Raw genomic sequence first — 65,094 nt, 5'->3', positions numbered from 1 at the left:
ACTGTTTTATGATATCCATCCTCTCATCTGAGGATCCCAGGATATCCGAAAGATATGTTTGCTTCAGTGCTTCCCTTCACTCGAGGGGGTAAGTCCCTGTTTTGCCCGGAAAGGTAGATGGTGGCTAACAGCAGGGCAGTTCTGTCCATTCTGGTGTAAGCAAGGGAACGGGGAAATTCTATCCTTCAAAATATCCCCTTCACCACGTCAACAAAAACATCCCTTCGGAAAGTATCCCACAATCCATTGCAATTCATTCAACACGCCCGAACAGCCGTGAGTGGTCGCTGGTTCCTCGCCTGTCCTTTGACGTTCCCCAGACAGGTATGAACCAGCGGCCGCCGACAGCTGTTCGGTCTATCCCTCACTCAGTCCCCTTTGCTCAGTGAGGTCTCGCTCTCAGAAATGTAATCAAAACGTCGCTGAAGGCCTTACTCGGTATGATGGGGGGAGGGGGGGGGGGACATGTGAATTTGGAATGGAATGGACCCCACGTGATGCAGTGAGATATCTGGATCTCAAGGTGGTGATGCGAGGGGAGTGGCTAGTGTGACTCCACCCACCTGAGCACTGCGCTGTGGAAAGTTCACCTGCTACCACCGACACAGATCGCCAATCCGCCTGCGTTTGGACTCGCGTCCATTTTGCGCGGGGCTGGAAAAAAAGGAGCCCGTAGAGTTGCCTCATTCGCAGAGCCTCGAATTCCAGCCTCTTGGTATGCACCGACATTCTGACAACTCCTTGTGAATCAGTGGTACGGACTCTGATGCTGAAATCCCATAAGAACGGATGTTCCTATCGGCTGGAGTGTTACACACAATTCCTACATTCGTTTGGATGGATTCCAATTAAGAAATGCTCTCAACACCAGACAGCGAGGAGGAAATTGGCATGCATCTTCACAATCGATACCAGGTCAAACCTGAGTGTCTCTCAACAACCTCTGACCTCTCCTCTCCAAAGCTTTCCCAGAGGCTGGTTATCACTCGGAAAACAGGACTTAAACAGTTTTTGTGTGAGCGGTTATGCTAATGGCCACTAGCTGCTAGCTACAGTGCTTTCTATAAATAACTCTAAGCCCGGGTGATATCTCCTTTCCTCCCAGGGGCTAGGGAAGGGAAAAGGGCCCGACTCGTAACCTTGATCTAGTCTTTTCCTCCAGATGTGAGTCCTGCACAGGGTGAGACTACAAAGGCACAAATGGCCTCTGTCAGGTTTACAGCACCCAGCCTCACCCGAACGTGTCCTTATAAAAACTAATTGTCATTCAATCGCCGATTCTTAGAACTCAACCGTGGGTTACAAACAAGAGGCCCAGGAGCACCTCCCTGGTCCATAATTGATCCCAGAGCTTCTTCAACCACTGCAAACCCCCCCCCCTCCCCCTCCCCTCCTCCCCCCCCTCTCCTCCTCCCTCCTCCACCCCTCCCATCCAAGCCCACCCCCCACCCCCAAGCCTCTTAATTAATCAGGGGTAACATGACTAGGTAACGTGTTCCATACATCCTTTGCTTTAAGAATAAATTGCCTCTCACTTTTCCTTCCCTAAATCTGTTTCCACTCAGTCCGCCCCTAACCCCTCCCCTCCCCCTGCCCCTCTCATCTCCACCCCACCCCCAGCTCCACCGCCATCACCTCCACCACCCTTTCCCCCTGACAGGCCCCTCCTTTGTTGTCCTCTGTTTCTGGTCCCAGGGAACAGAGAGGACTTGGGGGTTTGGTGTTACACTCCTCCCCCCCCCCTCCCCCGCCTCTCCCTCTACCTCTCCCTCCCTCACCCCCTCCTCTCGAACCCCCTTCTGTTTTAATGCCGGCTTCTTCTACAGGTGCTCCTGGGTACACCGCCCCTTTCAACTGCACATGACTGTCCATAAAACCTAGGGCTTCCGTGTGACCAGAAGGTTGTAGCCTATTAAAGCTCCATTGGTGCGCCCGGCAGCCTGCCCTCCCTCCCTCCGCAGTGGCTCTGGTCGCTGTGGGGTCATGCACAGGTCACAGTCACTGGGTTCATCATAACATCTGCGCTCGCTGAAAACACAGACCGGTCAAAACAACCGCGCAGCGTTCAAAACAACGCAGGCGAGAAGAGGACTAGTTCTCCAACCTGAGAGATATGAGGAGAGTGAGAAAGGTGCAACAAGCTTGTCCGATTCCACACACACACACACACACACACACACACACACACACACACACACATGCATGCGCACACACGCAGGGAACACACACGCACGCACACACCCACACACACAAACACACACCCAAAGGAAAGTGATACTAAGCTTCGTCCTTTGGAGCAACTACAAAACAGGGAGCTGTTTTTTTATTTTTTATTCCAAGCCCTGGGAAAAGAATGCTCGTGTTGAGACAACAACCGAACTGTTTGAGGAGCGTAGATCACCCTATCCGCTTCCTGATAGTAATGTTTAAAACAACAAGGTGGACGCGGCCAGCTGAAACCTGCGGATTGTTTGGGTTCAGCATGCCGTCTGAGGGGTGCTGATTGCCCAGCGGCTAGTGGACCGAAGCTGCCATGTATCACCGGCTGGTAACCCCCCCCCTCCCCTCCCCTCCCCCTCCCCCCTACCACATCCCCTCCACCTCAACTCTCTAGGTAATTCAACCAAATTACAATTAAAAAACACAACATGGCCGTAACGTGAGACAGGGAGAGGATCAGCGTGGAGGAACGGGACATTGAAGGGAAAACAGAGAGACAGAGAGGGAAGCAGGAGAGGAAAGGCATGCTCAGTAAATTACGTGATTAAAATCATTGGAATTAGAGCAGAGTAAAAGGGGGGGTGGGGGCGGGTGGGGGGGGCTGGGAACTGTGTAATGTCTTAAACACGAAGCCTGCGCCTCCAACATCTTGTGTATACTGCTGCAGTGTTTACCTAATGCATTCAGTGTGGTCTCTAGTCTCTCTGCCCTGTGAGCCGTATAACGACCACAATGTAAGATGCCTCCCTGCACGGGAATATGTGTGATTGGTGAAAGAGTTGGTTGGTGATTGTTACAGATCGAGGGGTCTGTCTGTCTGTCTGTCTGTCTGTCTGGTGGAGATTAAAGACAGGGTTTTTCTATGGATGCCGACTTCTTCTCAGACGTTTTTCCCATTTGGAAGTAATCAGGCTGGAGCAGTGCTGAGTGGAGTGGAGGGGAGAGCCTCCGTTCTGGATGTGTGGGTGGGGGGGCTGCGCTTGGCTGAGGCTGGGGATGGGCTGGGGATGGGGCTGGGGATGGGGATGGGGATGGATGTTAGAGGCTGGGGATGGGGATGGATGTTAGAGGCTGGGGATGGGGATGGGGATGGATGTTAGAGGCTGGGGATGGGGATGGATGTTAGAGGCTGGGGATGGGGATGGGGATGGATGTTAGAGGCTGGGGATGGGGATGGGGATGGATGTTAGAGGCTGGGGATGGGGATGGGGATGGATGTTAGAGGCTGGGGATGGGGATGGGGATGGATGTTAGAGGCTGGGGATGGGGATGGATGTTAGAGGCTGGGGATGGGGATGGATGTTAGAGGCTGGGGATGGGATGGGGCTGGGGGTGGATGTTAGAGACTGGGGATTGGGCTGGGATGGATGTTAGAGGCTGGGGCTTGGGAATGGGGCTGGGGATGGATGTTAGAGGCTGGGGCTGGGGAAGGGGATGGGGATATGGATGGGGCTGGGGTTGGGGCTGGGGCTGTACGAGAAGAACAGAAGAACAGGAGAACAGAAGAACAGGAGAACAGAAGAACAGGAGAACAGAAGAACAGGAGAACAGAAGAACAGGAGAACAGAAGAACAGGAGAACAGAAGAACAGGAAAACAGGAGAACAGAAGAACAGGAGAACAGGAGAACAGGAGAACAGAAGAACAGGAGAACAGGAGAACAGAGCAGAACAGAACAGAACAGAGCAGAGGCTCCTCTACGCCTTCACGCTGCAGGCCTCTCGCCACGCTACGCAGCACCGCTCTCCCCCTTCATGTGGTTTCTGTCAAGTTGCATCATTTTGACCAGGGCCACGGGCAGGCTACCCCCTACACTCCCTCCTCCTTCCCTCCCTCCCCTTTCACTCTCTCCCGCCTCGCCGAAAAAAAAAAAAAGACAAATACTTGGCAAAAGTTTACAGACCAAAATGAGATCATTGCCTTCCCGTGCAGGAGAGTCCCAATCACATCCGTCAGCCCGGACGAGACGCAGTACAGTAAGGGCTAACAGAGCTTGGCGATTCCCCCCCAGCAGCCCGTTTTCTCTCTCTCTCTCTCTCTCTCTCTCTCTCTCTCTCTCTCCTCTCTACTCTCATCTCTCTCTCTCTCTCGCTCTCTCTCTCTCTCTCTCTACTCCTCTCTCTCTCTCTCTCTCTCTCTCTCTCTCTCTCTCTCTCTCTCTCTCTCTCTCTCTCTCTCTCTCTCTACTCTCTCTCTCTCTCTCTCTCTCTCTCTCTCTCCTCTCCTCTCTCTCTCTCTTCTCTCTCTCTCTCTCTCTCTCTCTCTGAGAGGCAGGAATCTGGAGTATCCTAATAGAGCGGAGGACGGGGGTGTTGTGGTTTAATAGTTTTTTCTGAAGCCTGGAGAGACGGTGCGCTCCGGGGAGGTAATGAAGACGAGGACGGGGAGGCGGGGAGATAAAGTCGGGGCCGCCGCCGCCGCGGAATAGACCGGCTGCAGTATCTGACCGAGGGCCAATTATCTCCCAGCGTACGGCCCCAGACTCCTCAGCTTTTTTTTAATGGGCTGGGACGACCAGGGTAATGAGAAGCAGGGGGCTGCTCGGCGGTGCCCCCACAGCTTTTTACCGTTTGATTTCGGAAACACCGCGGCCCGCGCCGCTGTCTGCCGAGACGGGTCGGGGTGGGGGTAGGGGGTCGGGGGTCGGGCGAGAGAGGGGCTGGGTTCTGGGCCGTCCTGTGTACAGCAAGGGGGGGGGGGGGGCTGTGTTGGGCCTGGGTTGCGCTGGGGGTGCTGTTAGCGGTGTGGTGGTGTGTAGTGGAGAGCGGGGTACCCCTCCAGCTGCCGGTGGGACCGGAGGAGGAGTCTCATTGTGCAAAGCACAGGTTTTCTATTCACCCAAGTCCCCTGCACTTATTAACCAGCTGAAAGGACTCTGCAATCATTCAGACTCATTACAGACACTCTCTGTAGTTAATGTCAAACCACAAGGAGGGGTTAAAGCAGACCTGTTAAAGCACATGAGCGATCACACACGCACGCACGCACACACACAGACACACACGCACACGCATGCACGCACGCACACACACACACACACACACGCACACGCACACGCACACACACACACACAAACACACGCACACACACAAACACACACATATACACACACACACACACACACAGACACACACGCACACGCACACACACAACATGTGAATGAAAGTGCAGTCCTATTAAGAGCCGCAGTGAGCGAGCGCCGGCCCCAGGGGCTGTTAGTAGGTGTTTATGTGTGGGGCGGCGGGGCGGAGGGGGGGGAGGGGGGGGGGTTTCCTGGGCTGGATGCCTGGGTGGTAGTGCTGCTGGTATGGACCCTTTGTTTGCCTTTGTGCTTCCTCTGTGCAGAGACTAATGGAGCCACTGTCCTAACATGTGAGTGTAAGGCACAGCAGAGCCGAGCTGACGCCCTTCCCAGGGAGGGAGACTTTGGGGAGGGCGGTGGGGGGGGTGGGGTGTTTGGGGGGGGGGGGGTTAGAGAAGGCTCCTAAGAGGTGTGGGGGCATAGGTGCTGCTGAATAAGTCGCCTTAACACACTGGCATCCCGGGAGCTGAGCAAATCACTCCACGATAAGATAGTTTGCTTTACGAATCATGCTCAAAACACATATCCCCATGTCATATAATATGCCATTTACAGCTGACATTTATCCAAAACGACTGACATTACAGTGTAGTCGTGCATACAATTTAGTATACATTACAGTATATGATCCTATGGGAAGGAAACACACAATCTAAGCATTATTATTATGAATAAGAATAATTATTATTAATCATATAATATAATAATAATAATAAATAATAATAATAATATTATTATTATTATTATTATATTATTATAATAATAATAAAATAATAATAATAATAATACATTAGACTTATATAGCGCTTTTCTAGACACTCAAAGACGCTTATTCACACATAACAACAGCATGTACCACCAAGGAACACTGGAAAACCTCCAAAGTTGGGCAAAGTACGGAGTCTACTATACCCTACTCTATACAGGACCTGATGCCAAGATAGACAGTCCTCCATCACAAACGTGAGGTCTGGAGAACACACTGGAGTTGATGGTCAGAGCTAATGAACACCGTCCTCCACCCCTCTCCTCCTGTGAGAAGATGCATCATTTCCTCTGAGTGATGCCCCCCCTACCCATGTTTGTTTGACCTCCAGAGCCAGATGACACACTGTACAAAGTCAGGGGCTGAGAAACTCCAGCTGCCCCCCCCCCCTCCCCCTTTCTCCCAAACCCCAACCCCACATCCTCCTAACCCTCACCCCTCCTACCTCCCCCCCCTTTCTCTCTCTCTCTCTCTCTCTCTCTCTCTCTCTCTCTCTCTCTCTCTCTCTCTCTCTCTCTCTCAAAGACCGTCCCACAGTCTAAACACACCTGACTTGTAAATATTCTTTATTGCGTCCGTAACGTAAACGCTCTCAGCCCTGAGACCGGGCGGAGGACTTTCCCACACTGGGGCGAGCAAGGCTCCGTCGCTCCAACTCTAAACAACGGAGAGTCTCTCTGAGAGACAGGCATGTTGGGGGCTGACATCACCCTGGGCTTACTTGGGCTTACAGCCACCCACAGAGAGAGGCACCTCCACCAGCTTAATCCTGGGGCTGGAGGCTCTGGTGCTCCTCCACTCTCCCCGACACAGGGGAGTCCGGCGGAGGTGGAAACCCCCCGTGAGTACGGGCTGGATGTAACGCACGGGACGGAGCGAGAGACGGGACTGAGCGCGCCGTGTTTGATACCGTTCCGTACTTTCATTCTGTCTCCGAGCCCTGTCCTCCGATTTCAACCTCCACCAGCTCTCCCCTCTGCTCCCCTGACCACCCCCCCCACCCCCCACCCCACATCTCTCCCCACACCACACTTATGACATCATAATTCTAATCATAGCTATGATTTGTCTAGCCAGACACCTAGTCATTACACTCAAGGCTCATGAGAAAAAGAAAAAAAAAGGGGGTATGGCCCAGGGCACATTGAATGCTCATAGTTGGTATGGTAGAGTAGCCCGTCTGGACAGCGCACATCTGGACAGAGAGATGTATAGCGGTGTTTGTCTGAAGTTGTATAGCAATGTTTGTCTGATGTTGTCAGGATGGAGCTGGTGAGGAGCTTAACCAGTCCATGACCTTGCTATTGTGTGAGAGGCTGGGGAGGCTGGCGGAGATAGAAATCAGAGGAAAGGCTCATTTTAGTGCACGGAACGGAATTAGGTAATGGTATCAAACGTCTGTTTTATACCACTCCTCATTCCGTTCCATGTATTACAATGAGCCTGTCCTCCGGTTTCTTGCCCCACTGATCAGAGGGTCATAACCTCAGCCAGGTCAGCATATGATGTCTGACCTCACACGGTAAACGCTGTAAAGATAGATCACTGTTGAAATGCAACATCATATAGTGTGTTGTCGATTTTGAGGCCAAGCTGTAGACCTAAACTTTTGGCTTACTTGAAAACATTCTGAATCATGTCAGTCCCTCCCTCGTGAAACTATTCCTAGAAATATTTTGGTTTTAGGAGAACTTCGAGAACTTCTGCCGTCCAGGGTTTAAAGAAGGAACGCAGGCTCTGACCTGAGCTAACCTTTTATCTTCTCAGAGAATCAGGCAACATTTGCCTGCCACATTTACGTAAGTGACACCAAAACAAACGTTGACTTTTCATTCATGAAATGGACACCCTTTACTCACTTACTTCAAAAGGAAAGCGGGTCAACAGATAAATATTGTCTTAGTGCCTCGCTTGGCTGCACTTGGACGAAGGACACATTCAACTGCCGGTCAGTCAACATTCAAATTAGAGCAAATTCCACATCAGGGCTTCCTGCACCATCTAGCCTGAGACCCTGTTTCGCTCCACACACACACTTTCCTGACACCAATGACAATGGTTTGTATCGTCAAAGATGATGAAATGTGAACGTCATCTAAACGACTTTGTCGTGAATTATTAGATTAAATGAACCAAGGTTTTAGGGACTTTGGAGAGAACATTTTGTACTTTGTTGAACAGTGGTTGAAACAGCATACTTAACCAAACCTTACAGACAGATAGACACAATAAAGAGCTATTGCAACGCAGTGAAACCTCTACACTAGACGTATTACATCACAAAACAATTGCTTTGTTTTGATTTGCCTCGAAAAGTGTGTGAAGGCGAGCTATCAAATTGAAATAAGCTGGAAAGAAAGCTGCATTCCAAGGCTGTTTCCCTGGGGACCAAGCACAAGACAACCCCCACCCCTATCACCACAACCACCACCACCACAGCTACAGTCAATGCACACACCCACACACCCCCACACACACACACACACACACACACGCACAGACACATACTCAAATCTTCAAGTTCTCACTGCGAGGCCTGCTCCTGGGTTACCAGATGCATTCCTACCGAGAAAGAAATGCTTAGGCACTGTGCTCAACACTCGCCTGCTGAGAACATCTAAACACACAAACACCATTTGAGGTGAGCGGTATGCGTCTCCACACACCCATGTGTCCTCAGACTAGGACTACTGAGAGGGAGGTGTTTTCCCAGGGTGTGTGTGTGTGTGTGTGTGTGTGAGCATGTCAGTCACCTCATTTTAAACATTACCTCCCATTTGCCATTTCAAAGACAAGGCACCCCTATACCACCAGCAGTTGCCGTATCCTGATGGAGTCTATGAATAGGACAAGCTATACTCACTGAAAGCACAAATGAAACTCTTTCACTGCCGTTTGTCCAGGGAATCATGTTTGTGTTCAAATCTATTCTGCTTCTTCTTATTCCCTTATTTGGACTTCTACAACTGTTTTTCAGATGAGACCAATTATTCCGATTTTGAGTCAGTCTGTAGTTACTATACCAGGGTAAGCCAGATCCCTGGTAGTTTATTGTGATATTGAGTCAAGTTTGTTGTATCCGGGTATGTCCGATCCCATGATCCGAGCCCCTGGTCGAGTGTGGGAGGTACGTTGTGTACAGAACAGATCACGCCAGGGCCGTGATCCAATACTTTCAAAACATGCCATCCTCCCTTACTTGATGTGATCACTGACCTAACATGATTGGATTGGTCAAAGCAAGCTTTCCACTGCGTTGCTTTCACTAACGACATCATGTCAGGTCAGTGATTCATTCCGAGGAGGGAGGAAGGAAGGTTGCATTCTGACATTATTCAAACAGGGCCCAGTTGGTCGTGTCCAGTGGACAGTCTCCTGTTGACAGGTCTGCTGACCTTAGGATGACCTGCACTTTAACAGGGCCTCTAAACGTTTGCAGCAGGCTAGTTCTGTAAGCTCCTGAATTTGAATTCAGGAGAAGAACATACCCTAGCAGTGTCCATGGGTTCACTTCATGTAACCTTGAGTGGGCCACAAAATGGAGCACAGGTTGGGCCCTTGGTGTGATGGATAATAATGCTGATAATCTATCTATCTATCTATCCATCCATCTTCTACCTAAAGAAGAAGGGTTGCTGAGACAAACAGACCTGCCAGAAATCAGGAGAAAATAAACAATTTTCTCAAAATAAATAATAATAATCTGACCTCTATATGGTTTAATTGACAAAAATACAATTCACAGAATTGTAATCACAACATCCAAATAACATCAAGTTTCAAGTTTTTATTTAATAAATCTTCAACAACTATTTTTTTCAGTACAGTCCATGAATCAAAACCCAGAAAAATATTCAACTCTTACACGCAAGACGCACCAAAGAGCAGGGAGCGGGGGGGAAAAGCACCTTTAAAAAGCCAGGCTACATTTTGTGTTCAGACTAAACATTTGTCATCTGTTACGTTTTATTTGAAAGAATGCTTTGTTCTCGGCTTGATGCTTATTTTACAGCTCACAGGAGCACTTGCATAGCGCTTTCCTTAAACCATCAACCCCTCCGTATCAAATATCACTTCAAAAATAACACATTGTTCAGAGAAAGTACACATATATAATTCACTTCCAAGCAAAGGGCTTTCAATACATTCTAAGGAGAAAATAAAACAGTACATAATATAGACTTATCAAAACCTCTATTATATTATATATGTTCTAGAGTAACATGAGCAATGTGATACCTCATCCACATTACATGGTGCATTCAAGTGCTCCTCTGAAACTCAGGAAATTCCCGACGAGATTTAGCAGGATTTTCCCTATCAGCTAATTCTGAGATAGCTCCGGTTAGGAAACTCGGAATTGTCAGTGGTACACGAGTCAGACATGTCAAGAGTTTCCTAGTTCTGATGAGCACCTGAATGCAGCATTAAACCTCCGATCCTGGTCTATTGAGCAGACCAGGGAGGACATTAAGGCAAGCTGTCATTCCTGGGGTGTCTGGGCAGCTTCGGCCACGGCCACACAGCTGAACTGATGAGTGTTTGAGCTGACTATGTGAGCCTGTGTTACCTCAAATGTGGGAATTCTCTGGCTGATATACTGCCAGAATGAAGTATTTGGTCTGTCTCTGGAGAACTAGGGTCTAGTTTTCGCTGTGACCGCCAATCTATCATTACGTCAAAGTTAACAGGCAGAAATGTTTAGCTAACTATCCTACTTTGCGACATCATTGATATCTCGGTAACACTTTATTTGGATAGTGCATTTATAGATGCTCTACAAACCGTCAGCGGATGCACTAGTAAGGTCTCAGATACATCTTCAGGGGGGAGGAGGGGTGTATTTTTCAAATGTTTTCAATCTGGGTCCTGAGTTTGGATATTGAGTGACCGTGACGCCTGGGGGTCTGTCCAGCGTCGCTCTCAGAGCTCCGGCTTCCCCCCGCTGGCAGAGCTCCCGGCCACGTCTTTGGGTGGGCTGGCGGCGGTGGCGGTGGCGGCATCCTTGGACTGGAAACCCAGCGAGGCAGAGTTGATGCAGTAACGTTTCTTGGTTGGTCGGGGTCCGTCATCAAACAGGTGTCCCAGGTGTGACCCGCACTGGAACACAGAGGAGGGGTGACTCCAGACCCTGGCAGCAGCACTCACAACAACAACCTTGTTTTTGGGGGGGGGGTTTCTCTCACTGTTTGTCTTTGTATGCAAATTAAACATCGGTCATCTGCATTTTTTGTGCAAATAAAACTAAACAAAATGATTAGCCTAGCCTCCTCCATATTATTGAGTTATGTAGGTCTAAGGAAAAGACATCAGTGGAGGGGGAAATCCGACAGGCACATTGCAGGGCTTGACATTAAGCTTTTTCAGGTCCTTCGGACAAGTGAACTTATCTTTTACTTGTCCGAAAGCTCAAGTTACTTGTCCAAATATGACGACGACGGACACGCGCACACGTGTGTGTGTGTGTGTGTGTGTCTGTCTACTAACACACTACAAGCCAGTAATACATTACATTACAGTCATTACATTACAATTCCAACAATGACTGTGGATCTACGTGCACGCCAGAGAACGTTCGATTTCAAAGTTTAAAGTAAAGGGGTCATGCCAGCATTAATGTTTTGATTCAAAGGCATGATTTGCCAGATTCTCTAGGCATGACAACATACCGCGCTCCCCTACTCAGCGGACATAGATTGTTTGACAAGGCAGCTACATTGACATGGCAGCATACATTGACATGGCAGCATACAGTGACAAGGCAGCATACTGTACATTGACAAGGCAGCTACATTGAAAAGGCAGCTACTTTGACATGGCAGCATGCATTGACATGGCAGCATACAGTGACATGGCAGCATACATTGACAAGGCAGCATACATTGACAAGGCAGCATACATTGACAAGGCAGCTACATTGACAAGGCAGCTACATTGAATAATAATAATAATAATAACTTAACTTTATATAGCGCCTTTCGAAAAGCCCAAGGACGCTTAAACAGGCAGCTACATTTGACAAGGCAGCATACATTGACAAGGCAGCAGACATTGGCAAGGCAGCAGACATTGGCAAGGCAGCATACATTGACAAGGCAGCATACATTGACAAGGCAGCATACATTGACATGGCAGCATACATTGACAAGGCAGCATACATTGACAGAACACCGGCAATAGTGCTGGTGTTTCGCCCGATGACATTTTGTGTTTCCCCGCTTTTCCTGGGACCTGGCCAGTTTTAGGTGCTTGAAGGAACATCGTACTTGCTGGCTTGAGTAACGTGTCGATTTCTTTCACTATGGAGTTAACATTTCCACAAACCAACTTTGCGGTCAAGAAGGTTGGCACTTTTGTGGGCAGTGGAGTTAATAACGGTCACGCGCACACAATAGCATTAGAGTTTCTGATACAAGCTATGCCGCCTCATAGGCAGCGAGAATGAGGTATAGCTCATTAAAACATGTATTACTTTTCCGATCAGACAACTGAAGCAGGAATACATTTTTGGCGGATATTAATACATATTGATTTATTTATTTTTCTCTTTGTTTTGATTGTCCGTCGAACAAGTGCAGGAGGAAGTCCACTTGTCCGAACATAAAATGTACATGTCCCGGACAAGCGGACAAGCCTTACTGTCGAGCCCTGCATTGTAATGCATGGAACGAAATAGGGAATGGTATCAATCACACATGTTTCATACCATTCCTCATTCCATTCCATACATTACAATGAGCCTGTCCTTGTTTTTTCTCCCTCCACTGGTAGACATTATATGGGGGAATGGAGCCAAACATCTTACCTGGCTGCAGGTGGTCTCAACTCTGTGCATCCCATGGGAGTAGTCATCTGTCACAGTGACGGATTCCTCTTTGATCAGGTCGAAGAACGAGGGCCATCCTGCCAAGTGGATTCATAATCGTATTATTATTATGGCTTATCATGACCTCAACCATTATTATTACGACCTCAACCATTGCCTTTGTTACAGGGGAGCGACCACGCTGCGCTGCAAACCAATGTTGAATTTTCTAATTGGTTACATTTTGTTAGGGTTAAGGGTTTGGTTATGGTTAGTTTTGTTAGGGTTAAGGGTTTGGTTATGGTTAGGGTGAGAATTCATGGTTTGCAGGCCCCGTTAACGTGTCCCTTTGTAACAGAGTTGGTTATTTCTTGTTGGGGTTTTTTCCACATCACTTTTCAGTACAAACTTATCATTCTGTGGTGTCTGGTATGAAAAAAGTACTGGAAATAAGTGGTGTAATCATGTAATCAGAAATGAAAAAAAAACATGTAGTCGACTATACCCCATAAACAATGTCAGTTTCTGAGGGGGAAAAAGGCGGTTAAGTGTTATATCCAAACAGGTCGAGCTGACAGGGCTATGGAGAGGGACTTGTTCCAGAGGAAGGACCGGCATGGCTGCCCTGTGCCTCTCTAACTCTCTAATTGATCCTCAGCCTATCCAGCTGTAAACTGCTGTGCATAAATGACTATCTGTGCTATTTTTAGTGTTTCGACTTTGTGTGATTGTGTCTCTGTGATAGCTAAAATAGTATGAGTTGTGAATGTGAATTGTGTGTGTGTGTGTGTGTGTTTGTGTGTGTGTGTGTATTCTCAGTGAGAGGATTCCCCCACTACTCCTTGGCCGCATCCCCACTCTCTCAGCAGCAGCCAGTCTCTGGGACAAGTTTCTCTTTATCTTTGGCTGCCAAGCCAGCGCGAACCGTTTATTTTTCTAGTTCATTCCAGCTAGACGCTCAGTTTCACCCCCCTCTGACTTCCCTTTCATTTCTTAAGGAGACTCCTGCCTACCTCATAATTGAAGAGTGGTGTAACGGGGAGACTATTAAACCAAAAACATCTTACAATGAGCTGAAGACTCAAGAGTCTCTGTAAAAATGTTTGTCTTGGAATGCAGAGGAAGATAGTGCCCCCTATTGTTGTGTAGTTAAAGTATTGATTATTCTGCCTCAAGGTCCGCAACCTTTTTTCTCCACCTCCCAAATTATTGTTTTTATTTTTTATTTTATTTAAACTGTAATTAAATTAAATTGCAATTACATTTCAATACATTTTCACTTTTATGGCACTTTAACGGTAAATGAAAACCTTTAATTAAAATAAATAAATAATAATTTTCAAGATTTCATCTGTATCTTTTATCCCATCATTGTTCATTCTGAGCCTACAGTGTTTTCATTTTTCTTTTTTAATACACACAACATCATACCCATAGGCATGATACCGTTTCCAAAGAGCTAGATAGACCAAATGAAATGTCAAACGTAATGCACTGGATTACTAGCCATCTCTCACTCTCTCCCCCCCCTCTCTCTCTGTCTCTGCTTTTCCATACGCTGTGTTGGTCTGGAGGATTTCTGTCCCATAAAAGCGGTTGAGGGAACAGCGTCTGCAGGGCGGCAGAGCCTCCTCATGGGTGGTCCCCGCCCACCCCCCCCGTGCGTTCACGGCTCCCTAGGTAGGCCAGAGCCAGACGCTGTCTCCCTCCGTCTGTCACTCTGCTGCCTTCAGTCAACCTGGGGCTGGGGCCCGACTCTGATCCCCACTGCAGACACCAGGGGAGGCTGCTGGAGGTGGGAGTCAGAGGACCAGCTCATTGGAATGCATGGGATGGAATCAGGAACGGTATCGACTCTTATTCCATTCACTACAATGAACCCGTCCTCCGATTTCTACCTCCACTTGCCTCCCGTGGCATACATGCTCTCAGTACATTAACAAGGCTACCTGTTGGCTGAATTGTTGCCTTTCGGTGAAATAATGCACTTGAGAGCAGCACACAAAAGGCAAAAAGATTTTAAAAAGATATAAATATAATAATAATGAACTTAATATGAACATCATATGCTGACGCAATGGCCCCTCCCCCTTCTTCCCTTCTTCTCCTTATTCCCCACAGCTAAGCTGGCTTCATTCAAAACACACGCGAAACTAAAACTATTTATAAAACAACGTGAGGACGGGGCAAGGCGCTCAAAAATAAACAACCACACAGTTTCCACCTCCTCGGTTTTATCCTGCCTTTCACCCCAAGTCCAATAACCAACAGCATGTTACTCGTTAATTGCTAAACTGTACCGTACTGGTAATTCTAGAGGCTTTTTCCTTTCCGCAATCCAGACATGAGACCCTGATGGTACAGACCATGTGCAGAATACTAACAGAGGCTAAATGGGGGAGGGCGGTGTGTGGGGCGGGGGGGATATTGCAGCTGTTTATCAGTTTTAATATACACCATGACAAACGCTGCAACAGAAGATACCATCAGATACCTGAGACAGAAACGTTTAAAGGTGAGGCTTACATGTTTCAGCTGATGTCAGTCCACTGGGGGAGATCGTATCTGTGGTGAAAAACAGAAGTCCATGCTAGACCCAGCTCCCTGTGGTACAACAAGCAGATCCACCCCGTCTCCACATCTCCACCTCCACCCGCCTCCCTAAGAAACCCCCCCCCCCCCCCCCCCCTCTCCACCCCCCTCCCCCAAGTTTGGGAGGGGACGGTTGGCCACAACTACAAAGCCATGAAATTCCACTCAAACACAGGAAGCTCTCGGGGGAATATCAGAATCCTATGACTCAGAGCAGGAGAATCCCAGTAGGTCGTTACAGCGCTGATCTAATGGAGCTTTATCACCAGGCTAGTGCCCGAGTGAATGAAGCAGTAGAGGGGAGATCTAACCAAACAGGAAATTGAGTATATATGAGCGCTGGTTGTTTCAGTGTGAGGCGAGCAGCTACGGTACTGTACTTGACTTGGTTTGACTGTTGTTTCCCCATCTGCTGCTTGCTGCTGGAGCTGAGAACAGACAGAAGAGACTCGGTGCAAAGTGAAATCGCTGTTATTAGGTCTGGATGTCTAGATTAGGTCGAGATGTTCAGAGTGCTCAGTGAAAATAAACGTTTGGGCTGAGAACCCTTTTGCGTGAGTCATCTAGTCATTTCTTCTTGAGAATCTGTAAATGATGAGAGATTTGCTGACTTGAGGGAGTTTAACACTTTTGTTGTTGTTGTTGTTTTCGTTTTTCGTTCCCTTCCTAAGAAAACAACAACTACAACAACTGAGTTGTGTTTTAAAAACACACAACGTGCCTCTCTGTCTCCCCCTGTTGATCCTGTCAGCCTAATAATCACCAGATGCATCTCCTGTCCAAGTCCAATCCTGCTTGCTTCTATTTCAGAGGGTCTTCACCATGAAACTGGACTCTCAAGACCTGTTCGTAGTGTAGAAGTGAAATGGTCATAGAAGGGGGACAATGATCTGCCACATGGACATGGAGGGGGGCACCATGCAATTGGACAGAGATAAGGTGGTACAGACTAGACTCTAGAATAGAGATCTAGGATCAGATTACTCTCCCTGAATCCTAACCTGAACCATTAAAGGGAAAACAGGAGAAAAATGATCCAAGATCGGTGCTAAGGGGCACTTTCACCCTACTCTTAGCACTCCATACTGAACTGGACCAAATAGTGAATCTCTGTCTCAGATACAGCAGGCTCACTTGATGCCTTTTCAGAAGCCTTTCTAGGGCGGTTTCTTTACATTCACCATATTTCCTCAGTGACAACAAACACAGCCCATCACTGACTTCATAAAAGGTATTTCCTAATTGCATCCCAAGACAAATTGTGGTCAAAGAGTCCAAAATTAAGAGCACAGAAATTCCTCCTGGATTAGGAGATGACAGAACCCGCGTTTACAGCCAAGAAATGCATCGCAGAACCCCAGATAGCGTTCATTAAAACTATACTCTCTGGAAATATTTGAATCTTCTCAAGTCATGCAGTTATTTCACATGTTGGTGGTGTAATTCACAAAGATTAATAGTCATGAAGGACCTTGCTTTTTTTTTGTGCTCTTAGTTCTTAGAACCCATTAGACAGCCCGCTGAGTACACACTCGTCCTTGCAATCAACCATAAAGGGGGGGGGGGGGGGGGGGGGGGGGGTGAGGTCAAGTTCTCGATTCGCTGGCGTAAAAGTACAGATAAAAGCTTGTGAGAGACAAGACTACTCTCTAATCTTCAGCTCATGTTGATCTGTGGCCTTGGGAGTCATATATATTATGTCGAGTGAAACTAGCCTATGTTCCCATTAAAATTCATGAAGCAAGTGCACTGATTAAAAAAATAAAAATAAAAAACCTGACTCAAAGCTCAGCCTTGCCTTGACTTGTGTGAGGGATGTAACATCCTTATTTCAAACCGACTGTACATACCTGATCCAGAGTCAAACTTGGTCTCTGACCTGCGAAGGGAAGACAACACATGGATACAAGTGCAATAACATTCATAACACAACAAGTACATTGTCTCTTTCTCTAACTTTCAACAAGTGACAAATAATGATAACCAGGTTTGTCTGATGGTGTTGTGAAGGGAAGGGAAAGGAGCAGGGCAGAGGAGGGAGGCTGGTGGAGGTAGAAATCAGAGGACGGGCTCATTGCAATGCATGGAATGGAATGAGACTGTGAGTGTGTTTGATACCATTCCTCATTCCATTCCCTGCATTACAATGAACCCGTCCTCCGATAGGGTCAGGCTGCTTAACTCCTGCCAGGATACAGTACTACAACACAACCTCGGTTAGTCAGTCTCCAACTGCTACAAATCCAACTCTAACCCAGCTACCCAACACCCCCCCCCCCCCCAACCATCCCACCCCACCCCACCAAGTGCACAACAACCAAGCAGGGACTGCGTGCTCTGGGAGCAATAGAGGGAGGGAGGGGGGGGGGGGGTGTCTTCTTCCACCCGTCTCCTGTGGGAACACTGTGTCTGAGATATGGGCTAACTCTGGCTGTAAATTCAACCCCCTTTGAAGCTCTCCATCGAGCTGTGGGAAAATGGCGACCTGGTAATCGCTCCCGAGATGGGTCTGACGTGCTGTCAGGTAGCATTAACCTTTGCGAGGCTCTGTCAGGCGGGCTGCGGCCGAGCCGCATGGAGACCTCTCTCTTGAACCAATTAGAGAAAGACTGCGAGGGGGACAGTGGCTCCGAGCAACGGGGCTAGCTAGAGCCATGCTTGGCTAGGTTAGCTAACGCACCAATCATAAGACGATGCTAGGCCAGCTAACGAAACCAATCGTAGAGGGAGGAAGCTGGGCTGTCATGGAGGAGGTGGGGAGGATGGGCTCATTTCTACCAGTGGAGGCTGGTGGACAGAGGAACTGGAAAAGACAGGCTGGTTGTAATGCATGGAATGGAATGAGGAATGGTATCAAACACTTGTGTTCCGTTCCATGCACTTGTGTTTGACACCATTCCTCATTCCGTTCCATGCATCACAATGAGCCCGTCCTCCAATATTTACCTCCGCCAGCCTCCCCTCTACCATCCCCTTCGAGAGAGTTGGTCCTTTTCTCAATTGTTAGAGACTTGAATCCTTGCTCCCCCTTCTCGCATTTATCAATCCCACTGTCACTCATGCGGGAGATTCAGGGGGTTAGATTGAACATGTCGAGTAGGGAAATGGAGGATTTTGAGAAAATTCTGTGGTCATAACAAGGAGCATCGCTTTTGGGAACACATTTTACTCTACTCTTATTCTAGGACTACAAACTAACTGGACATGGTTGACCATCATCCATGCCAATACACAATCTGAAAGGAAAATTGACAAAATCACAATTCGCCTCAATTTCACTGCTGTTAGTGCACTAGGAACAGCACGCACGTGCGCGCGCGCGCACACACACACACACACACACACACACACACACACACACACACACACACACACACACACACACACACACACACACACACTGACAGTTCTAAGCTTACTTGAACAAAGGGGAGTTGCAGACGACACATGTGTAGGTGCCCTCTTCTTTATGGTCATGGAACTCTCCTCTGAAGGCACTGGAGGGGGAGAGAGAGAGAGAGAGAGGGCGGGCGGGTCAATAGTTACTCCATCTTTATGTTAGGGTTAGGGCCATTAGTCTTTAGATGGGTCTTGAGGACCCTTGCAACACGGACTGAAAACGTCTTCATATAATAGTAGTATTACAGTACATTGTTATTACAATGTTATTCCCTTGGTTTAAGGTCACACTTTAGTTTAAGTATTGTTCTTGACAGTGTCATAAGTGCTTCATAAAGAGTTAATACGCATGCCAGAAATAGTAGTATTACACTGGTATAAGAACGAGTACTTCAATTGAACCAAACTCTCTCAGACTGACGTCAGTTTGACTCAAGCCGACTGCTTAAGCATCCGTGCGTTTTAACAGAAGTTATGTGTCTAAAACAGGGGTTCGGTCAGGAGGGCCGCAAAAATGGCTTCGGAGATAAATCTGGAGGGGAAGTCACCCACTGTGAACAGCCAGAGCCCGCAATATAAACTAACGCCACCAGCTTTTAGCAGCTTGGCAACGGGGCTGGGAGGGGGCTGGGGCCACAGGCTGCTGGCTGGCGAGGCACCCCTGGAGGAGGCACACCCCTGGAGGAGGCGCACCGCACACCCAAGTCCTAGTGGACTCGGCTCTGAAGGCCTTGTGTCTTAGACTCCACCACCACGCAGGGACAGTTATTGGGCATTTTTGACATTCCTTCCGCAAATGAGCCGATAAATACTTTCCCCACGTGTGCATTGCCAGGGAGGAGGGAAGGAGGGAGGGAGGGAGGGATGGGTGGATGCATGGATGGAGTCACTGAGTTCCTTCATATTTTAAGAAAACAACTTTTTTTTGTTGCCCCTATGGGCTACCTCACGGTCACTTCTGGGCCTGTAGGATAAGTCATCCAGGCTTTAAGATCAGCCTGACAGAGGAATGCTGCAGAAAAATGTTGGAACTTGACTGAGCGGCAAAATAACACAGAACATTGGGGGGGGGGAAACTGAGAAGGAAGGAAATCATTATACCCAAAAATAAGTATGTTGTTATATTGCTGTCACAGTCCCCATCTTTTCTTTTTTGTTTAAGCCTTAGCGATTGTACGGTTATAATGTAGAATCTTAAAACATCGCAATGACTTTTAATGTCTTGGCGGGGGGGTGGGCAGGGTGGATTCCCACCTCTCTGTGCCTCTCTCCTGAGTGATGTGGAACTGCATGGGCGAGAGGCGTTTCCTCAGCTCCTCCGGAGGGAACGCCACGGGCCACGTCTTCTTGGTGCGGCATGTTCCTAAAGGAGGGAGGGGGGCAGGGGGGCAGGGCAAGGGGGGGAGACAGAGTCAGTGTCTGTGAGCTGTGATCAGGAGGGGGGGGGGGGATTCAAGGTAGTGCATGTCACCCTTTCTCTTACTGGTACCCTCATCACACAGCAGGATGCTCCGCCCACTGCAGTTCTAAGCTCCTCCCAGTGTGGGTCTATGCTCCTCCCACGGCAGTTCTAAGGTCTAAGCACTGTGCTCAGGCACTTCATTCATGGGATGCTACTAAAGGGACATGCTCAACCTGCATACCATTAACCATAGCCCTAAACCTAACCCTATCTAAACCCTTAACCCTAACTACATTTGAACCAATTCGATAAATTAATTACGGGTTTGCAGGTCGGGCATGCCTCCTTAGTCCTTCCCCCCTTACCTCACATTGAGGTTCCAGACAAGGATCAACACAGGGTCGTTGGACCAAGTTCAGATTTGTGATTCTATATAACTGTGTACATTCATTACTTTGTAAGACATTTTCGAATTTCACACAGTGTTGTGGGTTTGAAGATGTGTGCTCATCATGTTCTTTCTTTATCAGTGGTCAAATAACATTGTAGTTATTTTGTGTAATAGTTTGTGTAAATACACACAAAATACACAATCAAATGATTATTGCCTGGAACCATAAATGAAGTATTCATTTACAATGATTATCACTTTTCTACAGCTTGCATGTCTGTGCAAGGGGGGGTCAAGATGTGCTACAGCCAAAGCATGTCATTGGGCAGTCTGGGTGACTTCAATCTGTCTTCGAACATCAGATCACTTGAGGCCTTTGTACAGGCACATAAAGGTCATGGACACTCAAAACAGCGCAATTGGTAGGTAGTCTACTGTGAAGAATTAAACATAAACATGTAATAAACATGTCTGACAAAAATATATGTTCTTCCTAATATAGAAGTGCAGTGGTACAAAAAGGGCCAATTGTACTGCCAGTGTTGACGGGTGAGGGGGAGGGGGGGGGGGGGGTGCAGATGTCCATCTGTATGCCATTTACTTAAGGAGACGCGACTGCAGTCTTAAATTACAGGGAATTGGATTGCAATTTCCTAACATTGTATGCTTTTGCCTTCACTTTCCCTCTGCTCTCGGCCATTGATCGTTACTGCCTTCTTCATTAAGGAAATCACGGCTGAGCCGTTATTTTGGTGCCGACCGCCTCGGCCATATTGTTTCTTTAAGGATGTACTTGTTTTCCTTTTTCGGCGGGACTTTCCCAGCTCAGACCCTGGCGGTGAGGTCGTTGGTTGGGGTTGGGGGGCTCTCTTCTTCTCTCATGTCGACTATGTGGAGAATTCCCCCCAAAAAGATTGAAACCATGTGAATGGAGTAAATAATGGGGACTTTAAAGGCCTCGCCGGTGAATGGACTCCATTGATGGCCTTCCTCCGTCCCGTGGGTAGAAAGTTACTTTTGACACACAAGGGGCTGGGATAGGAGAGGAGAGGGTGGGGGGAAGGGGGGGGGGCTCGCAGGAATGAAGGTGGTTTGCAGGACAGGAGTCCTGCCTGCTATACTCCATCGTCACATTCTCTCTCTCTTTTTGGGGAAATGGTGTGGCCTAGCCTAGCTTAAGAGAGGGAAACCGTTCTGTGTTTCCTTTGTCTTTGGAGAGGCAGTGAAGCAGAATTCAGAGGTTCTGGTCCTCTGTGCCCTCCCTGTACCATCGCCTGCACATTATTTGGCTTTGGTGCACTCAGAGGTCACCTTCCAAATTAGCACATTTTTCCGACATCCTGGCTTTTCAACCTCAAGTGTAAATATTGTTTCCTAATTGTAAGCAAGGTTTGTTCTCCGCTACCCCCTTTTGCTTATTTTAACTTGTCAAACTTATGGCTTTCTCTCCCTGACCTTCTTTTTATCTCCCTCTCCCTCCTTCTCTTGCTTGAGGTGGTTCTCCTGACCCAATCAACTTCTCTGGTGAGCCAGACTGAGTTTAAGTGCGGTATTTCATCAAAGACAGTGAGGGAACGTTGCATTAGGCATTGTGGCCACCGCTGTTGAATTAATAACACTACGCAAAGAATGTCAGGACGCTCCCAGATGGATCAACCTCAAACCTTGATAAATACTGAACTAGTATGTCCAGAAATTCTTTCGAAAACCTCAAACAGCGTAGATGCACGATTGATGTGAGGATGACATTATGAGGCTGCTTTCTGGGCGTCTAAAACACAAATCTTTCTAGATAAACAAAGTGGACATTAGTAAAGCAAAAACAGTAGTAACCACACGGTAAACATGCAAGCTTAAAGGAGGGCCAGCAGTGAGTTATTTGTTATTCCTTGAGCAACTGAAATAGCAGTTATAAGGTATGTAGATGAGCTGGAAGAGCATAGCGGAAAGTGAACAGAAGGGTTTGCCTGCTGCAGAAAAACACACCTTGCCACAAACACAGAACAATAAGGAAACACCTTAAACCATTTTAGACAAAAATAAATTAAATGACTGAATGATAAAGTAAAATGACCCAGTACCATATAGGCTACAACAAAACTAACAAAAAAACACCACCAACAACTCCCCTGCTTCTGCACATTGACTGAGGTGGTTGTGGGACCCAAACAACTGCTATTCTGCTTAGGTTTTTCTGCAGGAGACAATATTAATCACACACACAACAACAAAAAAAAACACCACGCACACACACATACACAGGAGAGCAGTGTGTTAGGGCTGAGAGAGGCAGGGTAGGACAGGGCAGGACAGGGCAGGGCAGCACACGGCAGGCACACAGCACCCAGTCGACCTGAGGGGAGGCCGCAGGCCTTCTTATTCACTGGCTTCAGAGCTACAGGCTGGCTCTTGGTAATCAGGTGCAGCAGATTGAACCCCGACATGGCTGCTGGAGAGAGAGAGGGAGGAGGGAGAGAGACGAGCCAACAGCCTAACCGCCCGCAAAAACACCCCGGGGAGGAGGGTACACCGCGCTCAGGCTGAAAAGAGGGGCAGGCAGAGGGAGAGAAACAACACAATGACAGGTCAACCACAGTACAATGTTATGTTAGACAGACACACAAGCCCCATAATAGTTGAGGTCAGCTGGCCCGCGATGTCGCCCTGGCTTTCATGCAGGGTTGGTTGGTATGACGATGGTTAAAATACCACTCGGGACAGAGAATGGACACAAGAGACACGAGAGCCTGCGATGACAGCGGTCGTGAGGGCGACCTACTCGGGAGCAGTCAAAGGTTATTCACAGATTATTCACAATAAGGACAGTATGTTGTGCGTGGTTACCTTTAGGCCTGTTTTGAAGGGTTTTGTAGAAATTACCAATGTGACACCGAAAATCGTTCCTATACTTCACCTGGCGTTATGTCCTAGCATGAAAGCAGTCGTGACATTTCGATGTCATTTTAATGTCAGGCCTCAACACAGGCTAAGGTTTAATGATGGAAAATGACACTCCGATGATTGCGCAAGAAGCTACACTGAGCTAAGCACATGCATGTACTCAGCTCAACGCCTTTGGCATAAACCACCACCACCCTTTCCATGCAGTGGCTGTAGCACAGGGGGGTCTGAGTGTGACGAGGCCTACATACACTACACTGTGTACCCCTACCCCTACCCCATTCAGCCCTACCCCCTACAGCCCGTACCCCTACCCCCTACCCCATTCAGCCCCTAACCCTACCCCATTCAGCCCTACCCCATTCAGCCCCTACCCCATTCAGCCCTACCTCTACCCCATTCAGCCCTACCCCTACCCCCTACCCCATTCAGCCCCTACCCCATTCAGCCCTACCCCTACCGCATTCAGGCCTACCCCCTACCCCATTCACCCCTTCCCTCTACTTCATTCAGCCCCTACCCCCTACCGCATTCAGCCCCTACCCCCTACCGCATTCAGCCCCTACCCCCTACCGCATTCAGCCCCTACCCCCTACCGCATTCAGCCCCTACCCCCTACCGCATTCAGCCCCTACCCCCTACCGCATTCAGCCCCTACCCCCTACCACATTCAGCCCTACCCCTACCCCATTCTCCCCCTACCCCCTTACCCAGGCTGTACTAGGTGGTGGTTACTCTACCTAGCAGAGTGGCGGGCAGAGTGAGGCGGGGGGCCAAGGCCCGGGCCAGGGTGCTCCTGCTCTGCCTCAGGCCCAGCTGGAGGGCCCAACAGCCTGCAACATGTCTGAAGAGGGCAGCCATGGGACAGCCACACACTCAGAGAGAGAGAGAGAGAGAGAGAGGGAGAGAGAGAGGATCGAGCTAAGGGAGAGAGAGAGAGTGGGAGGAGAGGAGGGGGGTTGCGTCACTCTGCGGCCCAATAAGTAAGAGTGTGTCTGTGTGTGTGTATGGAGGTGTGTGTGAGTGTAGAGGGGGGGTAGGTGCCACACATTCTAGGTGCTAGGACCTCAGTGTGTATCTGAGGTGGCCTATAAAGCAAAGCTGTGCTGTCAGAGAGGTAGAGAGTATTTGTGGAAGAATTGCAGTGTGTGTGGAGTGAGGTCCATCTAGTGGTGGAGTTGGCGATGTGGTAAATAAGCAGGATTTCTTTTTTCAGGATTTCAGGAGAGACAGAGCAAGAGAAAGAGAGACAGAGCGCGAGAGAGACAGAGCGCGAGAGAGAAAGTGCGCGCGAGAGAGAGAGAGAGAGAGAGAGAGAGAGAGAAAGAGAGAGGAGAAGCTGGAGAGACGTTAGTACAGACTAAGCAGCCGTGACATTTTCTGGTAAAGAAAAAGAGATTAAAATCTAGTCTATTGTATTATTAATTATTTATTAAGTATTATTACTTTTCTAAAATGAATTTGATTAGATTACAGTGTCTTCAGCGATCACGGTTTACAAGTGTGTTAACACCACAACGCATCCAGCTATACAGAGGATGGAAATTCCATAGTGCCATTGTTAAACTAATGTTGACTGTCACGGTTAAAATGTTGAACTCTGCAGTGTCCAATTGCAGTACCAAAATCAAACACAGGGTGGCAGAAGTAAAGAGTCAACTAAAACAACCATCCTGCCCATGCCCGGTTTAGATAACTATTAAATGCCCATGCTCTCTGCCACTGCGCGAACACTTAGCCTACTACGGTTTTGCCACACAAACATCTGATCAACCACTGACATATGTCCTAGGCCTAATTCTGATCAAATTGCATATTGCAAAAGAAAAACTTATTGCAGCTAAATTCAGGATAGGATTAGGTCAGGGCAGGCTACTACCTACTATAATAGGTCATACCAGGTCACCAGTGTCTAGGCCACCAGACTGCCAGCCATGCTATATTAATCCATGCAGCTGAGCTCTGCAGTGTGGTCCGGTCAAATTATTACAAAGCCAACTGGGTCTGGGTCAGTACACGCCACTGTAAATAGCTTAGAGTGCAAACAAATCAATAGCTGATATGGACAGGACTGATAGAGGACTGAGTCATTGGGCCTGTGGGGGGGCCGGGGACGGGGGATGTTTTCAGCATCATCAATTCACTGTAGGCTAAAACGTATGTGCAAAATGTGCTTGGGATTTGTAGTCTTGAGAACAGACACAAATACTGTCCCTAACAATATCCTGTGGATTTGATATGTGGCAATTACTCAGCATTCAGGCTAAAGAGGTTTGCAAACTGTCCGTTGTGCTTATGAACAACTATCTGTCTTCTTTAGTTCTAGTAGATTCCTCTGCAATGGTTCAATTATTGGGAGATACCATTCCCAAAGACGACTTCAATCCCAGTCAAAACGACACTAAGGACCTAAAGGATGTATAGGAATGTGACTGTACAAGCTTCCCAGAGAAAGCTGAAGAAGCCGTCTTGGTCGTGTGAGCTGTTACGTGAAACAAATTTAGCATGCTGACTTGGTATGACCTTATATAGCCATCTGTGCAGGACGAAAGTTGAGTGCTCTGACTAATAATGAACTGCAGAAAACAGTCCTCTGGACAGCAAAGGAACTTCATATCAGCAAGTTATAGGCTTGTGACCCTGGGCGCTTCTGTCTGCTCCTATCTGACACATTTAGGATTCCAACCTACCCTTAAATCAGTGAAGGCTGTTCGAGATAGAGATCAGAGGATGGGCTCCTTCCTTGCATTACAATGAGCCAGTCCTCCAATGTCTACCTCCACCAGCCTCCCCTGCCTCAAATACTGATGACAGTGGTGTTAAGAATTCCAAAGATGTCTCATATCAGTATTATGTACTAATATGTCCCGGTATCACTTGATCAATAGAAATAACTAGCGACGCATAGTTCGACTGTTTTACACTATCAAAATAGAGTAAAATTAGAGAGACAATTTTATTGTTTGTTTATTTCATTTTTTGTAAATAATTTGGGAAACAAACAGTGATTAGCTGTGAAATACATTTAAAACTACAATTTCAATATCATGGATAGTCCTTTCATCCAGAGCTCTGTAGATTTGAGAGTGGTCACATCCCCCCCCGCCCAACTCTCAACGTTGTACAAAACACTCTACCGAGATTGCACCTTTAAGGATGCCAAAAATGATTGACCATGGAAAGGAGTTTTGATGCATTGGCAGTATTATAAGTGCTCACAGCAGCAGGCAGTGTTTATTGTGCTGCTGGGTAGCTTTTGTTACTGACACAATGAACAGTAACAGCAGAGAGAGTGAACTACCCAGAGCCCTTCTGGGTAAGGCTAGAAGCCACATATAACAATGAATCTATGACCAACCCCACACCGCCTACTCACTGTGTGTGTGTGTGTGTGTGTGTGTGTGTGTGTGTGTGTGTGTGTGCGTCCCATGTGTTGCGTATCCTGAATAATGGCTGCATTCAAAATGTCAACGCTACGTCATTAGTGATGATTTCATGAGGACGTGGGGGTTAACGTTTAAAGACAGGTTAAAACAGTAGCAAAAATGTAACAGTCCATTGCACTTTCATCTCTACGACTGGAAGGCCTGGTGTCTCCAATGCTAATTAGGATATTTTTTGAAAGTGGGCCACCTCCAGTAGAGGCTGGTGGAAGTAGAAATCGGAGGACCGGCTCATTGTAACGGAATGAGGAATGGTATCAAAACACATTTCTCATTCCATACATTACAGTGAGCATGTCTTCTGATTTCTACCCCCACCAGCCTCCCCTGGCAACCTTATAGACACAGCAACACTTCCCTATAGTGTAGTAACTCTCTAATTAACCTTACTTAAAAGTACACGATTGTTTTAGCATGATGTTTCTTTGTAATTAAATAGTAATTCCTTATAGTATGTTAATACAACAATTTACTACAGTCATTTCAACATTACTACTTAAGGCATCTTGTGTTAGGCTACTTGTTGGGTACAATGCTACACTTGTTTATGAACAGATTATACAAACTGAGTTGCAAAGACAATATTATCATTCCATTAGATGGGAACAGGCTAGCCTTGAGTCACTGTGATAGGCCTGGGCTACTTTAGTAGTAATGGTGGTACTATCACAACTCCTGATTCAAGGCTTCCTACCTGAGGGAGTAAATTGCTTTAGTTTACAAACAAACAAAAAAGACTGGAATAAAATGTGCTGCTTTTCGTTCATCGCGCTAATAATGATCTAATAATAACTATGCCTATTCGAGATGATTCTAGTAACACAATCCTCTGCCTACCTTCTGACTGGTTTAGCCTACTACGTCACGGCAGGCGGGCACGTTAGTGCGCCACACTGGAAGGTGATACGGTGAACTCTTCTCCTGGGAGAACAGTGAGGGTTACATTACATTACATTACATTCATAGTGTTGCTGTATCCAATGACACTAGTTACCACGTTTGTTTTAGGCGACGGTTGACACAATGTCTGATATAGAAGGCGACACAATTGCTACGACGAATGCACGACTGTAGAACTGAGTAAAAGCCATTGTCATTGAACTCCAACCAGCTCGTCTCGCATATGGGTCACGACACAGAAACATTGCGTGTTGTCGATGCCTATTGACGGTGGTCGCTCAACGAGCACTAATCGGAAAGTTCTAGAAACGTAGCGGCTGCATAACAATGACTTTTTAATAGCCTATCAGTAGCCTAAAATGGCAATTTCACAGCTATTAAATATAGGATATGAATCGAAACGTGCACATACCTGTGAATAGTAAAAGTGACACGGTGGCGTAGATACCAAAATAAGCAAGTGACAAGCCGGCGGTCCCCTGTCGGCGCATTGGCTGTCAACACAGGCTCTGAGCACAACAACACCGCTCTGTCTGGGCGCTGCTGAGGTAAGGACGGGTGCATTGTGGGAGATTCCACTGCCACTGCGATCTCCAAATATGAGCAAGAGGCGAATCGGGGTGCGTGTATGACGTCATCCGGCCAGGTTAGATCTGACCTGGGCTCAGTGGAAATGTGCCTGCTGCATGCTGCCTAATTGTATGTTTTATAATGTAGATGACAAGTGTAGTGTAGTAGGATGTCTAACGCGTTCAGGATATGTCAGATAAGGAATTGTATCCACTCTAATTCTATTATAGGCTACTAAAGTAGCTAAGTGTATTACCAACAACAGACACTGCTTTCCTCAAGACTGGAATAAAGAGTTGTTAACACCTAACTGATCATATCCTGGCAAGTGTAAGCTTCATGTAAAGCAATCAATTACGACAGGACTCAGTTAAGAAACCCCTAATAAAACCTTTAATTAGAGCCGTTTTTACAAGACAAAGTGACAAATTACATTAAAACATCTGAACCTTTTAAATGTCTGGATTATTGTACAACTTCCCCCTCTGGCTTGCAGGTCAGGGATATTGGTCAATTGAAACGATACAATGCGATGGAAATTAAGCTGCATATTATAATAATAATAATAATAATAATAATAATAGTACATATTACAGTTATATCAATGTACAGTGTTTACATAAAATACATCAGAGAAAAAGAAAAAAATACATCAAGGATGCAGCCGATGTTGAAGCGCCGGCTTATAGAAGTGCCACACCAAACTAATGTTTACATTCACTCTCATTACAGTTCTCAAGGAAATAAACCTGCAGGTGCACCAACATCAGGCTGGAAACATACAAAAATATAAAGATTACCTTGATGCACGCAAGTACAGCAAAAACAACTGGCTTTCATTTTCAAAGAGTATTCTTTATTTTTATTTATTTTTTTACATATCAGCTCTGTGCAGTAGATACAATCGTTTAAAGTAGATGTAAGGTCGTTCCTTGGTTAGGGAGGGATGGTGAGGGGGTGCTTGACTTTCGTGTAAACACAACACTACATTTTAAAAATCACTTCCAACAACCTGACTTTTAAACATTAGAGGGAAAGGGGGAGGGGGGGACTTGCCAAACAAAACACAATTTCAAGGTTTCTTTCAGAAGCGCACCTTACTTGCCCTTTAAACGATTATACCTGTTTCAACACTTTATAAACCCAATACATTCTCCAGTAATGCAGTGCCAGTCATTTAAAAAAGCACAAAGTTAAGGCACAATTAGGTTATCTGCTGCAGGGAGTGTGCACCAGGATTATAACATTTAAAATGTGCATCGTTTGGACAACTTCTTGCTGCAAATACTGCACCCCACTTCCAACTACACTGCATTTCCATGAAAAATATATAACTCAATGGTGGCAAACCTTTGATCTTCAGCATATCTTGAACACATAGGGCTTACCACACATGTCAAACTCACAAGCAATCATTCATAAGTTTACAGTCTCCATATATTGGGTTGGTTGGAATACTTGGAGTTGAAGTAAAAAAAAAAAAAAAAAAATCTGCTTATTTATCCTAACACCATTCCCCTGTTACATTTTAAACAATTTGTTGTATTCTTTCGTTCTGCATGTCAATCAATCAATCTGAAGGGGAAATAACATTACATTAGATCTAGGTTTATTTAGAACATGGCTGGATGCAATCGAGAACCACTAATAAGGAGTTTTCAACATGGCAGGAAATGTCTGTCTTGACAAGTAAAAACTGTATGAATGACCAAGGAATCTGAGCTTCACATACAAGCTTGAACTCTGTGTGCTCCTATGGAACTTTTGATCATGTACACTAACAAGATAGACACCTACTGGTAGGGGTCATAGGTCAAAACTGCACACCGTCTCCAAATGAATTGATACACAAGGCTCTCTTTTAAGCCATTGTTTGGAAATCCAATTCACTTTCTAGCATATCCTGAACAACCACATGTGATTTAGGGTGTGCAATCTTTCCCATGTTCCAGCAGAGGTCTATGTGGATGGAAAAAAAAACAGGTCAAGAACCATGAACCAGTATCAATAATAATCAAAACAGTCCTCAAAACAGTAACACAAAAAAACAATATTACATTGGAATACATCGGAATATAATCTGACCAGAGACTGAAGAGGTGAGTTTGGGTGGAGGGGGGGGGAGAAATGGCCATAAATGGACTAAAAGGAAAAGCAAACCAAAACATTACCAACGACTGACTGAACGCTCACATTTTTGCCTTCCCTTCTCTAAGCTCTAAAACAGACACTCTTTAAGACTTAGGCTTGGCCCAGGGTGCTGCACACAGTCAAAATGGCTGGTGTCACTCTATTTCTCCCTCTTACCCACCACTCCTGGATACAGACAGTCAGTTCTGAGTTTTGAGCGGCAAGAAAATTAGAGCTTATGGTTCGCTTTTTAATACAGATAATTCAACAAAGCTACCTCCACCATTCACATGTATTTACAGAACCCCATCTAAGTGTTTGTGCATGCCTTCCTCGCTCCAAAAAAAATAAAAATAAAAATGTTTTGATTACATCACCTCAAATATCTTCAGGAAATAAACATCCACATTTATGTTATAATTCAAAGCTTAAATAGGAGAGGCATACTTTAACCAGCACATGCAGCTATTTCTTGTATAGCCCAACTCAACTCCTTGCAACATGGGACAGGTTTGATTAAAAATAAGTCGGGGGAGGGGGTCAGGGGAGCGAAAGAAGACCTCCTTTCGCATATATCTTTTTAAATACGCCATAAGAACTGGAAGCCTTTTGTTTCCTTGTTAAATCCATAACATTTTGTAATACAAAAAAAAAGAATGAAAAATAGCGTCCACGGCACCAGCGAATAACATCCTCCTTCTCTCTCTCATGCAAAGATCTGCCGCCCCCCATCTCCCGGCCTATCGGTGATCGTCAAGTGGTCTTCAAGTTCACCGTTCTTAAAACTCTGCTTTACAAAAAAAAACAGCCCAGGTCAGAGAGTCTTAAAGCCTCTGCTCCTGTGGTTGAGGGAGTGAGTGGAAGGCTCACAGTCAGTCCCTTAGAGAGAGGTGGTTTACCCCCACCCCACCCTACCCCACCCCACCCCACCCCAAGACCATCTGGTTCTCCATGGTCTCGTTGAGAGGCCTGCCACTGTGGTTGGAGGCTGAGTGGGGAGGGAGGGGCTTGTGGCTTGATGCTGTGGCGTAGAGAGGGCTGGTGGGTAGCGGAGAGGAGGAGAAGGGGGGGGGGGCTGGGTGTGGTTGGGGGGGGGGGGCAGGTCCCTCTCAGGAGAAACCCAGGGAGTTGGCTGAACTGGTGCGATGGCGCAGACGGGACATGGTGTTCATGTGAGTGCTGGAGGGCTTCAGGGAAGTGTTACAGCCCTGGGCCTGCGGGAAACGCTGGTGGTAGCGGTCCAGACGAAGGTACTTTACTGTCACTAGCTTACCTGCCAGGTAGGTAAGAAGGTAGAGAGAAAGAGAGAGAGAGAGAGAGAGAGAGAGGGGCAATGAAGACCAATCATGTTTGACTGCATCTCCTCATTTCTACTGTATTCTACATGTCAAAAACACTACAACCAAAAGGAATAGAAGCTAGTAGTGGGGAAAACATTGTTTAACTTTTCAGCTCAGAAGTCGGTAGGCAAGGAAATGGTTAATCTAAACTAGTAAGATTATTGCAAACAATAACAAAATAGGCAAGTGGCAATAAAGTCCCCTTGATTACAGGGCCAAAGACTGAATGAAAGGAGCACTAGAGCTGTTGTTGCTGCCTTGTAATTGCAAATCTCATCAAGTGTCTAATTTACCGTCAAACCACGAGCCATGCAGCGCCTTGAAGGCTTTCCCTGAGTGCTCAGCAGAGAGACACTTCACGTAGACACAGCCCTGTGGAGGGGGGGGAGATGAGAGGAGAGGGGGGGGGGAGATGAGAGGAGAGGGGGGGGGGGAGATGAGAGGAGAGGGGGGGGGGGAGAGGAGAGGGGGGGGGAGGAGGAGGAGAGGGGAGGAGGAGGAGAGGTTAGAATAGAAATAGAGCTACTGGTATGTAATACAATGACATCAATCTCCCTCTGTCATCAAGAGGATGAATTTCACCATGCAATATTGAAAACAAACTAATATTTTGCAGCTCTGTGGCATCTCGGAGGTGAACGTTTAAAGTGCATATGGTCAGGGTGAACGAAAGGCTTTGAAACACTCTACTACTGCGGATGACTATGATGAATGATCATTGAGGAATTGTACACTGTAGAACACCCCTTCAGTCAATCAGAATACACAAGCACAAAAACTGCGACATGACAACCACCTCGCGTGAATTCTTGTCGACGGCGATATGGACGATTCCATCGTTGTCACAGCACTTCTCCAGGATGGCCTCGTGGATGGCCAGGTGCCAGTTCTCCCCCACCTCCCTGGGGAGACAAGACAAGGCGGGTGAGGATTGGCTGGAGGAGCATTCTGACAGAACTGCAGAATCATACGGGTCTTTTTACACACTACAAGGCCAACCCAAACCACACTACGGTGGCTCCTGTATTTATTTATTTTTGACGTGGTCCTTTCCAGCACTGTTTTTTTATTTAGCAGCTATAGTGGACGTGTAACCGGGCTGGGCCGGGCCAGTACAACTCGGCTCTGTAGCGTGACTGGGGTAGTAAAGGTGTCATGCAATGACAATACGTCAGACACAAAAAAAAGGTCCTGTTACAGTGCAGCCACCACTTGTTGTTTTACCAAATTGACATACCGTATTTTCCGGACTATAAGTCGCGGTTTTTTTCATACTTTGGCTGGTCCTGCGACTTATAGTCAGGTGCGACTTATATATCAATAATTCATAATCTCTGACTGACATGAACTGACATACGGTAATCTCTGACTGACATGAACCAAGGAGTAAATCCGCTAGCGCCTCATACACGATAGAATAGCCATTATACTTGACAATGTGGACATTAAACACGACAATGTGGACATTAAACATGATGTTATGGACCTTATACACAATGTTATGGACGTTAGAAACGATATTAAAGTCATTTATTCCTTCCAGAGGCTGTTTAACGTTGCAATGTTGTACCCGCGAGTAGCATTTTGCTACTTCCGGTAGCGCTTCATACGCGATAGAATAGCCATTATACTCGACAATGTGGACATTAAACACGACAATGTGGACATTAAACATGATGTTATGGACCTTATACACAATGTTATGGACGTTAGAAACGATATTAAAGTCATTTATTCCTTCCAGAGGCTGTTTAACGTTGCAATGTTGTACCCGCGAGTAGCATTTTGCTACTTCCGGTAGCGCTTCATACGCGATAGAATAGCCATTATACTCGACAATGTGGACATTAAACACGACAATTTGGACATTAAACATGATGTTATGGACCTTATACACAATGTTATGGACGTTAGAAACGATATTAAAGTCATTTATTCCTTCCAGAGGCTGTTTAACGTTGCAATGTTGTACCCGCGAGTAGCATTTTGCGACTTCCGGTAGCGCTTCATACGCGATAGAATAGCCATTATACTCGACAATGTGGACATTAAACACGACAATGTGGACATTAAACATGATGTTATGGACCTTATACACAATGTTATGGACGTTAGAAACGATATTAAAGTCATTTATTACCTTTTAGAGGCTGTTCAAAGTTTCATTTTTCCTCCGCGAAGCCATGTTGTTAGCCCCGCGCTAGCTAGCGGACTTTACACTCGATAATACAAGTATTCCTTAACCTTTCAGAAGAAGTTTCAACGTGAATTATGTCCTTCCTGGGCTTACAAATCCTCTCATGTCTCTTCACAGTGCCAGACTAGAGTCAAGCTCAACAGGGTCTTCTTTCCCCGCTGATTCCGCCAAGCCCGTTCCCTTGAACCATGCGACTTATAGTCCAGTGCGACTTATATGTGGTTTTTTCCTCTTCATGGCCCATTTTTGGCCTGCTGCGACTTATACTCGGGTGCGACTTATAGTCCGGAAAATACGGTACATATCGTGAGCTTAGAATTATACGGTTCTATCTCTGTTTAGGGTAGTTCAGAGATATTGAGCGTCAACGTCTTTACATTCCATTATGTTTTGTGAGATGGAACCTTTGTATTTTACTAATTACTAACTAAAAATCGTCAACAAATTTAAAAATAACACCACACAGGCATTAATAAACACCTAATGGATCAGACTATGTAAAAAACTCTTTTAGATAGAACCTTATAATTCTAACGTCACGATATGTATGTATGTATACATGTATGTATATGTATGTATGTATGTATGTATGTATAGTACTCACATGACAGGATCAAACATGTTCCTGATCTTCAGACAGGGTGTTAAGCTGTTCGGGGGAGAGTTCCTGCTGTCCAGAGGGAAAGCTGGGAGAAGAGGGGGCGTAAACAAAGAGACATTAGAAGTGACAGCGAATGCTGGAAGCTTGTCCTATTGGGCGCCTAATTCCAAATCACCTCTGCTACGACAGCATGCTGTACATACAGGTAAGCCAGGTGGAACGTGACGGTTACCTTTGCCTTGCCACAGTTTGGAGGGCTGGGTCCATCTCCAGACCAGGAAGTCCGCTCCGCTGATCCTCTGGGTTTCCGTTCGTATCCTGGATTCGTTGGCGGCTATGTAGGTCACAGCCCTGTCCCAGACCTTCTTCGTTTTCTTCCTGTAAAAGACAAGAACATGCGTGTTAACATAATTAGTAGTATTCGTAAAATAATTACCCTCTGGAACTCTCTCCCCATAGTGATCTGCAACGCCCCCACCCTGGACTCCTTCAAATCAGCCCTTAAAACACATCGGTTCAACAAGGCCTTTGGCCCCTAGTCACTTTTTCTGTTTTGTCTGTCTGACCATTTCCTTAGAATTGTTAAGCGTCCTTGGGTTTTATGAAAGGCGCTATAGAAATCCAAGTTATTATTATTATTATTATTACAAACGCTGAATTTCCATAGCTGATTTGAACCCCACCCAAAAAATAAAAAAAGCAAACAATGACACCAGTAAACGGATACATCTACTGAAATTCAAGAAGCAACACTGAGATGTGTGCGCTAATGCCACATTTGTGAAAACCTAACAAGCAGGTCCACCACTCGCACTTGTGATGGGACTGACCTGTCCTGCGGCTGGATGAGTGAGTCCCGGACGTGTGGGATGGGCAGGTAGGGCTGGAGGTCTTTGTTCTCCTGGCACGCCTCGCTGTGGCTCCTCGACACATCTGGGCACAGAGGAACACACAAGTCAGAACACTCGGAACTAAGAACACTGAGCTGGACCCCAACGTTCCACAACACGGCCCTCTCGACATGCCTGGACTAAATCAAATGTATATACCTGATTTCACAGAACATGAATCACCTCTACATATGAATGACAGAGACAAACGTTAGGTAATCTGTAGACCAGCGGTTCCCAACCTTTTAGGACTCACGGCCCACTTTACAGATATGTCCAGTATTCGCGGCCCACTCAGCAGCGCGCGCAACTTTTTTGCGCGTGCACGCGCATGAAACGCGCACGAGCGCTCAAAACAATGACGTAATTTGACCAAAAACTAGATCGTAAATGTTGTATGTGTTCAATATTTACGACCAATATTTACGACCAAACATCCTTATGTGTGTGGGCAATTCCCGACTAGGGTTGCCAGATGGGCTCGGGTTTTTTGGGTGGAATTAGCGGTTTTAGACTGTGGTTAGGGTGGAAAATGTCGATCCCATCTGGCAACCCTGTTCGCGAGTCCGGGATGGAATGTAGCCAATCAAGAAGCGAGCTGACTTCTTCTTTTCGGATGGAAATATCGGCGCACACCACACACAATACGATCAAGGCTGTTAAATCCACGATTTTTTATCTTTTTAAAATTAAAACGTTTTTGTAACAAAAAAAACGTCAATAAAACATTTTTTTGCCCATGATTTGGCGGCCCACTTGCAGTACAGTTGGGAATAGGGCTGCACGATTAATCGATTTTAAATCGAAATCGCGATTTGAAATGATGCGATTAGCTAATCGCAAAGCCTGCGATTTGCCTGCGATTTTTTTTTGTTGTTGTTTTACATTTTTTTTTTTTTTTTTTTTTTAAACCTTTATTTTACCAGGAAGTCACATTGAGATTAAAACCTCTTTTGGAAATTTGATCAGCACTCATAAAATGCCTCTTGTCCAATCAAATTACTTGGTCTCTTTATGACTTTGAACCCGGCGCTCTCAGAGCGAATTTACGAACGCAGGCATAGGTTGTGTCACGACAGTCAGTCCAATTATTATGAGACTTTGGGCTAACGTAACGGAGACAATTAGACACCACATGGCTTACTGGACGTATGATAAACGTTAGTATGTTATAATTGCGACAGGTAAGTGTACAATTTCACTATACTAACTGTACCAGCCAAGTGCATGTCGGTGCTGTTAGTCCAGCCTTAAACTTAGCTTAGCTAACTTGTAGTCTTTGAGACGGTAGCTTAGCTTAGCTACTCATGCTAACCCGGCGTTAAAGTACAGACACAGAGTTGACAGTCTCAGCAACCTGCGGGTTGGTGTTTATATAGTATAGCAGGCTTATGGATACATGGAAGTTAACTTTTCTGTTGTCAAACATGAATGTGTCCTGTATGCATAACCTCATACCATTCGTTCATACCAGCCAGCTTTAAAGACGCAGAGGTTAGCCTAGCCTAGCCTTGGGCTGAAGTATGTCACAGATTCCTAAGTCAAGGTGACGTGTGTCTGTGCTCCATAGTCAGAGACCACCATTCTATCATTCATCAGTTCGACTGTTGACCGAGTCATCTAGATGTGGTCCTTTCAGTTATAGTCACAGTGTATCCCCAAATGATCATTTTAATAGCTGGATCATCTTAGAAAGTAGCCACCTGTCTAGATGAGATGAGGTTATCATATATACAATTCATATCTTTTAAGTTCTCATCCTTGCATTAGAATTAGAGCAGTTAATAGTTTGATGGTATCATGTGGTAATGCTCTCTGAAAATAGGTGATATTCATCCAATCACCTGCCAAGTATTTTTTGAAAGTACCTGCCCTTTTCCAAACAGCTTCCAATTAAGCTTTCCTAGATGGTTGTGTGAAACAAACCACCTGAGTCAGGTTAGTAATGCTCCATCACATGTTTTAATCTGAAGCTTGATTTTAAAGCAACCCAACTTTAAAGCAACCCAATGTAAGTTTAGTTCTTTCACTCGTAGCTCGGGCTGTGGGGGTGCTAGAGGAGGGAGCCTCTAAGTCCCCTGAAGACGTACAAACAAACTGCACGTTGATACGACCTTCCTAGCCGGAGATATGGCCACACTTTACACAAACTCGTTTTTTTTTTTTTTTTTTGCTATTTTAAAAAAAAATAATCGCAAATTAATCGCAATCGCGATATCTGTCCAAATAATCGCAATTCGATTTTTTTCCCCAAATCGTGCAGCCCTAGTTGGGAACCGCTGCTGTAGACAAAAGCATGCTAGCTAGCTAGTAGCGACATACCAATGATTCTCTCCACCATGTCGTACATCTGCCTGGTCTCCTCTCCCTCCCTCCTCCAGCGGTATTTCATGTAGTACACCAGACCCAACGCCAGTGCAATCACTATAGAGACACAGACAGAGATGTCAATATCTTATTTGAGTTGCGAGATGCAGCACAGGGTTACAGAGCAGTGGGTATTTACAGTATTCGAGTTACAGGACACATTCTGAATTTAGATTTGTTTCATTAAAAAAATATATACATTTGTTGTATGTTACTTTTAATGACTCTCCCATACACAGTGGACCGACAGTTGTGGGCAGTGTCGATCAACAAAGCACAAATGAACCCCTAAGCCTCTGACCTGCGACGATGAGGAGGACCCTGTGGATGACCGTGAAGAAGGCCCGTCGGAAGCGGCAGACGAAGGACATCTTGGGATGGGTGGACTCCAGGTGGGTGACCTCGTTCACCTCCGCCACGGGCTCCTCGGGATTCTCCCCAATCAGCCTAAAACACCACAGAGGAAGAGGTTCAGGTTAGGTTCCTTAAGCATGGGGGCGTAGTTCAAAGTGGGCGGCAGAACTACAGATTCGCCTGTTGGAAGACATTTTGGCGAATTAACTAGAGATGCAATTACTGTATTCCGACGTCCTCTCCTGTTCGAATGATCCACTCGAGTGAAGTGAAAATTAAGCCGCTGTAGTCCTCGTTCTGACGCTGAAATTAAGCGAGAGATGAGATTGTCATCACATGTCAGAATATGTGTCTGTATGACACGGTTCTGTGACTTCCCTACCAAAAACAACCAAAGAGAAAGGTATATCAAAATGGGATATGTTCCACACAGGGATGCAGCTACATAATAAATGTTTAATTGAGATAGTGTGAGTGAGCAACTTTGATGCCTTTTCAATTATTCAAAATGTAGTTTTGTTGCCAGGCGGTTTTTTGGGGGGGGGGGGCAGAGCAGCAATTGCATGAGTGGTGGAAAGAAAAAAACTCCCAGATAGAAACGAAAAGAAAATGCCACACACCGCCAAATACTCCGATGCTTCATCCATAGACATGGTTCTGTTTGGCTGGGATCCCTGGTCGCCACAGTCATGCTCGCCTGGGGGGGGATTCAACATCAACGCCAGGTTGGACAGAAGCACTTATAACCAACAGTCACTCATGCAACATTTTAATATATCTAATACCGTTGGATTTTAAGAATTCTAACCATCATTAAGCACTCGGTTACCAATACCAGTTACCATTGTGTGCTGAAATTACAGTCAGGTTTACAAGTCCAGGTTTCTTTAGAAAACTATGATTCAAGTGCACAAAGCAGACTGGACTCCTTCGTGTTATAAACCCCAAATTGGCAGCCTCAACACTGGAACCTACCAGCGATGTTTGCCAGGTGGTCGTGGAGGTTGAGCAGGAGTTTGAGAATGGTGTCCTTTTCTGTCTTGTTCTGCTGATTAAAAAAAACGTGTCATTGCGGTTGTCACTAGAGAGAAAAACATACAGTTCTGTGCACTGCACGAGTACTTATACATATTATACATCTTAAATGTTCTTCTGCACATAAGGCTACAACAAAATATATTGCCACACTGCTGAGAAATTATGCCATAGACTTGGCTAAAGAGCTAATTCACAGGGAACATATACTTACATAAGTATCGTCGAAACCCCTGCCAAATGGGTGGTGCTTAACTGCAAAAGAACAGACGTGGAGCAATTATAAATAAGACCACACTGGATTGAAACATGGACAATAGCGGGTGATGAAAACGTATCCTTTGTAGAAAGATGCATCATAGAAAATAAGGCCCTTTCACAACATTATCTGTTCTGGTGAGGTGTGGGGGGGGGCATGTGTGACTACAGCACGGCGCAGACGATCGCCTCACACTTGAGTCACTGTCTGAACATGGAGCTCCCTCCACTCCACTCCACTGCTGGATCCTGCCCAAGATTAGGAAGGCTGTGGTGAGCATGTACCAATCATAGACACAATGTCTGCGGAGGAGGATGAGCTGTGCTTGGAACACCGCCATCTAGTTATTATAACAACCACTACGGAAGGAGTGAATAAAAAAATATTTATAAAAAAAACATTTTGAAATAAATCAACGTCAATGTCATTACAGACATGTGTCATTCATGTTAACAAAGGTTCCTTTACTTGAAGTCGACCCATATATGGGCCTATGGAATTGGCTTAAGAGCTTTATCCGCCGACACAATTTGCATCGCTTTACATCCATTTGCGTGGCGGTCGCCCCCCCTCCGCCGATTATTTGCATTGCTTAAAATACATCCATCAGCAGACGATCGTCAGTCTGCTAGAGTGAAGTGCTTCTATTTATGTCTGCCTGCAGGAAAGGCACAGGAGGATGCGACCTAGTGTCTAGCCTTCAGAGGTCTGTGGGTGTGTGTGCCAGTCATGCAGACAGCCCAGGGAATGGCTGGTCACTCAGTCCCGGCTCTGCCCTGGCAGCTCCTCGTGTCCCCAGAGCACCAAACAATTAGGACGCTTTAGCTCGTCTGTGACCTAGATGTCTGCCACGCGCTCTGCAGTCAAAGCCCTTACCCTGAGAATCTCAGGCACGCTACCGACTGAAAGGGATTTCATTATTCATAAGTCCCCCCGTCCCCGTTCCCCCCCACCCTCCCAAAAAAACACATTACGAACGGATACCGTAAAGTTTGCCCACAATCTGCACTGATTTGGGATATGTATGCCACCCAACACAACTCACCAGGTGCCTTTTTCCCTTCCAAGAACAGGGTGAGGTGAGAAGCTGCACTGGAACATCCATGAATGCATGTTATGTCCTGTGCACCAACCTCACTAAGTCAATTTCTCGTATGTGTACATACTACATACATTTACACGCCACGGCCAAATAAAATGATTCTGATTCCGATTCTTCTGATGAAATATTCAGTCCCCTATTCATCTGCATTTGTGGATTTCACTGTACTAGACTAGTGCAGTCCAGGGGCCTGTGTGTGGTTGCAGACCTACCATGCATCTAATGTGTCAAATACCGTTTCTTCTTGGTAACCGTATGCTAATGATGTGTTAATAGTACTGCTTGTAAGACTTATCCTATCCTAACAATAACCCAAGGTAAGCAAAGCATTACAATTCGGTGTTGACAGGATCCTTCTACACACTCACACATCCTAACTGCTGAAGTCAATGAGTGATGAGGGGGGGCCTGTTGCATAGTCTGGGCTATTTCTGCTCCAGACAGATCCTGGTGTCTGACTGTGCAGCATATAACTGTACTTATGTATTAGGCAGTATTAGGGAATGGCTTTAGGCATGTTAAGTGATAACTGGGATGGCTGGGAAGGCCTCAAAGGTGTGTTAAATGCTAACTGGGATGGTTGGGGAGACCTTAAAGGTGTGTTAAATGCTAACTGGGACGCATGACATGGCTCGACTCTGACGGCACCACATAGACGTTGAGATCTAAAACGGTTAGGGTTTAAGGGTTGCTCCGAGGTTCCCACTTTGCATCTAGCCTTCAGGCCTGTCTTGTGCCTGGTGTGGGAGCACACCCTGGTGTGGAGGGGGGGACACCGTGGAGAGGAGCGAGCGATAGCTAGCTACCAAGCCAATGGAGGAGGGGGGTGCCTGCTATTTTGACATGCAAATATCAGCTCCCCCCCATAAAGAGTCTCTGGGTTAAAGGGACGAGCTGCTTCCTGCCTGAGAGGGTGTGAACTGTGAACGGCTGTGGGTGACAACTGCTGTGTCGCATCTCAAACCAATTAGACCATGGTTAGGCTGCGCCTTGCCAAACAACTCAGTCATGTTGGGGAGGGGGGGGGGGGGTTCTTGGGTCACAGATGATGAAGATTTCTCATTCATGTCAACTTTTACGATAGTCAAAAGGAATATGGTTTTCCTGGGGTAGCCTATAGGACAGGAAGAGCTGAGCTCTTGTCTTAAGTCAACAGTGTGAGCATGCAAGTAAGCATACCAGTACTACTGAACGTACAATTATATTTAATTTCAATCAAAACACTGAAATCACATTACACAGCGTGGTTTTCTTTTGCATACACGGACGATAGACATTGAATCACTGATCAAACTAGTTTGGTGGGATATAACATCCACTATTTATACTAGGCCTCATCACTTTCAAGTGTTTCTATCAAACTGGTTGTTTCCAGTCCAGATGTTGAAAAATACTGCAACCTGAAAGCAAACGGCAACTAATGTTGCATTAGAACAGTAAGGCCATTTGAATAAAGGATGATACGAATCAACAACAACGGATTACACATCATAGTTGGGTTATACTTACTGACAACATCCACAGCAGAGGCTCCAGACGACCCACGCATTCTCAGGTACATCAGGCCCAGCACCAGGAAGAAAAGGCAGGCGGCCGTCAGCAGGAACATGGACAGGTAGTGGGCACTGAACCCGCCGGGGGAGGACACCTCTTCCCTTTCCCACTGCTGGAGGAGCTCGTCCTCCGGTACCGTGTGCCGATCCGGTACCGCCTGGCTGTAGGCATGGTTCGAGCCGGCGTGGTTCGAGTGGTTGGGCCGGTAAGTGGCAGACAGGGTGTTGTAGTTGGAGAACCGGGGTCTCAAGCCGATGCTGAACCTACCGCTACCGGTGGCGCCGTCCCGGCTGTCGACGTGGTTTCGGTTGTACGCAGAGGACGAAGCAGACGGGCTGTTGTTGCTGCCGCTGCTCTCCCCGCCGGTGGCTCCCGTGACACCGGCCAGGGACACGAAGATGGACCCCCTCGGTTGGTAACTGCGGCTCAGCAAGCCGCCGCCGCCGCCGCTCAGGGTCGATTCGCCCGGGCCTCTCTTCTTTCCGTCTTCCCCCTCCTCCTCCTCCCCCCGGTCCTCTCCCACCATGTCTAGACTCCCAGCGCCAGGCGTGTCATTGACTCCGATCGCGCCTCCCGTCTTCGTTTCCTGGCCGCTCTCCCTCGACCCCCTGGCACTTCTGTGGGGGGGAGACGAGGAGGGTTTCGAAGGGGGGCTCCGTCTGGAGCCTAGGCGGGGACGATCGCGCTGTCGGTGGAGGGTCACAGAGAGGCTCTCGTCCTCTTCGTCCGAATCCGAGTAATCCCCCACCGGCTTACTGCTGGTGTTCAACGTGAAAGACGCCCTGCTGCTCCCGTTCAGAGACCGACGCGAGTTCCTCTCGGTCTCCCCCTCGTAATCGTCGTCCTCCTCCTCCTCCTCCTCCGGCTCCTCGTAACCCCTCCCCTCCTCCTCCGCCTCTGCGGACCGAGAGACCTCCTCGAGGCTCGCTTTCCCCCGGTCGACCCACCCGAGAGCCACCCCCGATGATCCACCTCTCCTGCCCTCCCACAGCCCGGGAGAAGAGGAGTTGTTGCCGGTACTGACGTTGACCAGTCCTGGGCTCTTCCGAGCGGGTGTTCCTGTAGGCCTTGTCTGCGGTTGCTGTGGATACGCGGAGCCTCGGTCTCTCCTGCCGCTGTGGGTGTTCGGCGGCGGGCCTCTCTTTTTCTGAGGAGCCTCGACGTCCGATTCGTCGGAGCTGAAGCCCAACACGAACTTGCCTCCTCCGCCACCGGGACGCTTCTCGTTGAGAGCCGGACGGCCGTGGCTCTCGGGGCTCCTGGTGGTTGAGCTCAGGTGCGTGACGTCACGGCCGGCTGGCCTGGCTCCGGGTCCGCTAGCAGCTCCCGCCGCTGTGGTGGTGTTGCTACTGCTGTTGTTGTTGATGCTGTTGCGCGTTTTACCGGCCCGAGACCCTCGCTGTTGTTGCTCTTCGCGCAGTTTCTTGAGTTTCTTCAAATACACCGGCCGTGTGTTCTCGGTCACCGGGCCCGGGGTGACTCCGAAGCGCTTTAACTCGGAGAAGAGCTCCTCGTCCGTTAGCTGTGCGGTCGCCATCTTTTGCTTGAAAACACTCACCACACAGCGGAAGGCTTGACGGGAAGTGACGTACACAAGTAGCAGACAGCAGACAGCAGACTTGGAAAAAAAGAAAAGGGAAATAAAAAAAGTGATCTGAAGTCAGGAAGGCTGGCCAAATGTCTGCAGGGGGCAGGCTCGATTGACCTACCTTCTGCCTTTAAGCCGTATGATGGACAGACACACAAGTGTTGTCATAGCATTGTTCTATACAAAAACAAAAAATAGTTCCGCAACTGAACTGTCAAATGGACTGTTGCCTAGTAACCTGAAAACAAACAATGTTAATTAACGGTCATTTAGTAGAACATCTGTGCGGCGGAGTGATACCTATAGTTAAAAGTCCCAGTGCTGTTATACTGTATATCGTAACTCATGGAATGCCTCTTGTCCAATCAAATGACTTGGTCGGAACTAACTGTTGTATAATAATATTATAAATGGCCAACAGTTTGTATTGCATTGTTTGTTGTGTACTGTACTGTATTATATAAAAATAAAACTTTGAGACTTGATTATATACTGCATTGATTGTATTTTATTATGTAGCGTACTGTATTATGTAGCCTGTGTTGAACTATTGAGAAATGGGTTAAACAAAGGACGTGGCTAGATCAATCTTATACACATGGTGTATGTAGTGGTAAAAAAAACAAAAAAACAACAGGTGTGTAAAACTTGAACACCATGGATTGAATAGGTGGGTGAACCCTAATGCAAATGACAATGACCTATCAGTAAAAGTGGCTTAACCCTGGTCACCAGAATAAAAAATGGTGGGCAAACTCACTTTACTTGGGTTTTACCCTCCAAGACACAAAACACAAGCTACCAGGCTGAAGCAAACTGTAGTAGACTGTCTGAGTGTCTTGTGTGTCATGTCACCTTTAGACCAGGTGAGGGCATTATCATCTGAGGTTGATGAACATTTAGTGATGTATGAAGAAGAAAAAAAACATACATTTAATATTAAAACATACATTTCATATTAGTATTTTTTATTAAATTGCTCTGTTTTTATCTTGTTGTGTACGTATGAAATTGTCTATTCGACCTTAGGCTACAGGGTGTACCTTATGTTGTTAATATTTGCCACAAGTAAAACTGAAATCTGAAATTAAACACCCAAAAAAGTAAAAAGAGACAATGCTCAACTTACTATGCAATTACAAGCATAACTAAATTATTGTTCTTAGTGTTGAGTGAAACAGGCTACTTTCTTACCTATCAATCTATTCACCATACTTAGCAAGGCCTACTGACATTTCAATCTTGTTAATAAAAAAATAAAAAATAAAGGCTGATCAATAGCCTACTATTCGGAATCACGCACACAAGTGACTTAAAGCAGAATTTGCAAACCTATGACCCTAATGTGAGCCATTGACAGAAGACCACACAAGAGGATGGTTTTTTTTCAAACACCCCCACCCCAACCCCCACCCCCCACACTTCTTGGAGTTTTGAATTGAGCCAGATACTAATGAATGATACACATTTCACTTTCAATGAAAATGGCCACCTCATTGGTAAGTTGTGTAGTAGGTGTATATGCCGACCATTGTAGGTTATAACCCTAGGTCTACAAATCCTGTTAAGACATATTTCAATTGTTTTTATCAGGAAAAGTGATATAGAGTAAATCCTAAAAATAGCCTTAAAACCTATTGAAAATAGTAAAATACAAGCATGCTCAAGTAGTTCATTGAACATTTTTAATTATGATCTCAAATGTTTATTAACACAATTGAATCTCTTTGTCAATTCACAAACACAGGAAAACACGAGAACGTTGTATACATTTGGATAGACTTACCTCATGACTTATACACATCAGCGCTCTTACCTCTCACTATGTGTTTCCTTCTGACCCACTGCGCCACCCTGTGGCCATACAACCGCCCTGCAATACCCGGTGTGTACAAGTAGCTTGCGACGCGGCAGAGGCACTTCATTCTGTCAATTAAGAGGACGGTTGAGTACAGTGCACACTGCACAGGATAGAAGAGAACGAAGGGAACGGAACAAATTCATAATTTAGCTTCAGATTTGGGAGGCTGCTCAGAATGACTACCAACACACCTGTTTTTCTGCCCCCCTTCAAAACGTGTTTTCTTCTACTTTTGGGGGGGTTGTTGTCCAAAGCTGCACAAGACCAAGGAAGTTTATACATGTGGATTGATGCCAACCAAGCAAGGATCCTAATTGGTAAATAGCATTTTTTTTTTTTTTTTTTGCAATTAACAAATGTTATTGAATGAAACGGGCCGTAATTCCACTTGAACTCGCTCCAGTTCTATATGCAACACAGACATAAACGTTGCATTATAACTTTAAAAGGCTGAAGTTCCACCTTTTTTATTTGATTGAGTTTGTGGTAGGCTACTTGTATATTCCCGCTTTTGCAAAGATTAATTTTGGAATGTCTTACTTTAACAGGTTTTGAGGAAGATATTTTGATCGTGTCAGAGGGGAAAATGGCCCCATTCACCCACGACTTCAGAAAGGCACAGCAGCGGATGCCCGCAATACCTGTCAATATCCACCACGTGAACTTCACCTGGCAAGCCACAGAACAGGTACAGTATGATTCGCTGGAATACATTAACTTCTAAATCTAAAGTAGGCCTATATCTGTTTTTATGCTTTTATTCTCTATTGAAATAGCCTACCAACTATTTTAGCATATGCATGAAAGGCACTTACAAAATATGCGTATTCCTCATTTGGAAAAAATATGCAAAATGTGTGTCACTAAAAAATATGATTAAACTATTCTTATGTTGCCTATATTGAATTCTACAAGATTTAGTTAGTGCAGTCGATACACTTTTTTTGATTGCACTAATACTGTGTATGATGAAAACATCCACAACCTCCATAGGCTACCAGTCTGCAATATATTTGTTTCTGTTAAGAATTAGGCAAGTAGGCTAGGAGGAACCACAATGCTGAAACCCTTCATGTGACACATTTGTCTAAAACTATTGTTTCTCACGCGTTTAACTTCAAAGTGATGATGATCAAGCTGTGGGGTATTTGGGCTGCAAAGTATGCGATCAGTAGCATATGATTTTAAAAAGAGCTTAACTGAGGTCTCTAACCAGTTTCCTTTTTAATATTCTAATTCCCATCTCTTGCGGTATTTTACATCTTGGTGTCGTAGACCTGCCGCCACGGATCAAAGCGCAAAGCTGCCGCGAGGCCGCCTCTGCAGGCATGTGCCAAACATCTGGCCCATCTGCGCATTGAAAACATTGGTCAAATTCTCAGACGCGTGCCAGAACCCGCGCTTTATTGGAAGGGGAAAGTTCCATTTGGAATCGCTTTGTGCTTTGGTGTTATTGCTTGTTCATAATCTTTGTTATGAGTAACAGGTTTGGCAATAACAGTGGCAAATTAAAATGACTTGTCTTTAACTACACATTATGCCAGTCAACAGATCTCTCTCTCCTCCTCAGAGATTTGGTAACTAACTGTGATGCCACCGGATGATATTGACCGTTTTGCCGTTATAAAATGGTTATAAACTATTCCATGCAGAAAAGCTGTGGACAAAAATGTATTTCCTGATGTTCAAAGCAATTGTGCTTCATTCATTGAACCTCAACATGGCTTTAGGTTGTTTGGTAAATCATTAATAATGAATGCTAATCATCAAATCCTATAGGCTAAACACCCAGATTTTTTTCCAAATCAATAACTCGTCCATTGTTTGTGCACTCCTGGCATTGCATTATAAACATATACAGCATTTCAGGAGGCATAGGAAATTGTATACAGAGGAGAGATTTATTTCGCCATTCATGTTCCCCTGCCACATGAGGGGGCCCTTTATGGAATCCCAAGGGCCACGTGCAACATTGTAAACAGGTCAGAGATGCATGACCTCACATCTCCCTGGGCGGTCAGGGCTTTCACTCATTCTTAAAGATGACTTATTCCTCAGAAGTTATTCAACTTAACGACAGACTCACCGAGAGGACGTACACTCTTGCATCCGTTTGAAATCAGTGGTCATGGCATTTTTTTTAGGTCACAAATAAGAGAATTATCTCGTAGGTTTTTATCTACCAGCAAATAGAAGATCCACTTTGCAGGGGGTCCCATTTTTTGGGGAGACACACAAACTTATCTCTGTTCATTTGTTGTGCATGATACTTAAAAGTAAGCTTTTTTTTTTTGCCAAAGTAAATGACCCATTTGCCAATTTTCTCATGAGCTCATCTTTTGGTGACACCACCACAAATTACAGATGAGAGGAGCGGAACCAGCCAAAGCTTCCACACGAGTGTCTTCTCCTTTTTATCCCATTTCCCGGTACGTTGATGCTGGGCCTAGCTAATGGTGTGTCCATGCACACTGAGATCATAATCCGCAAATGGCATGTCGAGTCGGCGAATGAGAGAGAGAGAGAGAGAGCTAGAGAGAGAGAGAGAGAGAGCTAGAGAGAGACACAGAGAGAGAGAGAGCTAGAGAGAGAGAGAGAGAGAGAGGGCCCTTCTCTTTCCTGGGCTCTGTTACCCCCACACTTCAAAGGCAGCCGCTGAGGCTTAGGAACAAAGGCTTGGGGCATAAAAGGCTGGCCGCGAGAGTTATCTGTGTTGGTTATTACCATTCAGCTGCAGGATTAGCCTGCTTCTCCACACGGCTTGTGTACTTTTCCCTTCATCAAACGACCATGCTTTACACTGGGAAATTCGCAGAGAGGAAAATCGCTGCGTCTCCCTTTTCGCGCTTTCATGTCCTTGTGGGTCCCTTTTTTGTGTGTGTGTTTTGCCATGCCGCCACAATCATCTGACAAGTGTGTAATTTTCAAAGGGGGGGGGGGGGGAGACATTATTTAGGTAGAGGAGCCTCGTGTCTTTGGAGAGGAATACACTTGTCCTCTCACACACGAGCTCACAAACACACACACACACACACACACACACACACACACACACACGCACACACACACACACACACACGCACACACACACACACACACACACGCACACACACACACACACACGCACACACTCACACACACACATACAGTACATGCATATACACCCAACAAACACACACACAAACACCATGTCACTGAGTCCATTCACTTGGGCTCAATTGCTGTTAGGATTTAAGTAGCATGACCACATTTACAGCCTTACCTCAAGTGCTTTTGGCTCTCGGCATAGTCCCACGATGAAAGCCAATGCCCCACCGCCAAAGCATCAGCAAGATCAATAGATTTCTTTCCGCAGTGTTTTATAGTTGAGTGTTTTATGGTTAGCATTGTTGGGTAGTGGAAGGATCTGGGGTTAATCTGTTCCTTTTCAGAGTATCTCAAAGCATTGTGTAACAAGCGTTTTCTCCCTTTTTATTATAATAACATTAGTGAGGAGAAGAGCCCTCTACCGCCCTCTCTCAGGTGTTCATGTCCCCTCTCTCCTGCAGGCAGAGTACTTCTATGAGTTCCAGACTCTGCGCTCCATGGATAAGGACATCATGGACAACCCCACCGTCAACATACCTTTACTTGGCTCCGTGCCACGCAAGCCCTCAGGTGAGCAATCAACTGGTGGATAGACAGTGAGGTCTGAGACATCTCTATACGAGTGTCGACCTTGTACGCTGAGAATGTCCTTTCGGCTTAATGGTAGACGGCGCTTGGGTCTTCCGTATGGGAGACCTGGGTTCAAACCCCGCCCCTCATATATGTACTGATCCTCACTTCAGACCCAGTAGCTTGCCTCCTGTAAGCTTCATCTCTGATAAGCTGGTTATTTTTTTGACAGTTTTGTTGACAGATAAGAGAATGTTTCGTTGCGTATACACAGCATGTAGTGTATGTGCATCCGATAAGAGATTGTGTAGATATATGATGTGTATTTGGTGTGTGTGTGTGTGTGTGTGTGTGTGTGTGTGTGTGTGTGTGCACGTGCGTGTGCACGTGCACGTGCGTGTACGTGTGTGTGTGTGTGTGTGTGTTTGTGTGCGTGAATGGGTGTGTGTGTGTGTGTGTGTGTGTGTGTGTGTGTGTGTGTGCGTGCGTGTGCGTGTGTGTGTGCGTGTGTGTGCGTGTGTGTGTGTATGTATGTGTGTGTGCGTGTGCGTGTGCATGTGTGTGTGTGTGTGTCAGTGGTGCAGGTGGGTTTCCCCTGCCTGGGGGAGCAGGACGGCGTGGCAGCCTTTGAGGTGAACATCCTGGTGATGGACGCCGGGGGTAACATCATCCTGAGGACGCCACACAACGCCATCTTCTTTAAGACCTGCCAGAGAGGTGAGGGAGAGACACATCTTCTTTAAGACCTGCCAGAGAGGTGAGGGAGAAAGACATCTTCTTTAAGACCTGCCACAGAGGTGAGGGAGAGAGACATCTTCTTTAAGACCTGCCACAGAGGTGAGGGAGAAAGACATCTTCTTTAAGACCTGCCAGAGAGGTGAGGGAGAAAGACATCTTCTTTAAGACCTGCCACAGAGGTGAGGGAGAGAGACATCTTCTTTAAGACCTGCCAGAGAGGTGAGGGAGAGAGACAGAGAGCTCAGCCATGCCCAGTAGAGTTTAATGACCGTTTTCAATCGTTTTACTAGCAAATATTGTGCCTACTACTACAGTTAATACCTACTGGTCTTACTATTGTGTTGAATTTCATAACGCACACTTTCAGGCAGTGCAACAGGATTGTATGTAGGGAAAAGGAGAGGGGATTGGAGGAAGGTTCACACACGCACCCACACACGCACCCATACACACACGCACGCACGTACCCACACACACACACACACACACACACACACACACACACACACACACACACACACATTTGTAATGGTCCAAGGTGGTGTTTGCCATGCACCATCAGTGCTGTGGTCTGTGGCCCCACACCTCAGCAAGACACTGGTGCTGACGGACGATCTGCTCTCTGGTTTACACTTCCCTACACAAGCTGTCTGACTGACACTGCTGTGGCTGGCTGGAAATGGCAAAACCCAGGCTCATATTGCCCAGACTGGACAATGGCCAGGGACAGTGATGATGTTGATGTTCCACTTTGGAATGTCGGAATGTTAGTGAACTCTTGGGTCCCACTTGAGAGCATTTGAGAGTATTTGAGAGCATTTGAGATTATTTGGGAGCATTTTGCTCCCAAGAAGATCTAACAGTTGTTCTTATGTCAACCACTGTTAGGGGGTTAGGGGTAGGGTTTAGGGTTAGGGTCTCTTTTCTTCAAGAAGAAGCTAAAGTAGTACAGCCGTTAACTGAAACACCGAAAGGCCTCACACAGAATCAGTGGTGGCTGGTGGAGGTACAGTAAACATGTGTTTGATACCGTTCCTTATTCCGTTTCCGTGCGTTACAATGAGCCCATCCTCTGATTTCTATCTCCACCGGCCTCCCCCCTGCGATAGGCCTATTACACCAAATAAACCTCTTCTTCTATGAAACCCATTGTTCTGTGTGCACTTAGCTAGTGGTGAAGTAGTGGGCTAGAAACCTGAGGAGCAGGATGTAGGGCTATGTCATCTGCGCGTCGGGGAGAGAGACGAGAGCACATGCACAGTGGAGGAGTTCAGGACTGCATCATCAGAGGGAGGAGTAATTGGATCCGATTGGGGGATCCATATGGGCCTAGCTGTGCTGCTGGAACGCATCAGTGGAGGGGAGGCTGCCGGTGCTGGTGTTTAAAGCAGGCCCTAATCTCCGCTGGGGCCCGGGGCACTGGAGCTGCTTTGTGGCCGAGGGAGAGAGAGTGACGCGACCTGCCAATCAGCGTCCGGCACAAAGGCCATTGCTGGGCCATGATGTCATGCGAACTCTGCCAGCTGCAGCCATGGGAACAGCAGAGCTGGACTCTGTATGCCCTCTTTGGTTACACATCGCCGATACACACACACACAGAGGGATAGATAGGGGGAAAGACACACACACACACACAGACACACATACACACAGACACCGAAACCCACCCCTCTATCTAGAAGTGGCCCATCCCTCCCCCCTACACACACACACAGCCTGACCCCGGCATGTATACATCGCAGATCTACTGATCCTTCCGGCCCCTGTCGCTTTCAACACAGGAAACAGGCTCTCAGGCACAGCATATCTCTGTGACAGCTGTCCAACGCCTCACAAACTGTGACTCCAGGGCAGCGGTAGCAGGGAATTATACCAGCTAGGGGCAGTTCATATCAGTTACAGGAAGCAGTACAACAGACCTGACTTCAGAAGAGATCTTAAGGTTACATGTTCTCCTTAACTTGTGTGGAATACGGTGTCAGGAAGTCAAGAGTACTGTGCCACAAAAAGCCCTGAATATCTAGCTGTGTAAAATCAATCAAACATTAGACAAGGGTTTTTTCGTTTTTTTCAGTTTAGAAGTAATGGTGTTCTTTGTGTTAAAGGTAAACGTTGTGTCAGTTAGACTGAATCCTGAGGTAACTCAAACCAGACTCACACACCAGATGCGACTAGTTTCCTAAGCATATGAGACAAGCACACTCGTCTCTATAACACAGACACACACAAAACACGAACATAGCTTTTATTTCCTTCACGGAAGGACAGATATTGGTGCCAGCTTTCGCCAAAGGCAACTGGTGGTCATCTCTTGCAAATCCTCTGGACACCACTTTTTTGTTTGTCGACAAAGGAAATTGTCAGAGAAACAAAACAAGAAAAGTCTGCCAGTTGCTCTGCTCTTGTCTCAGTCCTGGAATGAGCCTCTTATTGTGACTAAAGACCACATGGTCTTTGGAGCCAGCATTTAGAAGAAAGGATTCTTCATACAGCAAAGGATCTCGAAACTCAAAAGGCTACAATGTAGTTTGACAGTACTGTTGACATTATGTGCCCACCTCAAAGACTTCCCCTTAAAGTTGTTTTGTGAAGCACTGGTATTCACTGCTTTGAACCCATCCCTGTTATGAGACTCAATGGCATCTCACTGCACTGTATTGGAATGTGTGCGGCCCTTGAAGTGGTCTTTGGAGATGGCAGGCTATGGATAGTGTCAGAGGAGGGGGGGTCGGAAGCAAGACTAGCCCCACCATTCATCTCAACCTTGTTATTTTACCCCCTTTCTCTCTCTCTCTCTCTCTCTCTCTCTCTCTCTCTCTCTCTCTCTCTCTGTGTATCTCTCTCTCATCCTCTCTCACTCTCTCTCTCTCTCTCTCTCTCTCTCTCTCTGTATCTCTCTCTCATCCTCTCTCACTCTCTCTCTTTCTCTCTCTCTCTCTGTGTCTCTCTCTCTTTCTCTCTCTCTCTTTCTATAGCTAAGTGTCCCGGGGGTTGCCGCAACGGAGGCTTCTGCAATGAGAGGCAGGTGTGTGAGTGTCAGGATGGCTTCTATGGTCCACACTGTGAGAAAGGTACTTTTGACATGAGATTACCTACCTACTGACCAACATCGTCCTTATTGACGTCAACGTGCTAAGACCACCAAAATGTCGTCGCTAAGTCCATAGGATAAAACGTTCTGTATTTGTTTATGCTTATCCATCACTTTGGACAATGCGTTCTCATTAACATGGGCATTTCTTGCCATTGACTGGAATTTCTCAACAATAAAAGTAGTGGAATCGTCACCACGAGGTCTCGTAAAAACAATGCACAGCACAGAACGTCAGGCGGGCCTTACCATCACTTTATTCAGAGCCGAAGAAATATCCACAAGGCACTTGAACGTATTAATGTATGCGTCAAGGTTATGCTTGCTGTGCCTTCACGTTGCCTCGAGGCAGCGCAAGCCTAAAAACAATCATGGAAATTACACAGCACGGCGAAGCCTGCTACAATATACAGACTAGTTAAATGGGGGGCACGTTTATTTTTAAAGTTTTCCAGGCTGAAAAAAAGAATAATGGCCCATCAGGTTGGGTGGCACAAGCATATGTTTTTAATCTATTTACAGCTTTTAAAGAGTGGTTTTAGAGAGTTGTCCAGACTGAGGGAGGTGAAATGGTTTACATTTTATTTTTTTGTATGACGACAAGTAGCATAGGCACCAGGGGGAGGCTGGTGGAGGTAGAGATCGGAGGACGGGCTCATTGTAAATGCATGGGACGGAATGAGGAACGGTATCATTGTAATGCATGGAATGGAATGAGGTGTGTTTGATACTATTGTGCGTTTGACACCATTCCTCATTTCATTCCATGCATTACATAATGGACTACCCTGTATATAACGCCTTTATCCAAAGCGCTTTACAACGGCCTCTCATTCACCCGTTCACACACACATTCACACACCAATGGCGGAAAGCTACCATGCAAGGCACCGGCCCGCTCACTGGGAGCAATTTGGGGTTCAGTGTCTTGGCCAAGGACACTTCGACATGTGGCCAGCCGGGGCTCGAACCGCCAATCTGCCAACCTTGCGATCATTAGACGGCAGCTCTACCTCCTGCACCACAGCCGCCCCCCATTACAGTCCAGTCTTCTGATTTCTACCTCAACCAGCCTCCAATGGTAGGCACCTAGACTGAATATCATCTGTATCCTTCATGCCACTTCAGTCTTTTTGCATATCATATATGGTTTATATATATGGCATATCATATATGGAGAAGGGCCCCGTTGTGAAGGGCTCTGTTGTGATTACAATGTTGAACAACTTTAAACTGTTTTGAAATTGTAGGTTTTCATTCTTGCAAAGACCGACTCACTTGGCAAAGAACCAACAATACGGAGGCTCTTTAGTGCCCTCTGTAGCCAAAACAAAGTGTCATCATTCCATGTCAATGTTACTTACAGAACAGGAAAATAGTTGACTCCTGTGAATAGTTTACTCCTGTGCGTGGATTTAATGCCAGAGTTTCGCTGACCTGCTTCTCCTCTCCTCTCCTCTCCTCTCCTCTCCTCTCCTCTCCTCTCTCTCCTCTCCTCTCCTCTCCTCTCCGGTCCTGTCCTGTCCTGTCCTGTCCTGTCCTCTCCTCCTCTCCACTCCACTCCTCTCCTCTCCTCTCCCCTCCTTTCCTCTCTTCTCCTCTCCTCTCCTGTCCTGTCCTGTCCTGACCTGTCCTGTCTTCTCCTCTCCTCTCCTCTCCTGTCCTCTCCTCTCCTCTCCCCTCCTCTCCCCTCCTCTCCTCTCCTGTTCTGTCCTGTCCTCCCCTCTCCTCTCCTCTCCTCTCCTCCCTCTCCTCCCTCTCCTCCCCCCCCCCCTCTTTCTTCAGCCCTGTGTTCTCCTAGGTGTCTGAACGGAGGTTTGTGCATGAGCCCAGGAGTGTGCATCTGCCCACCTGGTTACTATGGTGACAGCTGTGACAAAGGTACATCCTCACCTGAAGCGAGAGAGACCAATGGGATATTAGACTCTAACCCATATCAACCTCAGCTTCCTCTTCATCATCCTCATCACATGGGAATCCACGGCCGACAGCTGCCCGCCACAGATGATTAATGATGGTTTCCTTTTATCCCGCAGCAAACTGCACTACCACGTGCTTAAACGGCGGCACCTGCTTCCACCCAGGGAAGTGTATCTGTCCCGCGGGCTACGAGGGGAGCCGCTGCGAGATCAGTGAGTGTTCCTTCACAGCCGTCATCATCATAACCTTTTATGATCCTTTTCAAAAAAATGCCGGTCGAGAGAGGACGCTGGCGTTGCTTGTTCGCCGCTTCTCCAGCCGAAATCTAGGTGTAATTGTAGTATACAGAGTAGATTGTCCTACAAAGACACTTAGATTTAGATTTAGTCATCTAAAAAATTATAACCATAACCTTTCATAAAAGCTTGATACAAATTTGCGCTTTTCAAAAAGTGCCGTTGCTTGTTCGCTGCTTCTCCGTCCAAAATCTAGGTGTAATTGCAGTATACAGAGTAGATTGTCCTACAAGACACATAGTATGGCCCTATTATGCACTTCATCAATAAGACGAGGCGGTAGATCTAAACTTAAGACGTGGAGGCGTGGTCAAGGCCACTTTGCTATTATGCGTGCTGTAGTGGGCGCCTAAAACCCGGCGCTAAGCAAAGAAATTAGTTATGGGTGTGTTTTGGGCGTCTGCTCAATCAACCCAATCAGCGTGCCAGGTGCCATTCCCTTTAAGAACCGGCTGCGTTGAGTCATTAGCGCTATGCTATTATGGAAGTCCTAAGAAGGAGGTCAGCGCGCTTCTCTGCCTCTCCCTTCTGAAATAAAGCATTTATACTGTGACCGTAATTGACGTCTTGCCGTGGAGCCACGTGCGTGTTCATGTGTGCCCACATGCATGCGCAAACCGCGGAGGCGCGCTCGTGTTTCAAAACGTGCATGAAGTCTAAACTTAAGAACTTTTCAAACCACTTCTTAGCGATAGGAGCAAAGTCAGATCGCATAATAGCAGGGGCGCCTAGTGCACTTCATTAACATATGAACACTCCCACAATGAGCAATATATGCACGGGAGTTTTACGTCTTATGTGTGGGCGCCTATCGACACCTGCATAATAGCAGTAGCGCGTATGAAGCGCATAATAAGGGTGGCGGTAGGTCTTAACCTGGCGGTGCGTCTTAATTAACACTTAAGACGGCAAGTTAAGAAGTGCATAATAGGGCCCATAGACTTAGATTTAGTAATCTAAAAATTAATTAGACCCCTATACCTTCAATGCAATGGATTCAGTGAGTAATCCCCACTACTCTACACTAACTAGGTTGCATTGCATATACATTGCATTACAATATCTTGACACGCGAGTGTGTCATTGATTTTCAACAACATTGACATTTATTTACGTTTTTTCAGAATAAAAGTCTGATCGCCAAGTCAGTTGCTGACTTGTACCCTGCCGTCACAAACTACAATGTGAAAGACAAACCTCAGGGCCAGTTCAGTTGGACGATGGCCTGTAGTGTGTGAAGCCCCATAAGAGCCACATAAACACACACTCAGTCGCTGACTGGTGCTGGTGGCTGGTGGCAAGTCGCCACATCGTGCTCCTCCTCGAAAACCACTCCCAACGTCCTCCTCTCGGTGGCGGAAGCCTGGGTGCCTGGGAAGGGGAGTCCCCTCAGAGTTGTCACCTAGCTGTGGACGGTGACATCACCTCCCCCGAAAATTCCCAGATAAACCCCATAGTGTGCTGTCACACGGATGGCAACGGCCTGGGCGGAGCCCTGCGTGGGGGTAAAAAAGTGATGTCATGCGTTTCCACTGCTTCTGTGGGCAGAGTAAAGGCCGGTTTAGGCTTCTGCGTCGAATTTACGTGCGTAGCTTACGTAAATTCTTACGTAGGTCTCGCAATTTACACTTCTGCGTAGACCGCGCTGCAATTACACCGTCACATCGCTAGGTGGCAGTGTGTTTTCAGCCCCTGTGCTGTGCCTCTTCCGGTTAGGAACTCAACGGAGCTCAAAGCTCTAAGCGGCATAATAGCGATCTTTTTGTTGTTATGTTGTTGTAAATAAAAGTTCTATGATGCATTGAAATGACATTAAACTAAGATAATACGATGGTTATCATAATTTTTCAAATCTTTATTAATAAGTAATTACAGAAAAGGTGAATGACATTTCTGTCATGACTTCCGCATTTTGGGCGACGAGAGAGTCGGAATCTTGTCTGAATCATGTGCTACCAAGCGGACCAATCACAGAGCTTACGGTTACGTGCGCTCTGACGCGTGGATAGATTTTTTGAGAGGAGCACGTCCAGGCTACGCACGTCCACGCGGGACTACGTAAGCTTACGCGTAGCCTACGGCGTCGACTTTACGCAGAAGCCTAAACCGGCCTTAAGCAGCTGCCTTCTTTAACCGACTGCGGTTCTGTTTTACGTAGGCTAACCATGGGTAGCACATTAGCGTTCAGCATTCATTTTGACTGTCGACTTTTTTACGAGGTGGTGTTAGCTTCTGATTTGGGGTCACATAGCTCTTTGTGTTCTTGTAGGTTTGGCCATAACGTAACTCATTAGGGTAGTGGAGATATTACAACCGCTCCCCACGAAAAAGGATAACCAATCGAAACCCTGTCTTTAAACTCTAAAACATCGTTTAATTTTTCCGATGGCATCATGATGTGTCATCGTTCATCATAATGAGTTACGGCTCAAAGGGATCAAAAGGCAGGATGTTTTCCAGCTGTGATTCATCTCCGTTCAAAGTCACATCCCCAATGTAAATGGGCTCACATGTGATACCTGATCATACAGCAAATAGCAATGTTAATGCCCTCCCTCCCTCCCTCCCTCTCTCCCTACCCCCTTCCTCAATGTAAGCCATATCACATGAAGCTACTGTGAAGTTGAAACGAGCTTGAACAAAAAAAGAGTCAAAGAAAAGAGGACCAGTTCTGGTCTTTGTGAAGTTGCTCTTTTTTGTAAAAAAGTTGAAGGCTTTATTTTTTTCTTCTCTTTTTACTTTTTTTTCTTCTCTCCGGTTAAGCGTCCTCTATTGTCTCTTTCCACGGATATGAATTTCATTGATACGTCAGAGAACAAAAGGACTGTAGAAATTCAGTAGGTGTTGGTCAAATATACAGACGGAACAGAATCTCTCAGATCAGTCCACTCACGTCAGGACTGTGTTTTTGAAAGGTGTTGAATTTCCTTTTTACACCTTCAATATCATTTTCTTACTTTTTTATTGTCTGGAAGACCCCGGGGGGTCCAGAGACGACAGTGGTGTAATTGGTGGTTTGACACAACAACCTGCAAAGTGTGGAGAGGCGTTTACTTGACTCATCCTTCCTCACCCACTGTCTCCCACACCCTGAAATAATGCATTTCTGTGTGTGTGTGTGTGTGTGTGTGTGTGTGTGTGTGTGTGTGTCTGTGTCTGTGTGTCTGTGTCTGTGTCTGTGTCTTTGTCTGTGTCTGTGTGTCTTTGTCTGTGTCTGTGTGTCTGTGTCTGTGTGTCTGTGTGTCTGTGTCTGTGTGTCTGTGTGTCTGTCTGTGTGTCTGTGTGTCTGTGTCTGTGGTGTATGAAATGGAAACATTCCCTGAGGAAAACATCCTACAGGAGTACCGGTCAATGATAGAAACCATGTCTTTATTCAGTTGTAAGGGGAACAGTAACCCTAGGTTGACCATTTCTCAGGGGGCCATATCGTATGTAGCACGCAATGGCTGTAGAACATCATACTAGAATGTCAGTCTCTGAGTGCCCTGTCTCACTCTCTGAGCCTGTCCTGTCTCACTCTCTGAGCCTGCCCTGTCTCACTCTCTGAGCCTGCCCTGTCTCACTCTCTGAGCCTGCCCTGTCTCCGTCTCGGAGCCTGCCCTGTCTCACTCTCTGAGGCTGTCCTGTCTCCGTCTCGGAGCCTGCCCTGTCTCACTCTCTGAGCCTGTCCTGTCTCCGTCTCGGAGCCTGCCCTGTCTCACTCTCTGAGCCTGCCCTGTCTCACTCTCTGAGCCTGTCCTGTCCCACTCTCTGAGCCTGTCCTGTCTCACTCTCTTAGCCTGTCCTGTCTCACTCTCTGAGCCTGTCCTGTCTCACTCTCTTAGCCTGTCCTGTCTCACTCTCTGAGCCTGTCCTGTCTCACTCTCTGAGCCTGTCCTGTCTCACTCTCTGAGCCTGCCCTGTCTCACTCTCTGAGCCGAGCCTGTCTCACTCTCTGAGCCTGTCCTGTCTCCGTCTCGGAGCCTGCCCTGTCTCACTCTCTGAGCCTGCCCTGTCTCACTCTCTGAGCCTGTCCTGTCTCCGTCTCGGAGCCTGCCCTGTCTCACTCTCTGAGCCTGTCCTGTCTCACTCTCTGAGCCTGTCCTGTCTCCCTCTCTGAGCCTGCCCTGTCTCACTCTCTGAGCCTGCCCTGTCTCACTCTCTGAGCCTGCCCTGTCTCACTCTCTGAGCCTGTCCTGTCTCCGTCTCGGAGCCTGCCCTGTCTCACTCTCTGAGCCTGTCCTGTCTCACTCTCTGAGCCTGTCCTGTCTCCCTCTCTGAGCCTGCCCTGTCTCACTCTCTGAGCCTGTCCTGTCTCTGTGTCTGAGGTACAAGGTACAGGATATAAGATGTTAATTTGTCACGGTTATACAAGTACAATCGTATGAGATACTTTCGCTCGGGGGGGGGGGGGCTCCATTTAGGGTGCATATAAGAAGATTTAGGGTACATATAAGAAGATTTAGGGTACATATAAGAAGATTTAGGGTACATATACAGTAAGAAGATTTAGGGTGCATATAAGAAGATTTAGGGTGCATATAAGAAGACTTAGGGTGCATATAAGAAGACTTAGGGTGCATATAAGAAGAGTGTGTCCAGTCCCTGAGTGTGTGTCTTATCTCTCTAGGTAAATGCCGCCAGCCCTGCAGAAATGGAGGGAAATGCACCGGGAGGAACAAATGCAAATGCAGCAAGGGTTTCCATGGTGACCTATGCTCCAAGGGTAAGTGTGTGTGCCCAGACTGGCCACTACTGCTTTACACACACTACTGTGTGTTTGTTACCACCATACTCCAACTGTAAGTGTGTGTGTGTGTGTGTGTGTGTGTGTGTGTGTGTGTGTGTGTGTGTGTGTGTGTGCGCGCTTACGTGCCTGCATGCGTGCGTGCGTGCGTGTGTGCATGCGTCCGTGCTATCTACCTGTCTGTCTGATCATGTGTGTGTGTGTGTGTGTGTGTCCGTGCAGCTGTCTGTGAGCCCAGCTGCGGGGCACACGGGACCTGTGTGGAGCCCAACAAGTGCCAGTGCAAGGAGGGCTGGCACGGACGCTACTGCAATAAGAGTGAGTGAGAAACACGATCGCACCACAAAGCTTTCCTTCCTAATACCACCCCCCGCACCCCACCCACACTCCACCCAACCCCAAACGAAGCTTGTTTTCCCAAGGCTCGGCTTCTTTAACCTGTAAGATGATGAGCACATGTAAGCCGGTGTAACAGTACACCCACAAGCCTGTTGGTTCCAGCTCATGGAAGCATGAATGAAAAAGACTATCGCCCGGGCTAGCTAGCTTCTGTTACTCCCTCCTTCCCTGGCTAATGGAGTTTCCAAGGAAAACACCAGGCCACAAATTAGCAAATGACAGCGGGGGGCAGGGGGGTGGGGGGAATGGAGGGAGGGGGGGGGGGGGTTATTTGATTAGCAAGAAAACAAATAGCCTGCTTATTTGTGTTTGTTTGGTTCTACGTCGTTCGTGGTCGTTAGAGTGTTTCATTCGCTTCCAAAGGCAGAACAGAGGCTTATAAACAATGAAGGAAAACATGACCAGTATTGAGTGCTCGCCTTAGGGAGTGTTTAAAGAGAATTTTTAATCACACTTTCCCGCCCCCTTCCTCTCCACTCTCTCCCCCCCCCCCCTTCTCTTTCTGCCCCTCCCCTCCCTCCCGTCTCCTCAACCCAGGGTACCGAGGCGTCCCGAGCGGCCATCGTCTCTCCGGCCCCAAACACAAGCAGCACGCGTCCTCCGCCAAGGAGGTCAAGGAGGTAGCGGACGCCAACCGCCCAGCCGAGACCAACTACGTGGTATGAAGGGTCGGATCCTGACAACCAGACCACGCCTCCCCCCCTCCCCCCCCCCCCCCACACACACTCCTCTGTGGTAGCCTACCGTAAGCTGGGGCTTCTACCCACCATCACCACAACTAGCTACCCACCAACCCCCCTCCCTCCCCTGGGCTAACCCACCAGGCCAGCTGCTCCTAAACACACCACACGACTCATCCCCTCCGCTCCTCCCTCCGTGCCCCTTCACCCCCCCCCTTTAAGGAACTCTTTGGTTGTTGTTTTAGTTCTTTGTACGGTTTCTGTTTTTTCCCGGTTTATTTGAACCAACAATGCTTCGAAATAATTCCTTTTAGGTTATCCCATTTGAGTCAGAGAAGGAATTCTGGCTGTGGGTGTTGTCGATACGTACACAATGCCTCTATTCACTGTTCCAGACCGCAGCTCTGAATACCTGAGACCAGTGACTCATGTGTTAGTTAGCTTCCTGTGGTGGTGAACCTGAGGTGTCTGTACATTTGTCACACAAACATACACACACACACACACACACACACACACACCACTCTACTCCATCTGTCCATTCAAAGAGACAAGGGCGTGCTCCTTGTTATTTTTAATTTGGCCATCAACACCTATCAGGTGGTAACGTATGATTAGGAATGTTAGATTCAAAGGCATTATTGGCGTGAAGTCACATCACCGTAGAGACAGAGATCTTCTTTGTGTGACGTGTGGGCCAGTCTTGTGAAGGGTGAAGGAGATAGAAAGCCAAAGAAAGTCAAAACACTCATTTAAAAAAAAAAAAAACATAAACAAAAAACATACTTCTCTGTTCAAGATGACGTTATTGTAAGGCAATTGATGGCGAAGGGAAGGGCGGGACCGAATGGTCTCAGCACACAGACGGCTTCCCTAGTTGTTTAGCTGGTGTGGTACTGTACTAGTGATGTCACACAGTATGGCTGTTCCAAACCAGGAACTGAATCTCTATGTCTTCAGTTGATTCTGTTACACCTGAACTTGATATCCTGTGTAAAATGTTTGGAAAAGTTCAAAAATGTTGGAGTTTTCCATTCCATGTATCGTATCACTTTACTTTCACTTTTCATTTAGATAAAGTACACTTTTTTTTTTTTTCGAACCACTCTTTCCGTTGAATATTTATCTTGTAGTTTATTTTAGATAACATGATAAAGTAGAGTAGACAACAAGTATTTGTGTCTCTTTTTAAAAACCTTACACCTAGTGTTTTGATATTTTGTTTGTAACATTATAACACAGCACATGAACTGCCTAATATATCGTAAAACTGAAAGTAATAATAAAAAAAAATGGATATCTTTTATTTTCATGTATGTAATGTATTATTAAAATAAATGATTGTAAATGCTATATGTATTCTTACAAAATCCCAGATGTTTTGGTGCCTAAGTAACACAAACACCACACACACCGACACGACAGCACACCAAAAGAATAATAGGAAGAGTTTTCCGTTTTGGAAAGATCTCCGTGCGTGGTTCTGGTCCTGCCCTAGTGGGATTAACCCAAGCCACATTTCCAAGGAGGAGATGCTTATCTGATGGAGGAGAGCAATGCCGTTCGGATATGAGGGGGAGGCTGGGGATTATGGATAGGCGGAAAGACACAATCCTTTCTCTCCCCTCCTGCCATGGCATGTTTCAATGGCTCAAACACTTTGATGGGGCCAATGACATCATCACTCTGTAGGGTTTTAAAAGAGAAAACACATCAACTCCTTAATAACTCCTAAATAATGAATAAACAGGTTATCCATAATGTGTACTGGTCATAGACTCACCCTTGCAGTTTTTTTTTTTTTTTACAACGTATCATAAAGCTATTGACTAAACTCCCAAAACCAATGTCTGAAGATATTTCCCTAACCCCAGGGTACAGCTTTTCAGCGACTGGGTCTCTCTGCGGTGCCTACCCCAGATTTTAATCAACAGCACATTTGTGTGTTTTACACCACTCATACTCGCTTCATCATTTCCTCCAGAAGGTGAGGAGAGGGGAGGGGGTGAGGAGAGGAGGAGGGGGTGAGGAGAGGAGGAGGGGGTGAGGAGAGGAGGAGTGTTGAAAAAGGAGGCTCAGGTTTTATGACCCGCTGCTCCTGGTGAACGGGAGTGAGAGTGTGTGACTGTGGTGGGTCCTGCTCTCTCGTCAGCACTCAGGCTTTAGATATGTCGACACGCCAAGCTGGCATGTCCACAGCACCCTGAAACAAGCACACACACACACACACACACACCGAGTGGCATGTATGTGTGTGTGTGTGTGTGTGTGTGTGTGTGTGTGAGAGCGTGTGTGTGTGTGTGTGTGAGTGTGTGTGTGTGTGTGTGTGTGTGTGTGTGTGTGCATGTGTGAGTGTGTGTGTGTGTGTGTGTGTGTGTGTGTGTGTGTGTGCGCATGTGTGCGCGTGTGAGTGTGTGTGTGTGTGTGTGCGTGTGTGTGTGTGTGTGTGTGTGTGTGACTGTGTGTGTCCGCTTCCTGACATTTGATCTCAATTACTAGCATTTTGAGAACTGAGAAATAAAGCACAAGAAGGCTTTCACTGTGGTGGCGAGGCAGGCTTGTTTCAATTTGGCAGTTGAGTTCTAAAAACACGGAGAAATGTTGTTTTAGTATCCAAGAAAGGCCGCGGAGGAAACTGGAAACTCTGAATCAGATGTATATTACTTTTGTCAGCCTGACTTGATTATGTTAACAATATGATGGTGGGTCATGCTGTGAATTTCTGAAACAGTACTTGGGTTAGAACTTCAAGAAACATAGTTGACAATTTGTGATTACAAAGTCACACAACGACACAACTAGCGTGCTTCTGAATGTTTTAACGACTTCCACTTATATTGAAATGAAATGCAATATTCCAAAACAATTTACCATGTAAATAAACATCCATAACTTTTCAACACGTGACAGAGATACCGAGTTCCGTTGGAATAGCACCTTTTTGATTTCCTTGGGAAATGGAGTCATTGAACAGGAATGTGGGGAGTTGAGGTAATAGCTCTATAAAGCAGACGGTTGAAACCACCTGCTGTTACTAATGAGCAGATCCTCTGTTGCTCTGGCAGCCGGGGTAGACCTCTCCTACTGGAGGGCCTGCCCATAACGCTGCTACCCTCACTGGCTCTCTGGCACGACTGACTGACTGACTGGCTGACTGACTGACTGACTAACTGACTGACTGACTGACTGACTGGCTGGCTGGCTGACTGGCTGGCTGGCTGACTGGAAGACTGACTGACTGACTGACTGGCTGACTGACTGACTGGATGGCTGACTGGCTGACTAACTGACTGACTGACTGGCTGGCTGGCTGGCTGACTGACTGGCTGACTGGCTGGCTGGCTGACTGGAAGACTGACTGACTGGCTGACTGACTGACTGGATGGCTGACTGGCTGACTAACTGACTGACTGACTGACTGACTGACTGACTGACTCACTGACTGGCAGACTGGCTGACTGACTGACTGACTGACTGACTCACTGACTGGCAGACTGGCTGACTGACTGACTGACTGACTGACTGGCTGACTGGCTGACTGACTGACTGACTGGTTGACTGACTGACTGACTGATTGACTGACTGACTGACTCACTGACTGACTGGCAGACTGGCTGACTGACTGACTGAATGACTGACTGACTGACTGGCTGACTGGCTGACTGACTTGCTGAATGACTGACTGACTGGCTGACTCACTGACTGACTGGCAGACTGACTGGCTGACTGACTGACTCACTGACTGACTGGCTGACTGACTGACTGACTGGTTCTCTGCCTGGACTGGCTGACTGACTGACTGACTGACTGACTGGCTGACTGACTGGCTGACTGGTTCT

At 46.7% G+C, this 65,094-nt stretch overlaps 3 protein-coding genes across 3 annotated transcripts; 1 reads left to right on the top strand and 2 right to left on the bottom strand.

The window, feature by feature from the left end:
* Positions 1-9,884: 9,884 nt before the first annotated feature.
* On the bottom strand, positions 9,885-23,232 carry msrb3 (methionine sulfoxide reductase B3). Its single transcript, XM_080537791.1, is given in 7 exon segments — positions 9,885-11,067; positions 11,069-11,167; positions 12,873-12,970; positions 17,315-17,343; positions 18,884-18,961; positions 20,118-20,226; positions 23,010-23,232. Coding segments are annotated over 7 exon segments (657 nt in total). The 5' UTR covers positions 23,101-23,232; the 3' UTR covers positions 9,885-10,914.
* An 8,477-nt stretch (positions 23,233-31,709) lies between these two features.
* lemd3 (LEM domain containing 3) lies at positions 31,710-43,836 on the bottom strand (the record flags this gene model as incomplete). The annotated part of the gene is made up of 14 exons (XM_080538364.1): positions 31,710-31,873; positions 32,234-32,312; positions 32,737-32,842; positions 34,742-34,823; positions 34,971-35,116; positions 35,569-35,671; positions 37,951-38,052; positions 38,297-38,442; positions 38,573-38,652; positions 38,970-39,046; positions 39,325-39,394; positions 39,599-39,639; positions 42,255-43,159; positions 43,247-43,836. 14 exons carry the CDS (start codon positions 43,834-43,836, stop codon positions 31,710-31,712), a joined length of 2,691 nt encoding a protein of 896 aa, XP_080394490.1.
* A 2,087-nt stretch (positions 43,837-45,923) lies between these two features.
* wif1 (wnt inhibitory factor 1) lies at positions 45,924-61,240 on the top strand (the record flags this gene model as incomplete). Its single annotated transcript, XM_080537555.1, has 10 exons — positions 45,924-46,065; positions 46,297-46,436; positions 49,297-49,405; positions 49,982-50,122; positions 53,119-53,214; positions 55,020-55,115; positions 55,271-55,366; positions 60,060-60,155; positions 60,399-60,494; positions 61,113-61,240. The coding sequence occupies 10 exons, from the start codon at positions 45,924-45,926 to the stop codon at positions 61,238-61,240; spliced, it is 1,140 nt and encodes a 379-aa protein (XP_080393681.1).
* Between the last annotated feature and the right edge of the window lie 3,854 nt (positions 61,241-65,094).

Source organism: Nansenia antarctica (genome assembly GCF_963989245.1).
Source record: "Nansenia antarctica genome assembly, chromosome: 8".
Taxonomy (NCBI): Eukaryota; Metazoa; Chordata; class Actinopteri; order Argentiniformes; family Microstomatidae; genus Nansenia; species Nansenia antarctica.
This window is presented reverse-complemented; position numbering and strand designations above follow the sequence as displayed.